Below are 72,089 nucleotides of genomic sequence, written 5' to 3' on the forward strand. Positions count from 1 at the left end.
ATTCACTGTTTCCCTTAACTGTTCTGCTTCTGGCCTTTTATTCCTTTCAAAAGTTTTTTAAAAATACTTTACTTCTTAAAAATTAATTCTCAGGATGCATTTCCAGCACTTATTATCTATCCTTAGTTGCCCAGAGAAGATGATGGACTTTTCCTTTTCTGGCCTACATACTGAATGGCTTGACTCATTTATTTTCAAGGGACCTCGCTTTCCCCATAAACAAATGCCCTATTTTGATTTCTAAGCTTAGATTGTCTCACAGTTTATGCTGCCTAGATTAGAGTTAAATTTTCTCTTGTTTGCAAGAGATCTGATAGAGCTTCATCTAAGACCCCAAGTATTATTCAATCACAAATCTATTCATCCCTCAATATTCTGTAATTGCAATTTTCTACCAGCCTGTACAGTTTGTTGATGAATGAATCTGCCTGGTCTTTGATTTTACTTTTGTGAATGCTGAAATATGAAGCGAATGATTGTAGGACTTCTTTGTAAGAAGTTGAAGTCTCATTGACTCTCTGCCTCACTATTATGTCATTGGCAATAGCTCCAACTGCATAGAGTAATGTACTGACCTGTCTCTTTTGTCCTTTTTTGTGCCAACCAGAAGTGGTTCTATATCTGGAAATTCTCTTTCTCCAGTTGCCCCACAGCTGAGTCTGTTGTGAGCATTCAGCACTCCAGAATAGTTCTGGGTGGCGGTGTGGATTATATGCTTGTATCAAGCCCTGGAATAGTTGCTGCTTCACTAGTTTTGCTTGTTGATTCTGGTCTGTGTGCACTTTGCTGCCTGGACTCAGGGTCTGTGTCTCAGATTGCATCCACTGCACCTGTGATGCTCAGACTTTCTGGTGAGTCTTGAACCTGTTCGTTTTGTCCTTTTAAGTATGTCTTGACTTGTCAGGTTGTTAGCTGTTTTTTGGAATTTTTTTCTGGGTCTTTTACTTGCTGCCCTCTGCCATCATGTTTGTCTTGTGTTTGGAATCTAGACGGGGATTCATTGGGGTTTCTGTACTCTCCCCAAGTAAGATACTTGAGACTATAGTTTGTTAAAACCTTAATTCTTTATTTACAGCTATATACATGTTAAGTCCCCTGCACAAGGCTGGAAATTCCTCCAGATCTCTGTTACTCTATCATGCGATGTTACATCATCATGTGCTTCTAAAACACCATTACATCAGCATCATGTGCTTACAAAAACTATTGTTGATTGTCATAAAAACATATCTGGTTTATGTCCTTTTAGGAAAGGAAATCTGCCCTTCTTGCCTGGTCTGGCCTACATGTGACTTCAGACCCACAGCAATGTGGTTGACTCTTAACTGCCTTCTGAAATGGTCTAGTAACCAACTGAGTTGTATCAAACCTTTTATGAAGTTGAAAAGAAATGAAACTGGATGGATCACCTAGCATTGATCTAGGCACCAGAAATGGCAATGACAAACACAGCCCTGTCGACCCTGCAAAATCCTCCTTATCAACATCTTGGGATTTGTGTCAAAATTTGGAGAACAGTCCCGTGGACTAATGAAGCAACAGCCTGGCGTAGTCATACTCGCCAAATCATACCTTACAGGAAATGTCCCAGACACCACCACCACCATCCTTGGGTATGTCCTGTTTCACTGAATGCCACCAGAGGCGGTAGCACAATCGTATACAGTTCAGAAGGGGAGTTATGAAGTCTCATGACATTAGTACATCAGTGAAAAAGACAAGGCTGAAGCATTTTCAACCATCTTCAGCCAGAAGTGCCAAGTGGACGATTTATCTTGGCTTCCTCCATAGGTCCCTAGCATCACAGATGCCAGTCTTCAGCCAATTCTATTAACTCCACATGATATCAAGAAACGACTGAAGGCACTTGATACTGCAAAGGCTATGGGCTCTAACAACATTAAGACCATAAGGCCATAAGACGTAGGAGCAGAAATTAGGCCATTTGGCCCATCGAGTCTGCTCCATCATTCAATCATGGCTGATAAGTTTCTCAACCCCATTCTCCCGCCTTCTCCCTGTAACCTTTGATCCCCTTACCAAACAAGAACCTATCTATCTCGGTCTTAAATACACTCAATGACCTGGCCTCCACAGCCTTTTGTGGCAATGAATTCCATAGATTCACCACTCTCTGGCTAAAGAAGTTTCTCCTCATCTCTGTTATAAAAGGTCTTCCCTTTACTCTGTGGCTGTGCCCTCGGGTCCTAGTCTCTCCTACTAATGGAAACATCTTCCCCACGTCCACTCTATCCAGGCCTTTCAGTATTCTGTAAGTTTCAATCAGATACCCCCTCATCCTTCTAAATTCCATCGAGTATAGACCCAGAGTCCTCAAACGTTCCTCATATGTTAAGTCTTTCATTCCTGGGATCATTCTCGTGAACCTCTTCTGGATCTTCTCCAGGGCCAGCACATCCTTCCTGAGATATGGGGCCCAAAATTGCTCACAATATTCTAAATGTGGTCTGACCAAAGCCTTATAAAGCCTCAGCAGCACATCCCTGCTTTTATATTCTAGTCCTCTCGAAATAAATGCCAACATTGCATTGCCTTCCTAAGTACTGACTCAACCTGCAAGTTAACCTTAAGAGAATTCTGGACTAGGACTCCCAAGTCCCTTTGCACTCCAGATTTCTGAATTCTCTTCCCATTTAGAAAATAGTCTATGCCTCTATTCTTCCTACCAAAGTGCATGACCTCATGTTGTATTCCATCTGCCACTTCTTTGCCCATTCTCCTAATCTGTCTAAATCCTTCTACAGCCTCCCTGCCTCCTCAATACTACCTGTCCCTCCACCTATCTTTGTATCATCTGCAAACTTAGCCAGGATGCCCTCCTTCAGTTCCTTCATCTAGATCATTAATGTATAAAGTGAAAAGTTGTGATCCCAACACTGACCCCTGCAAACTCCACTAGCCACCGGCCGCCATCCTGAGAAGGACCCCCTTATCTCCACTCTCTGCCTCCTGCCAGACAGCCAATCTTCTATCCATGCTAGTACCTTGCCTCTAAAACCATGGGCTCTTATCTTACTGAGCAGCCTCCTGTGCAGCACCTTGTCAAAGGCCTTCTGGAAGTCCAAGTAGATAACATCCATTGGCTCTCCTTTGTCTAACCTACTCGTTACCTCCTCAAAGAATTCTAACAGATTTGTCAGGCATGACCTCCCCTTGATGAAACCATGCTGACTTTGCCCTATTTTATAATGCACTTGCAAGTATTCTGAAATCTCATCCTTAATAATGGACTTTAAAATCTTACCAACAATTGAGGTCAGGCTAATTGGCCTGTAATTTCCCATCTTTTGCCTCATTCCCTTCTTAAACAGGGGGGTTACGTTAGCGATTTTCCAGTTCTCTGGGACCCTCCCTGACTCGAGTGATTTCTGAAAGATCACCACTAATGCCTCCACTATCTCTTCAGCTATCTCCTTCAGAACTCTGGGGTGTAATCCATCTGGTCCAGGTGATTTATCCACCTTCAGACCTTTCAGTTTTCCTAGCACCTTCTCCTTGGTAATGGCCACCATACTCACCTCCGCCCCCTGATTCTCTTGAACTTTGGGGATGTTACTCGTGTCTTCCACCATGAAGACTGACGCAAAGTACCTATTCAGTTCCTCCGCCATTTCTTTGTTCCCCACTACTACTTCTCCAGCGTCATTTTCCAGTGGCCCAATGTCCACTTTTGCCTCTCTCTTACCCTTTATATATCTCAAAAAACTCTTGCAATCTTCTTTTATATTACTGGCTAGTTTACCATCATATTTAACCTTCTCCCTCCTTATTTCTTTTTTAGTTGTCATCTGTTGGTCTTTGTAGTCTTCCCAATCCCCTGGTTTTCCACTGCTCTTCGCCGCAATGTATGCTTTCCAGCAATTGTACTGAAAACCTGTGCTCCATAACTATTTGTACCCTTAGCCAAGCTGCTCCAGTACAGCTACAACACAGACATCTACCTGGCAATGTGGGGAATTGCCCAGGTGTGTCCTGTCCAAAAAATAAAGCATGACCAATCCAACCAGGCCAATTACTGCCCCATCAGCCTACCCTCGATCATCTGTAAAGTGATGGAAGGTGTTGTCGACAGTGCTATCAAGCAGCACTTACTCAACCTGCTCACTGACGCTCAGTTTAGGTTCTGCCAAGGCAGTTCAGCTCCTGGCATCACTACAGCTTTAATCCAAACATGGACAAAAGATCTGAACTCAAGAGATGAGGTGAGAGTGACTGCCTTTGACATCAAGGCTGCATTTGACCGAGTGTGGCATCAAGGAGCCCTAGCAAAACTGGAGTCAATGGGTATCGTGGGAAAACTCTCCACTGGTTGGAGTCATATGTTGCAGTGTGCAGTTAAGATTTGGCACATTTTTAGAAAACTGCTTTAAAGGTTACATTTTTTTATTAAAAACCTTGCACTGAGTTTAAAGATTGTTTCAAAATGGCTCATTGCTACCAGATCGGACTGTAGATTTCAGATTGGGTTTCCTCTTCTGAGAGGTCAAAAGAAAATCCTTAATTTAATTTTTGTTCAATGTGGTCTTGTCCAAGAGGTAATGAAGTTTAGTTGATGCCTCATTGTAAGAATGTAAATTGTGCCTTTGCCAGGTCAAAGCTAAGAACCACAGGTGGGAGAAAGGCCATTTGAAATGTCAATGCCTCATTTGGAGATGACTCGGCATTTTTTAACATGATAGCAGTGGCCATCTCAGCCTATCTGCAAAAATTACATTTAAAAGGGCAGGGAGCACAGAGAACGATCTTGAAGAAGCTTCAACTCAGTGAGAGACAGAGAAAGTCATCGAGGGACAGCCACAGCTTCTGCTGTAAATAACTAAGCAGCTTGAAAGTGTCACATCTGCAGAACCAGAAGAAAGAAACCTTCTCTCCTCCCTGCAAACCCTGATTCCACCTACTAACGTCAAAGCAACCTCTGGCAATTTGACAGTGGAAGCCATCACAGCTACAGAGACAACTCTATACCTCAAGACCTTCACTTCAGACAATGCAACACTCAACTTCAAAACCAATCAAGCCTGCACCGAATATGAGCTAATCTTGATTTAAACTTAAGTATTGTTACACACAGAAGAGAGAGAGAGAGAGAGACCAACTGCACTGCTTTCTTCTCACCAACCATCCGTAAGCAGAAGGTGTTTTGAATTATTTTTAAAATATGTTGTGGCATGTTTTTACAAATCCTTGGTTTATTAATAACTCACAGCAAACCTGCGTTATGATTACCTCAGAAGATTAGTTTATTTCACATTCAAAATCCGGGGAAAGCGTATTCGCAACTTCCCACTCTATTACACAGTGATGGGGAATAGAAAAAATTGTTTTACATCTATGGAAAGTAACTGTACAAGAATCATAGAAATTAATATTAGGTCACGTGATTTCCGGAGCCCGAGAAGTCCAGAGGGTGTTTCCATCTTGGTGGAGTTTAGTCCCAATGAGTTTCTGGTTGGAGATGACTTGAAATCTTTGAAATGCATAACACTGCAACATGATGGTCTTTCTGTACTTAGACTACTTGGTACACATTGATCAAGAGACTTTTGAAATCAAGCAGGCTTCATAAAGTTGAAAGACAGTAACCGACTGCTTTCTTTGCCAGGTTGCTGGAGTCCTTTCCAGTTGATGTTAAAACAGCAGTCTGCCTGTGAGGCCAAAGATGTAATGTTAAAACTGTCCAAAAGTGACATGACCGATTGATGGTTAATTGAAGCTGAACAAACAATTTCTGTGCTCCTGGCCAGAATTCCATTGTTCCCTTAGGAGAGTCATGAGGTGACTATTAGCATCTCTTCCTATATAACAAGCTTCAATCTCTCTCACTTTTGTGATAGTTCAGGTTGGGGAGCCAGTTCATGTGCACTTCCTCTGCTTTCGTGGATTACAAGGCTTCTGTACAATAAGGTGTGAGATTACACAGGCTGAGAGAGAAATTCATATGTTCCCCTAACTGCTGTTGGTAGCTTCCAGGGCAGAGGGTCACTCCTGTGGTCATATGCTTATAGCAGCCACTTATTTTAGTTAATCAGAAAGCCCATCTTTTAAAAATGGCAAAAAAAAGTTTTGGATTTCTTTTCATGTCTTAGGGACCCAACAGTATTATGTCTTCATTTTATCTTCATTTGTAATTAATCTTTGTGTGTGTTACTAACTTTATCTTTTCAAGGCAACTTTCAGAGTTTTAGTGATTAAAATAAAAGCTTTGCTGCTGGGTTATTTTAAATTGTATTTTTCACTCCAAGAGTAAGAACACACACACACATTCCAATATATTGTTCACAGGCAGCTTTGGGGAAATGCCTTTTAAAGTGTATGTGACACTTTCTTAGCATAAAGGAAGATGGTTGTAGTTGGAGATCAATCATCTCAATCCTGGGATATCGCTGCAGGAGTTCCTCAGAATAGTGTCCTAGGATCAATCATCTTATACTGTTTCATCAATAATCTTCCCTCCATCGTAAGGTCCAAAGTGGAGATGTTCACTGATGATTGCACAATGCTCCATTCGCAACTCCTCTACTGTAGCAGTCTATGTGCGTATGCAGCAATATCTGGACAATATTCAGGCTTGGGCTGATAAGTGGCAAGTAACATTCAAGCCACACAAGTGCCAGGCAATCATCTAACCATCTCCTCTTGATATTCAATGGCATAACCATCACTGAATCCCCCATCATCAATATCTTAGGGATAACCATTGACTAGAAACTTAATTAGACCACCTATATAAATAGTGTGGCTACAAGAGCAGGCCAGAGGCTGGGAAATCTGTTTAGAGTAACACACCTCATGACACCCCAAAGCCTGTCCACTATCTACAAGGCACAAGTCAGGAATATTCTCCAATCAAGAGGCTCTACACCATCCAGAACAATGCAGCCCACTTGATTGGCATCCCATCCACCACTTCAACATCTACTCCCTTCACCCCCAGTGCACAGTGGCAGCATTGTGTAACATCTACTCACCAAGGCTCCTTTGACAGCACCTTCTAAACCCGCGACCTCTACCTCCCAGAATATGCATGGGAACACCACCACTGCAAGTTCTCCTCCAAGCCACACACCATTTTGACTTGAAACTATATCACTGTTCCTTCACTGTCACTGGGTAAAAATCCTGGAACCCCCTCCCTAACAGCCTTGTGGGTGTACCTACACTGCATGGACGGCAGTGGTTCAAGAAGACAGCTCACCACCACCTTCTCAAGGGCAATTAATGATGGGCAATGAATGATGGCTTAGCCAGGGACGTTCACATCCTGTGAATGAATAAATTTTTAAAAAGATGCAGAAGGAAGACCACATGAGCAGTCTATCCTTTGTGTGTTTTCAGCGCAAGTTTTCTCAGCAGAGCTGAAGACAAGCACTTGGGGAGAAGTCCAAAGTGGGATCCCTCTGGTCTCATTTTTTCTCCAACCCATGTGGTAAGCTTCGAGCCCTGTTTGCTGACTGTGATATCCAGGGATTCTGTGCTGCAGATGGAAATTTCTTAAATGAATCCAAACTAGCACTACCATCTCTTGAAGAACAATCAACTCAGTCATCTACATCTTTGAATAGGATGCATCGAGACCATTGAAATCAGCCCGAAGCCAGCCGAGTCACCAAACTACAGGCTGTATACTCGTTTACTTTTTTATGGCCTCTAATTCGGCCAATCGTTCCTTCCCCACTTTGTAAACTGCATTGTGTGTGTGTGTTAACTTTGAGAGCATGGGCAAAAGTTTTTGATTGTCAGGTGTGTGTGTGCCCGACCTGAACGGGCATAAAATGACATGCAATGACGTCAGGCGAGCGTCCTGACATCATTGCGCACCCGTGCGATATTTCAGTCAGCGGGCACGTACGGGAGTCTGAGCTGCGCCCGCCATTAATTAAGACGCCAGTTAAGGCCCTTAAGAACCCAACTGACGCCAATTTAATGTTGCCCATGCGATTTTTGTGCTCATCGCATGGGCAAAATGGGCATGTGGGCAGCCCAAAATTTGAAAACCTCATCCGCGGGGGTGATAAAAAGGGTCAGCAACACGACCTGTGTGAGTAGTGAGAGGTTTTGGAGAAAGCTTGCTGCATCTCTGTTTAGGGCTTCATTCTTAGCATTTCCAGGCTTCATTTCAGGACTCATTGGTGTCTCCCAGGTCCCCTGAGGATTCAGACTGTGTGGACCCTTCCAAGTATCATACAGCCTTCTGTTAGCCTGGTAATGGGGATTGTGGACTCTGTTGGTGGCACCTCCTCTGAGGAGAAAGAGAGAGGCAGAAGGGAGAGGAGGCCAGGTGTCCCTATGCAGTTTCCAGGGGAGGGACCTGTGGGAGAAGAGGTGCAGGAACAAGGAGCACAGGGCCTGTAGGTAGTCCAAGGCAGAAGGGGCCACAGAAGTCACCACTAACCTGCTGCCAGAGTTTACAGGAGGCAATGCAGCTACCTCAATATGTCCAAGTTGCAATGCTGAAGGAGGCTCTGCCTCACAAGGGACACAGTGACCTTCATTTGCCAGATGATTGGGCCTGAGATCAGCTCTGACTGTGTGGGTGGACACCACATGCCAGTGGCTCTGAAAGTCACAGTGGCCCTCAACTTCTATGCCTCCGGCTCTTTCTAGCAGTCAGTGGGGGATCTGTGTGGAGTCTCCCAATCAGCTGTCCATAGTTGTTGTCAAACTGGTGACAGAAGCTCTGTTCACGCAGGTATTGACTTTCCTTCATTTCCATATGAACAAGGTCAGCCAGACTTTGCAGCGATTGCTGGGCTCCCCGCATCCAGGGTGCAATAGACTGCACACATATGGCCATCAAGGCACCAGCAGGTGAGCCTGGTGCCTTCGTCAACAGGAAGGGCTTCCACTCCATGAACATGCAGATCACAGGATGCTGATTCTAGAAGTCTGTGCAAGGTACCCAGGTAACTCCCAGGATGCCTACATCCTGAGATGCTCCCAGGTGCTGAGGCTCTTCGGTGCTCAGCCCGTCTGCTTGGACGGCTGCTGGGTGACAAGGGCTATCCCTTGAAGAGGTGGCTTATGACCCCTCTCCGCCACCCAAGAAAAGAGGCAGAACAACGGTACAATGGGAGTCATGCCTCCACAAGTGTGGTGGCAGAGAACCATAGGTCTTCTCAAGATGCGCTTCCGATGCCTGGACTGTTCAGGGGGAGCATTCTAATACTCCCCCAAAGTGGGTGTCACTGATAGTAGTTGCATGTTGCGCTCTCTACAACCTGGCACTGGCAAAGGAGGAGCCACTGGAGGAAGAGGATCTTGATGCCGCTCCACAGGTCACAGATGATGAATCCAGTAGTGAATCAGAAGAGGAGCACGATGAGGAGAACACTGAGGGCATGGAGCCAGACCTCGGTAACCTGCAGGGAGGCAGGGATGCCTTTATCCAGCGCTCCTTCACCTATGCCGCCAAATAAGTGCTATCACCTCATGCCAGGGCTACCACCACCAACTTGGATCTCAGAAATGTCCCTTGCCTTTGCCCCCAAGATACACTCAGTGCCTGTGCAATAAAGTTTTGAGTCACTCACATCCAACATTACATACTGGCGTACCCTGCACCTACAAAACAAATGAAGCATACTCCAAGGCCAATAATACAAAAGCAAATGTAATATAATGTTAGCACTCTCAGATTATGAACAGAACAATGTTGATGGACACTCCATTAAAAGAAGGAAAAAAAATGGGAGAACTAAAGATCACCCAGGACCAGCCCCTCTTGTACTTATGGTCCTTTAAACTTATATTAATGAGTGCTATGTCTAGGTGCTTCCCCCTCACTGGCACCAGCATTGGAGACAGCCTGTTGACCCTGGTGTCCTGTTGATCTTAATGACCTTGGCGGTCGTCCCCTGGACAGTGGAGCTGTTCTGGCCCTGCCTGGGAGGGAGTGGCCAGTGCCATGGCTGGTACCTCCCCAGTCGCCGCAGCCTCATCAGATGCCACGGTCACTGGCAGAGGGGCGAAGAGCTGCGCTGTCATGCAGCTTGTTCGCCAACGTGAGGTTGCTGTGGACCCCCTTGCTCGCCATTAATGGAAGAGCAGCCAAATGGAATGCTGCGTGCCTCATCCATCTCTCACATGAATACTGACCACCTGAGGTTAGTGCCTGTGTGAGGGCTTGCAGGTCCAAACGCAACCTCAGGGGCCCCTGATTCTGTTTCTGGAGCAGCCTCTCCATGATAGTTACCACCCTCTCGATGGAGAAGGCAGTGCGCTCGGCCATGAGGGTCAACGCAGTGCTCATGCTCTGCATGGACTCTTCCACAACAGAGACCATGGCACACATACCCTCATAGATATCCTGCCATATCCTCCCGCACACCCCGCTGGACATCCAGCATCTGCTGCCTAATGGACGACTCCAGGAGCCCATCATCAGCCGTTGATAGAGCATTGTCCTGGTGTCCAGCAGTCCTCCGACTGCTGGCGCCCTGGGAACCCTCTGCCTATATCTGCACCTCAAGCAAGTGTGAAGTGCCCTCACCAATGCGCACTGAGATACTAGCCACCACGCTAATGCCCATCGAGGTGCTGGGAACTGTGCTGGTGCCCGCTTCAGAGGGCGGGTGTGGAGCAGGTACTTCTGGAGCATGATGGTCCTCCGGTGTGAGGGGTAGCTCCTGGAGGTCCTGAGTTTGGCTGCTTGGTGGCAGATCTGTGGGAGAAGAAGAACATGTCATTAGTTAAAGTCATCGCACTGTCACTGTGCCTGCCAGGCACCCTGATGAGACAATGGAGATCTGCTTCATGGTGTCATCGTCTTTCAATGATCAATAGGGAATCCAGTCTGGAGGCTCCCATCAATGATGAGACAACACAAGGCTGTTTGCATCATCTGAAACTTTCAACTCCATTGCACTGCACTCTTATCTTCATCTGACACCCCAGCCCCCTGCGGCTGGTTGACTGAGATGCATGGCGCCTCTCAAGCTCCAAGGCATTCTGCACATAACTGAAGAGGATGAGGAGGTACGGGGGTCCTCCGCCATTCTGCGACTTCTCAATACTGTTACAGGATGGTCTTCCGCTGAAAGAACAGAGGAACATTGATTAGCCCACTTCAGCACCATTGCAGCCCGGCTGACCCCAGCTGAGGAACATCTTGCAGGGCACATTCGAGTCGTGGCCCTCAAGCCGCAGGGCACTCAGTCCAAGCAGCCAGGGCTCACTCCCTTTGCCAACTCTGGCGACATTGACAGTTGGCACTTAGTCTCTAACACCCCTGAGCTCCACGGGGGGATAGCCAGCCCTTAACACTTCCTTACTGACCCAAGCCAACACAGCATACTTCCTTCCTGAGTGCAGCAGGTCATTAAACCTCTTGCAGCATTGTACCCAGGTGTGCCACACCATGTCACGGCTGCTGACCTGGGCTGCCACTTCCTCCCCTGCCCTACTTGTGAGATGGGTGGCCTACTCTTCTCATCCCTGAGGAGAAGCGAGTCCCTCCTCTAGGAGGATGGCAAAGCAGTCATATGAAAAACAGGGAGCTGAGTGCCCAGCCGATTTCACGTCTGGCGTCTATGTCTGTGTTTGCAGCCATGTCCTTACAGCAACTCCGACATGGGCAGCCTCCCTGGGATTGCCTGCGCTGTTTTTGAACTGGCCACCGGGCCGCCATTGGACAAAAATGGCCCCCACCACAGCCCTCGAACATTCTGCAGGCAGCATTCATGCTCGGCGGGCCTTAATTGGCCTGGAGTGTGAAATCGTCGTTGTGGCCCAATCACAGGCGGTGGTCCGTTTCACAGCCGCTCCCGCTCGCTCCTGCCAAGCCTGCCTGAGAGGGCAAAATGTGTGCCCTATGTGTGCGAAAGTTGGTGCTAATTTTATTATTTTACTTAGATCAGATTAAGTATCATAAAGCTAACTTCTTCATTTGTTAATCTCAATAAAACCTGTCCTGTTGCTTCTTTAATGATCACTGTGCTCAAGCATTCATTGAATTGGCAGGTATATCCTTTTCAAGCAAAAACATTTGTTGTGGCCAAATGAGGAAAGGGGCCATAGACCCTTCTCGCCTGGCTGTAACACCATTCATATCCGATGCCAGCTACGTGCAGCTCCAGTGGCACACTGTGTGGTCAATTCTTAATGCCCAGTGAAGTGGTTAGCAAGTTACTCAGTTGTACAAACTATTTACGAGGAAGCCCCATTACCACCTTAGGGCAACCAGAATTGAGCAATGAATGTGGCCTATTCAGTGTCACATACCTCCTGAATATAAACTATAAAAAAATGTTGAAAGAAGTGAAGAAATGGCTGAAAACGTTTGTATTGAAGAATGGTCATGAACCAAATGTCCTTTGTAGCTCCTCTTCTTATGTCATGTTACTGATGATTTTCTAAACCAGCAGCGTAACATCCTTACTTTTAATTAATACAATGGCTGCCAGAAAAGGCACCACTACTCAACAATGCCATTCTCGCAATCAGCAGTGTTAAAGGCTTTGCTAATGTAGCCAGCACCTCATCGCCTTGTCTGCTTCATTTCTGCTCAGTTGTTCCACTGTGTGAGGACATCAAGTCCTTTTCCCGTGGGTATCAACACTGTAAATTAGTGGAAACTAAACCAAAAATGTTGAAACACTCAGCAGGTCAAGCAGCATCAGTGGAAAAAGTACGGAGTAACAGAGTAACCAATGATGATCAATATAGAATTGTTTTCCCTGCAGTTCCTTGTTTAGCCCTCCTCATGTCACCAGACCAGAGCAATTCTACCATCATAGGAGGAAGAAAAACCTGAGGACAATGCATCATACATTCTGTTTATGAACATGAGAGGCAATGGATGGTCCTCCCCAACAATGGGAGAAGTGTTCAAATCTTGAATGTACTTGGGCTTTAGGGGAGTGGTGGCGGGGTATGGAGGAGGGGGTGGGATTGGGCTGGGTAGTCCTCAGTTGAGTTAAAGTGCATAATTGGTTGTGGGAAGATACCTATATGAATGTGTCCCAATACAAACAGCATTGCTTTCGATGACTGCCTGATTTGTTTAACATTTGGCCCTGGATAGCATTTCCTATTTAATGCCCATCATAATGGCTCTGTGGGATGTTTCCTAAATATGGCACTCAATCCCCGCAGAATGTTGCATCTCGTGGCAAAAAGGTGGGGGGAAATGCTAAACATGGGGTACTCTTGTCATTAATAAAAAGATAATCCATTCCTGGGGATTGCTTAAGATATTTATTCTTTGAATGAACCACCTCAAACACCCAGCATAAACAGAGTTGAGCATGAGATGCCAAGCATGGGCAAGTGTTAAACAGATCGCTTGATTATCAAAAGCAATATGTTTGAGTTGGGAGCAATTTTTGCCTCTGGCTCCCTAAAATTCATCGACTGATCACACATTATGGTCCTGGATGCTCAGCCACAAAAATCCATATTTATCCCAACTGTAATGTTAATCAGTTTAGAACTCATTCCATTATCCCAAGGGCTTGTTCATCAACATTGACTGCTAAAATGCTTTTGCTGTATGTTTTTCGCTTCAACTCAACTCACCATTATGTTATTATTGGGCTATGTATCTTAATAATCAATATGGAAAGCACCATGGTTGAAGGATTGAACCTCTCATTTAAGGCATTTAATTAGTTAATTAGTTATTTTTATTTATTACTGTTACATGTTTAGTGATTTTAATATTGTTCCATATAACCCCAGAGACTGTTTTCAATATGTCAAATAAACTGAGTTTCCTGGTAATAAAGCTGACCATTATGGTTACTCATTTTCCATCATTTTTTTGAACATTCATTGTTTTTTGGTGGTGGGAGTCAAAGATAAGGAAAACTGTTTTACCACTGTTCTGTACATTAAGTGTTGCAAACAAAAATTGTGAAATAAGGGATATGATGCCAACAATGGTAAGTTACTCACAGTTTCTGCTGCAGCTGGAAGGGTCTGTTGTGGAAAGGAAACATGTCAGTGCACCAGCAGCATCATTAGAGGTCTTTGACAAAACCAAATCAGCACAGCCAGCACCATTGCATTGTCCAAGCCTACCCTTCACCAGTGCAGATACACTGAAATTGGTTGGTGCTCACACATGAAGAGATAGGGTGGCACTGGGTGAGGAGCATGTCACTAGTGAGCAAGAGGAGGTGAGAGAGAGGTGGGCAGTCATCTTTGGAAGATGGAGGTCAGAAACGGCCATGCTCAGTTGGGCATAGATGCAGGGTCTCAGGAGTCTCAAGCAAGGTGGCTCTACTTTGAACAGCAGCATGAAATTGTACTCACCACTCAGGTCATGGTTTAAGAGTGGAGGAGTCCTTTCAGCTCCTGAGCACCACAATGGCTAAGTGTTCTGAACACATGCACTCTACCATTGAGAGAGTGGCCAATCTCATGGAATCCCCGTCATCTCCCAGCACAGTACTGTTACCATGCTGCTCTGCGTTGTCCTCATCCTCATCCTCATCCCCCTCATCCTCCACATCCCCCTCCTTACTTTTCACATCCCCCTCCTCACATTCCACATCCCCCTCCACTGATGAGCTGGAGTGTCATGTGAAGAGGAGTGCTTCAGACCACCACAGTTTGCAAGACCTTCACAGGAGTGTACTGCAGGACATATCTGATTGGTTCTGGTGCCTGGACCATATCTTCAGAAGGCCAATGGCCAACTCTATGGTGGCCCTTATGAGCAGATAGCTTAGGTTGTAGCATCTTTGTGTCTCTGCCTCAGGGCCTTGAAAAGTATTGAGTGGCCATCTCCAAGGAATATCCCTTGTCCCCTAGAATCCACCCATAAAGTTTGGGTGGTGAAATGAAGAGGTGTGGCACCCTGGGCTGCTGGAGGATGAAGGCATCATGGCAGCTGCCAGGATAGTAAGTGTTATGACACAGCAGTTGGTAAAGGCTGAGTTTTTTTTAAATCCCAGAGGGAAACTTTAAACAACTGTCATAACCTATATTTTCAATTGGTATGTTTGATATGCAACTCTGAATTCAGAAATGAAACCACCAAGTCTCCAGAGGCTTTTTATATAAATTAAATTAAACATTTATTAATTTAAGCACACATTTAAATATACACACATGTCTACAAATTACAATCAACTTAACTTTTAAACAAGCCCCCAAATTAATCACTCCCAAATAATCTTCCCCAAGGCAACAATAACGCCTAGACTTAAACAGATACCAGGTAAAGCACAATGCACATTTTATCTTATGAATTCAAAATGAGGTTTCTTTCAATTTGTTTCCTTTGCCGACAGTTGTAGCCCTACAGGCGGCTTAGATCTCACATGCCTCTGACTTCCACACACAAAACTCTTCTGTATATACCTGGCCTTTCTTTTGAATGCAAATTCTCATTGTATCACCAGGCCCTTTGAACTTCACCTCTTATAACAATACAACGCCTTTCATAGCATCAATTTTATTAGTAATATGAACATATTGCTTGGTGTCTCCTAGCTAGGTGCAAGAATTCAACCCAGTCTTTGAATGGTTTATTCAACAAAATGCAAAATGCACCCTCTACCTTACTGTTTACATCTCAAAACTACTATACATCAAAGCATTCAGACCAGCTGGCTTTAATCCAATTAACACACACACACACAGACCCTACTACAAACCCAATTTAAAATAATGTCCAATAACATTATATACATTAATATCTCTTCATGACAAGTGCACACATGCATAAAACTCTTGTGATCACAGAGCAGTTGAACATTGAGTGACTGGAAGACCTTCCTGTTGATGAATCTCATTGGCTGTTCACTTGGCACCTTGATGGCCACATGGGAGTAATGAATGAAGCCTCCCAGCTGTGGGAATCAGTGGTGGAGGCCGATACCACTGCCCTTTGTATCAGTGAGGCCCCCTCTGCCTGGAATTGTATATACTGGACAGCTCTCTGAAATAGGGCATCAGTGATCTGCAGGATGCAATGGCATGATGTCACCAAGGTCTGCTGTTATTCCTTAGAATGACCCAGAGATTAAGAAATTCACGGACACAGTGATTTTAGCAGCGACTGACAGGCCATGGTGAGCAGTACTGAGAGGTTTGAGATCTTCATCAATGAGAGCTCAAATCTTCCTAAGTTACCTAGATAGGTGCAGTCTCCTGTGGCCCCGATACTCTGACATGCCCAGGAAATGTCTTGATGAAAGCAAAATACTGCAGAAGCTGGAATCTGAGATAAAAACAAAAAATGCTGGTAAATCTCAGAAGAGTCATACAAACTTGAAACATTAACTCTTTCTCTCTCCACAGATGCTGCCAGACCTGCTGAGATTTTCCAGCGTTTTCTGTTTTTATTCCAGGTAACGTTTTCTTTGGCAGGACACTTCATGCAAAGAGGACGGCCTTCCTTGCCTTCCTTTTCCTTGTTCCTCTGCCTTCCTCATGCCCAGAGCTCTGCATCTGCTCATGAGGATGTTAATCCTCATTGTTACTTGTTCCTATCTCTGAATACTTTAATTCCATGTTCAGCTGCTGCCTTGATTGCAGTTAGCCACACTCACAAAGATTAATGGACACCCGTCTGATTGCCCCGTGATCCCTGGAGGGTCATGACCCCCTCCAGTGACTGAGCATGCACAGGCCACTTGCTTCGCTAACTCTGTTCACCTGATAGCAACTGTGTTCCAATGCATGAGTGCCTTCTCAGTCTTGCAATCTTTTATGGGCCAGGTTAATTGAACATTACTGGCTACCTGCTGTGTTGCCAGTTCCTTCCACCTGGACTGTTCGTGATCCAGCGCGTAACCTGTGTCTCCCCAAAAAATTTCAAACCGGCTTTTGATGCGACGACAACAAACTGGCACTACGGCCAATGAAGTAAAATTACAGAGGTAAAAACAAAAAACTGCGGGTGCTGGAAATCCAAAACAAAAACAGAATTACCTGGAAAAACTCAGCAGGTCTGGCATCATCGGCGGAGAAGAGCAAAGTTGACGTTTCGAGTCCTCATGACCCTTCAACAGAACTGAGTAAAATTAGGAGAGGGGTGAAATATAAGCTGGTTTAAGGTAAGGGGGGGTGGGTGTGGGGGGAGAGAAGTGGCGGGGGGGGGGGGTGTGGTTGTAGGGACAAGCAAGCAGTGATAGGAGAAGATAATCAAAAGATGTCACAGACAAAAGAACAAAGAGGTGTTGAAGGTGGTGATATTATCTAAGAGAATGTGCTAATTAAGAATGGATGGCAGGACACACAAGGTACAACTCTAGTGGGGGTGGGGTGAAATAAGACTAACAGGGTATAAGAGGTATTGATTTAAAAATAATGGAAATAGGTGGGAAAAGAAAAAGCTATATAAATTATTGGAAAAAACAAAAGGGAGGGGGAAGAAATGGAAAGAGGGTGGGGATGGAGGAGGGAGTTCAAGATCTAAAGGTACAGCTCTAGTGGGGGTGGGGTGAAATAAGACTAACTGGGCGTAAGAGGTATTGATTTAAAAATAATGGAAATAGGTGGGAAAAGAAAAATCTATATAAATTATTGGAAAAAACAAAAGGGAGGGGGAAGAAACGGAAAAGGGATGGGGATTGAAGAGGGAGATCAAGATCTAAAGTTGTTGAATTCAATATTCAGTCCGGAAGGCTGTAAAGTGCCTAGTCGGAAGATGAGGTGCTGTTCGTCCAGTTTGCGTTGAGCTTCACTGAAACAATGCAGCAAGCCAAGGACAGACATGTGGGCAAGAGAGCAGGGTGGAGTGTTAAAATGGCAAGCGACAGGGAGGTTTGGGTCATTCTTGCAGACAGATCGCAGGTGTTCTGCAAAGTGCTTGCCCAGTTTGCAGAACACGGTCTGTCCGCAAGAATGACCCAAACCTCCCTGTCGCTTGCCATTTTAACACTCCACCCACATGTCTGTCCTTGGCTTGCTGCATTGTTCCACTGAAGCTCAACGCAAACTGGAAGAACTGTACCATATCTTCCGACTAGGCACTTTACAGCCTTCCGGACTGAATATTGAATTCAACAACTTTAGATCTTGATCTCCCTCTTCAATCCCCATCCCTTTTCCGTTTCTTCCCCCTCCCTTTTGTTTTTTCCAATAATTTATATAGATTTTTCTTTTCCCACCTATTTCCATTATTTTTAAATCAATACCTCTTACGCCCAGTTAGTCTTATTTCACCCCACCCCCACTAGAGCTGTACCTTGAGTGTCCTGCCATCCATTCTTAATTAGCACATTCTCTTAGATAATATCACCACCTTGAACACCTCTTTGTTCTTTTGTCTGTGACATCTTTTGATTATCTGCTCCTATCACTGCTTGCTTGTCCCTACAACCATCCTCCCCCCCACTTCTCTCCCCCAACCCCCAACCCCCACCTTAAACCAGCTTATATTTCACCCCTCTCCTAATTTTACTCAGTTCTGTTGAAGGGTCATGAGGACTCGAAACGTCAACTTTGCTCTTCTCTGCCGATGCTGCCAGACCTGCTGAGTTGTTCCAGGTAATTCTGTTTTGGTTGTGAAGTAACATTACACCCCGTCCACTTTCGCTCCCGTTCCAATATTGGGGCGAAAATTCAACCCAGAGTCGCCAGGATTTTCTGGCCCCGTTGGTGCGCGGGACCTGCCGCGGGTGAGGCGGAATCCCAGCCAGAAGTCCATTGACCTGCGACGGAACCGGCAGATTGCCAAGGCAGGCAGGTGTGCAAAATCCCACCGTTTCAGATTGATGACCATTGTGGAGCAGCAGTACCATATTCTCTGTAGCTTCTTGTTGAGTCTAATGGGTGCCGATTAGAGGAGTTCTATGCAGAACTGAAGTTGGCTGTCACTTTTTAAGTGGTGATGCTTGATTTGCAGGGTTCAGTGATTCTTGCAGCACTCTTTAGTCCCAGGGTACTGCACTTGCCTGGTAGCTGATAAATGATCAATTATATATGGATGTTGCTATTTTCTTTCCACTTTTGTTAAACCATCTGTCTTCTGGCAAGTGGGGATTTTGCTCTTTTTACTCTCTGGATGTGAACATCTTGACAAAGGCAGCATTTATCGTCCATCCATTGTTGCCCTGGAAAGGCAATAGTGCGTCTGGTGAAGGTACTCCCACAATGATGTTTATTCACCATTGAAGTAGGCCATTCAACCCATTATGCCTGTGTCAGCTCTCTGAAAGAGCTATCCAGTTAGACACATTTCCCTACTACTTCCTCCATATCCCTGAAAATTTTTGCTTCTCACATATTTCTTTTTGAAAGTTACCATTGCATTTGCTTCCACCACCTTTCCCGGCAGTGCAATGCATTTCGGATCATGACAACTCACTGCATAAAAAACCTCCCCTTGTCATCTCTTCTTCTTTTGCTAATTATCTTAATCCTGTCTCTCTTGGTTACTGATGCTTCTTCCAGTGGATACAGTTCCCCTGCATCTGTTCTTTTAAAAACACGCTTTGAACACCTCTATTCAATCTCCCCCCTAAACTTATTTGTTTGGTAGAGTTCTAAGTTTTAGACCTAGTGACAATGAAGACATGATTTGGTCCTATGGAATAAAATATCTAATGTTAGTTATGAAGATCATCAGCTAGGCGCAAGGATAAATTAATAAATATTCAAATTTTAGGATCTTTTTATGATGTCACCTGCTGCTAGGCAGTAATGTTAAATGAAGAAGAAAAGGGCAGAGTCAGTATTTTCAGTTTGCCCAGTGAAATATGATAAACTTTCTCCACAAGGTACTTATTCTAACAGATAATGCCATGGGTGTAGAAAAATGAATTGGACCTAACCCAAGTACTATGATGAGTAGTGAGCATGACTTTGTAATATTGAAGTATAAAGGAAAACAACACTTTTCACCCAGCTAAAATTCAAGAATGAGTTCTGCCTTAAAAATAATTCCTTATTATGCTTTTTAAAATTTGAATTATTATGCAATTTTTGCTGCTAAAAATGCTCCTTTAAAAGAATAAAATGTAAACTACACCTTGCTAATATGAATTTTTATACTTTAATATTACTTTGGCTTTTATCCTGTGAATGACAGAAGATTATCTCTAGCATCTTATCCATATTGAAGCTGAGAGATATTTTATAATGTTGTATTATAATGCCCGTAAAAAACCTAGTCTGAGGGGAGAAATTAAATATTTCCGATATTCTCTAGAGAAACTTAATGAAATTTTGCCAAAGCTCAATCTCATTATGTTTCTAAATTTTCAATTTCACTCAGTTGGGGCACAGTGCAGAGTGGTTGCCTGATGTTGCAGCTGGGCATTTTGGGCAAGAGTAAGAAGAGTTTGACTGCCCATCTGGTCATGTTCTTTTAGACCAGAGTGGATTTCATTGCACAACATCTATTAAAAGTGGTGAAGCATTTCTTGTTTCTTGGAATAATGGCCTTTAAACACAACAGCACAAAAAATCGCCTTCTAAGTATCCGGCAAACAATTTGTTTCTGTGATGGTTCAGTAAGTATATTGACTGCTGATGTGGCGCTGAGCCACGCAGAGCAGGAAGGTCAGCAGTACATGCTGAATTGGCTGCTTTCAGGTGAATAATTTTGAGAATGTGTTAGGTAGCCTCAGCAACTGCCCAGAGTAAGAAAATAAAAATCAACCAGGGTTATTAAGAGTCAATGCTCTCTGGTGTTGTCTGCTTGAAAGTATATGTGTGTGGATGGTGGATGAGAACAGCAATGACATGATGCCTCCAAGGCTGAACAGTCTAGCAAGTCTCACTGTCTAGTTTTGGATGTTCACAATGGCTATTTGGTTGAGGAGGTTGCTACAGATCATGGATTCATATCCCTACGTTTAGAGAAAATGGAATGAAAGGATCTGTGTGCAATAATCTCTGTCAAAAGTCTTGGATGTATGACAAATAATGGTCGTTTGGATTTGGGCAAAGGTTTTCTACCTGTGTAGATCTCTTCATGACAATGTTTTAGTGCAATTACCTTCAGCAGCAGCCAATGCATTTGTAGACCAGTGTTGTTGTTTGAAATAAAACTGGAGTATTATTAGATATTCAATTCAGAGTCTCTGTCATATGGCCTCACTTATTTAGTGGATAACATTTGTCTTTAATTGAAATTAATGCTCATTTTGGTGCACAATGACAATAACTGTTTTATTCTGATGGATGAAAGTTTGTTGCAGTTATATCACAAAGTTTTCTATAGATGAATTGTGTTCTAGTACTGTACAGAATGTGCTGTTGCTTGTGGTTTGAAGCACAGATTAGAGTTTTCGGCTGACCATAGCCCCACTCATTGAGTTAATGATGAAACAGATTCATCATATGTTTCTCAACATTTTCAGGCATCAGCGTGGGAGAAATATTCAAGTGGTTGGTGAATTGACACTTTTATTTGTTTAGAATGAGGAATGTCAAGTTGCACATTTTATGTATTGGTTTATAAAGCATCCCAGTCTCCTGCTTCAATCATCTGGCACCTCATGGTCTGTGCTTTAAGCTTCATTTCTGATGCTTGCCAGGACTATTAAGGTCCTGTGAAAATGCAACACTTCATTTTCCCAATGGTTCATGGATTGAAGTGAAGTATGTACTTTGAGCCCTGAGGCAAGATATATCTCCAAGTGTTCAGAACACACTGGCAGGTGTTACCAAGGAAAGTACAAAGCTAAGGATTTGGTACACCAAATATGCAAATACTTTCTAGCTGGTTAAAAATGTGTGGCAGCCATGCTGCCCAGCTTTTTTGACAGGGTGTTACAATCTGCAGATGAGTTCTAACAACAGCTTTATGTCCCATGTGTAACTCATTGGGCTAGAGGCTTCCGTTTCCAAACCTGACCTAATCTCAAATGATGTTATTCGGGTGAAGTCTAATGCAGAGTGTAATCAGCTTAAAACTTTTCTCTTTGTGAAGTAAGTCTGTAGCAAATATAGCCCATGGTAGCTGTAGAGTAAGGGGTTAACTCTAATGATAGCTATTGAGCAAGTGAGCAAGGAGCTATATCATAGTGATGTCACTCATGAAGAGAAGGTAAGTGAGAAGCACCTCAGAGTAGCTGTAGTTATGTTCTGATATTCTATAACGTTACAAATAGCGGTGTAAATAAAGGTGTCTCCAGCTAGAACTCTTCTGGAGTAAGAAACCAAAGAATCCCAAGATAACGTCATAGTAACAGATGGTGGCAGCAGTACAGAGTAGCAGATGAAGGATATTGAGGCTAACTCAGCTACCACACTGGCGAGGAAAAATATAAGGACAGCCAGCAACTAGCAAGACAAGCAACACGGGAAAAGTGAACCTTGACCCAGGGTGAGAACTGGCTAATACCTTGCCTCCCCCAGAATTGTTCCAAAACATAGAGGGCCCCAGACAGGCTGAGCAATGGCAAAATTGCCAAAGGTGTTTCACCCAGTACCAAAACGCTTGAGGGCTTGTGAGGAAAAAAAGCAAAGAACAAGTCAGCACTTGCTTATATCGTGTTTGCTATGCTTTCGACAGTGTGCTGGCCAGACAGCGGGTGGACGAAGAGACAGCCTCCTACAAGGATGTGATCAGAGCCTTTGACTCGTACTTCTGTTTCCCGGAACATATTGTGGTAGAGAGGGCAAAATTTTAACTGATGCAATCAAAAACAGGGTGAAGGGATCGACTCATTCATCAATGAATTGTACCACCTGGCTAACAATTGTGAATATGGAACATTGAAAGATGACCTGATCAGAGGTAGAATAGTTGTTGGTGCTTTAGATGAAAACCTCTCTGACTTTTACAATCTCAGGAAGATTTAACTTTATGTAAAGCTGTACAACTGAGCAGACAGGCCAAAGAGTGGAGGCAGAATAGAGTCTTTGTATGGGGTATGCAGGAAATCCTGCAGGAACAGCCCGATTAAGTTGTTCAGTTTGTGGGGTGTAAAACTGAAGGTATAGCAAAGCAGCAACCTAGGAAGCGCCCTGAAAAGGCATCGGCCATCATTTTGCAATGCCCCCACTGTGGCAGGAAGAAGGTCCACAGGCAGGAAGAATGTCCCACCTAAATGGCTCAGTGCCATGGGTGTGGAAAGATGGCCATTTTAAAGTGATCTGTTGTTCCAGGAAATCAGTGCTTATAATTCAGAAAGAGAAAACTGTTAAAGGAACGCCCATTCAACAAATTCAAGACCTTGACAACCAGGAAATCACCTTCCTAGGTGAAGTAAAGGAAAATAAAAGCAAGCATTCGAATCCTGACATTGAAGTAAATGGGCACCCTATTGAATTTAAACTAGATACAGGAGCTGTATCTGACAGTGTTTCGTGGGTGAACAAAAGAACTCTGCAACTGTCATCTGTTCAACTCAGGGTCCAGGTGGAATCAAGATAAACGTTAAAGGCCATCTTGACACAACGCTAAAATACAAAGATTGGGAACTTTCTGAAATATTATACGTTATTCAGATTCAAGAATGCTCTTTGTTGACCAGAAAAGCTTGCGTAGCTCTGAACCTACTCATAAGTTAGTGAAGTCAAAATACATGAAGATAAATTCTTCATTAAAGAAGTTGAAGCCTTCACTACCTTAACTACCCAGTACTTGACGCCAACAGACCAGAAGTTGCGAGACTCGCACGCGGCTCAAAGGCAAGATGAAGAGTGCATCCAGATTCACACATATGGATGACCTCAGTACATTGCAAGCAACCTATTCTGAAGCAATACTTTGAACAATGTTACCACATTAGCATCATAGATGACTTCTTGGTATGTAAGACTGGTAATGTCACGAGCTCCCCACCTGGAGGTCCTGCAGAGATTAACCAAGGCCATCTTGGTTTTACCAAGTGTCGAGCCAGGGCACAACAGTAGCTGCCATTATGTCTTGGTGTCCTATAACCTTGTAAATTGTTAGTGATATAAATAAAGGTATTTTGAATGAAGGACCATTGCCTCCAGCAAGACTTCAGACTAAAAAAAGCCAAGGAATTCGGAGACAGATCCTCAATAACAGAATATTATTAAAGCCGTTGAAGGCTTCAATGGTCAGATGTTTGCTGTATAATATAAAGTGGCTGTATTTAACATTGTTCTTCACTAACACTTGATAAACTTGTAAACGCCGTAAGTGATCCCTGAACTATACACAGCATGTTAGCTACTGGCCTTCTGACACTGGAGCCACTGTTTAAGATGAAACTGAAAATGGTGCTGTAAAGTACATCTGTATCTATAATATCAGTATACATTTGTGAGTGTGTGTATGTATGTGTGTGTGTGTGTGTGTGTGCGTGCGCGCGGGCGCGCGCGCATGTGTATTTGTGCATGTATACGTTTCTCTTTTATTCCATTTTTCTCCCTCTCTAACAGTTGATCTCTTACTTTAAAGCAGAGTTTTGTGGGAATGAAGGTTTTTAAAGTTTTGCCATTTGTAAACTGCTAAACATTCTTTATTTCATCAATGAATGACCTTCTGCCCTGTTGTCTCTGTTGGATTTATGTTACTCATTTAGTCAAATAAATTTTTGTCTCTTATGGGTGGAGCAGAAGCAGCAAATCATTTACCAGAATCTGGGGCATAAACTAATCCCAGAAATAACAATCTAACAGCCAGTGAGTCACTTCCTCTGAAATTTGAAGAGTCTTGTGATTAATTTCATAGTACTCAATCTATTGACGTGCTTTTTTAAAAAGAAAATGGTTATTTTTATTATCTGATTAATCACTCCCAATTGACAGCACGGCATGGAGAGTTTCAATGCTATCTGGTGAAATGAGTTTGAGGGAATTTGACTTATTTGAAAAAGTCATAGGGCGGAATCATCCCAGATTGGCACTAAGTGCGGTACTGAGCGTGAAAAAGAACATTTTCCCCACCTGCTGCAATGGCAGCTTTTCACACCAGATCATCCCAATCCTGCCTCACTAATCATGCCTTCCTGGGAAACACACCGTTTTGATTGTGGGTGGGCTTTCATTTGACCGCCATGCCATCACCCCTCCACTTCCTCAAGCCGGGCGCAATATTTAAAGTGCATCTGCGCGCACAAACCTCAGTGCTTCCAGTCCAGGACTGCTGCACGGAAGACACGGCCCTGAAAGGCAAGAAAACTGCAGCCACCCCCCAACACGGTTTAGTTACATGTCCCTCGAGTGACCTTTGACGCCGTGGAGCCCCGCCGTGATGTCCACTACCCATACACTGGCCGTAGGATGGGCAGCAACGTTGCCAATCTGACTTGGGCGGTGGTGGCAGTGGTGGTCAATGCCAATGCCCTGCAAAAGAGGACAATGCCGCAAGATGATGAATGACCCCTGTTCTGCCAGGGTAAGTCACTCTTTTCTCATCAGCTCTCAGCTCACACACACACACAAACCCATCACACACCCACAGGGATCTCACTCATTAGCAGTTCAAGAGACATCACCATTCAGTCCCTCATTGTCCTCATCCCGTCCATGGATCCACTCACCACCCACAAAAGCCAGGCATACTTATCATCTGATCTAGCAGGCATCCTGCTTATGCTCTCCACATCAGTATTCGTGTAGGACAAGCTGGCACCCACAAATAAGGAGAGGTCACAGACTGGTGAAGGAATGCCAGAAATCAAGGTCTAGTTGACCGGTGAGGATCTGGACCATTGCTGTGATGATGGTGAGGTCGGCACTGCTCTACCAAGTGAGGATCCAGCAGTGCAACATCCATCAGACAACCATGCTATGAGTGATGTGTCCTGCTTCATGGGCCACTGCCATGCACTAATTCTCTCTACTTGCTTTTGCAGGCATGCCTGGGAAGCTGCTGAGGGAGTCTACGAACCAAGGCCACCAATCAAGCCCCAAAGGCGCCTCAAAAGAAGAATCTGAAGGCCCCCTCATTGAAGACCCGTCAAAGTGCGTACACCCTCTACCAGCGCTGAGAGACACACCTCGGTGGGACATAGCTTTAGAATAGCCTTGGGATTGCATTCTAGTGAGCACGTCACACTGTCTGATTCACAGCAGGTGGTGGCAGGAACTTTCTAGATCTCCGGCACTCGGAGGATTGCTGGAGACCAGAAATCTGAGTCTGAGTCAGATGACGAGCCTATGGACCCAGTCATACCTCAGCTGCTGAAGCTGCAAAGGCAAGCTCAGGATCATCAGGAAGGGATGTCTGCTTCTCTCCTGAGATTGCAAAGCACAATGGAGGAGTCCATCCGCCTTCAGGCTGAGGTGATAGTGCACTGAGGTCAACACTGGTAGGATGGTGGCCGCCATGGAGACCTTGTTCCAGGACATCGGTCCTGCAATGTTGCTTGGGCTGAACTCCATTGCAGATGCCATAGTTGGCCTCCAACAGTGTCAACACGAGAGGTGTGGAGCAGCTCAATCTCACCCCACCTACCCTTTCTCCTCATGGAGTCAGCCAGGGGCCCTCAGGCACCCATAGGGTGGAGGATCAGCAGGTGCATACCATTGGGGTCATCCACCCAGGTGACTCTGGGAGTGCCTGGCCGATCTGAACCCCCTTTTCCTGTGACCCCAGCAGCTCCAGCTCCACAGGCCAAGGAGAGTGGCCCTGCCACACAGGTCCCTGAAAGCAGGCCAAGGCCCTCCAGGCCTCAGCCCTCCGGAGGGTGCCCACCAAGGTAATCACAGAGAAGGTGTAGCAATCAGCAGGCTGCCTCCACCTCTCATGTAGATGTTGGAGGAGCACCAAGACATAGCAGCAGGGTTAGTAAGATTAAGAAGATTTTCTTTTTTCCACACTTTATTACACAGAAACTTATCTTCTTTTACAATATATACAAGTTCAGTAGGAAAATGAGTCCATCAATGGCCTCTTGTTCAGTTTGTAGATACAACATGCTTCTCTCCTGTTAGGTTTTCATCTGTTGTTTTTCCTGCTGCATTATTGTTGAGGAGATCTTTGAATCCCAGTTTCTCCAGTGGTCCTTTTGTCATCAGCTGCCTTACCATTCTACACTCCAGGTATCCTTTTGATTGCTCTCTGCACAGAGAATTATCAAACTTATTCTCATGGAGGCAGTTCATGAATTTCTTCTTAAATTCTTTACATTCACCCAGGTGGTCCAGGGGGAAGGATCCCCTGTCTGGCGGCCTTTAGTTGCGCAGCCTGGTCACCTGCACATAATGTTCACTATTGTAAATAAACTCCCAGGAAAGTCTCCCTATGGCTCCTTGTTCTGATGGGCAGTGTTTGCCCTCAACTGTGAAACCTTGGTTCCTGCACAAGATAAAGGCAAGTGTCTCAGTCCAGGGCCTCTTCCACGTGCTTTGTGCAGCCTTCGGACCAAAGTGGTGGTCTAGCTTCACACTCATTGGTCACATTACTGATGCCTGCACCTCGATGGTGCTTGACATTGCTGCCAGAATTCCATGGGCAGGTGTCACAGAGCTCCGTCATTCTATCTGGATGGTCTCAGCACCTTTTAAGGTGGGGCTGGCCCCCATCTCTTCAGCATCTGTGACTAGTGATGCTGTGCTCCTGAAGGGGTCAGGTACTCAAGGCTGACAAAGGATCAGATTGATTTAAAGTTTCACGGATGTGTCTGCATTATGTGACCCAGGTCACAGAGCGCAACTGAGCGGCCCTCAGCCAGACAGGAGTCAGACATTCACAAAAGGCAATGTGAAGGTCTATGGAGTGTCCTCACTGCGTGTCGTTGCCATACCCCTGGAATCAAGCGACTATTAAGACCTCCCCTGCATTTCCATAACAGGAGCCTTATCAGAGAGGCTCTGTGTGCTGCCATCAGCCAGACTGGAGTCAAATGTTCACAGATGCAATGTGAAGATCAATGGTGGCTCCTCACTGCATGTTGTCATCGTCCTCCACAAATCTAACAGCTATGAGGGCCTCCCAAGCACGCCTTCCTTGCCTGGCCAGTGTGATGGCCTCATCGCCATCACCGTTGCCTTCAAAGGATCTCCTCACCCTCATCCCCATTGAGATCCTCATCATCAGAGGAGACGTCCAGCTCCTTCATCTCCTAGGTCAGCTTCTCTCCCTGTTGCAGTGCCAGGTTGTAAAGGGTGCAGCAGGCGAGGACAATGCCTGACGCCCCTTGACCACCAGACCAGGCAATGGGAACCTCATTTTCAGTGCTCCAATGGGTTGCTCTTACAAGGTGCAAGTTGTAGTATGAACCTTGTTGTAGCTTCACTCTGCTGCACTCTGAGGCTGCTGCACAGGTGTCATCAGTCACAGCCTCTGTGGGTAAACCTTGTCCCCGAGGAGCCATCCCTGCAGCTTCTGTGGACCCTGGAAGATGTCGGGGGTTTGAGACTGACTGAGAATGTAAGAGTTGTGGACTCTCCCTGGGAATCATGCACAGACCTGTAGGATGCATTTGTGGTGGACGCACACCAACTGAACATTCAGAGAATGAAAGCCCTTGCGGTTGACATAGTTGACCACTTGTTGCGACGGAGGTCTGAGCGTCATGTGAGCGCAGTCAATGGCACCCTGCACCTGTGGGAAACCTGAGATCTGGACATATTGCAGCCTTCTTGCAGCCTGGCTTTCCTGTTGCTAGGCAAAATGTACAAAGTTGTGTACCTTCACAAAGATAGCATCCATAACCTCATGGATGCTTTTGTGGCTGGAGGTTTGCGATATCCCACCAAGGCCACCTGTGGAGCCCTGAAAAGAGCCACTGGCATAAAAATTGAATGCTGCGATCACTCTCGTGGACACGAGCAGTGGATGTCCTCCATGTCCCCATGGTGCCAAATCCTTCAGCAGCTGGCAAATGCGACAAAACAGGTCCTTAGGCATGCGCAGTCTTCGGCGACACTGGTTCTTGGTCATTTGCAGGAATGAAAGGTGGTGTCTATAGACCCCGGCTCTTTGGCGGCATATGTGGGAACACCAGCTGCCTCTTCTTCCAGAGGGTGCTGCTCCTCCCTCTGCCCAGCCCGGCACCTCCATCAATCTCTCCTCCTTCATCTTCGCTCTCTGTAATGCTGATGTACTACTCCTACAGGATGAAAGAGAGAGACACGTGAGTTAGCCTGAGTGTTCTAAGAACCTCTTTTGGTTACACATGAAGGCCCCTTAATGCATCCAGAGAGTGCTGGCCACTGCTTGGATGGCCAGAGTTTAGTGTGCTGTATGGCTGCCTGAGACCCTGTCCACCTCTGCTGCAATCCACCTGACCGATCAGCAGCAGCCTCGCCCACTGGACTGCATGCTCTGGTCTCAGCTCAGGTGCAGGCATTCTCCTAACCCGCACCGCAAGGCTGCGCTGTTAGATGGAACCATGGGGGAGACTGGGCCAAACCTGAATGCTGTCATTGCAAGGGTCTGTGAGCGCCTCCACCAGTGACTGCTCCATAGCCAGCTTTAGCAAGGAGATTGGTGCAATGTGCCCAGTCATCCAATTGTTCTGCAGTCCACTAAAACACTCATTAGTTTGCACTCTCTGCTCGAAGGGTGAAAAGTTCAGGAGCATTTGGTGGCAATTTCGTGCCTTTGCATTGCTTGAGTGGTAAATAAGCCAGAGGCCCGACTCCACGCATGTCAGTGTGGCTGCGACTGTACTGTCTCAGCTGCAGAGGAATGCTAACTTTATACAAGGGTTCCCTAAGCTGTGGCCACTTCCCTTTTCCCACCACCCTGCATGTGCTTATGCACTATCATCAACAACAGTGCAGCCCTTGCACCTTCCCCAACTTGCCTCAACCGGAAGGCAGCCCTTGCACAGGCACCACACTTCCAGCCAGCTGGGAACAAGTGACTTGCCTGTGTCTTTACCTGAATGTGTGGCGCCTCAACTTTGAAGTCCAACGGGTGATCCTGGCAAATACTACGCAATGTTACTGTGCACTCAGCTCTGAGTTCCACTCATTCACAAGATTTGAGTTAGACTTGCTGTACTATTTGTGAAGTGTCTACTGATTGGAAAGAACTGCTGCAGTTCAGAAGTTGGGTGTTGTTAAACAGCTAGAACAGAATTTTTCTTCCTTTGGTTTACAAGAATTTTTCTGTGATAGATTAGGATGCTAGTCATGACTATGCAATGGGTGTCGGGGTGTCATGAGGTCATTTTCTGAACTGCCTTTTTTCAGGAAATAGCTCTTGGTTCTTCATGGTATTGGTGGTGAAGTAATTATGGTTTTATTTAGTGTGCAGTGCACCTTAAGAATAATAATTGTTGGGCAAGGTCACACAATCTGTAGTAACCAATAGGACAGTAGCGTGGGCTACCTCAGCAGCCAGTGTAGAAATAGAGTTAAAGTTGAAAGTACACGTGTAGTTGTTGTTGAGTATATTGTAGATAAACTTAATGGCCTGAATCTTCGGTTCAGCGAGCAGGGGCGGGGCCCACTCACCGAAGTGTAAAATGACGCGGGATGATGTCAAGCGCCCGGACGTTACCATGCATCATTTAGTTTTTCAGATCGGTGGGCGCGCACTTGACTCGGCTGCGCACCCGCCGAACTGTCAAAGGCCTATTAAGACCAGTTAACTACAAATTAAACTAGTTAACTGAGCTGCCCATCCAACCTTAAGGTTGGCAGGCAGGCGAAGAGCCCAAGTGGCCTTCGCAATTTTCATGGAACCTCATCCACGGGTGGATTGAGGTTTCATGAAGTGTTTAGAAATTGAATAAAAATTTTTATAAAATTCATTGACATGTCCCAGCTCGTGTGACACTGTCACATGAGGGGACATGTCTTAAAATATTTTCTTTTCTTTATTAAAATTTTGGGAACTTAAACTAATCTCCCAGAGGCAGCACTGTGCCTCAGGGAGATTTCTGCGCACTTTTGTGCACATGCGCGAAAGAGTGCAGGTCCTTACTCAGAAAGTGAAATGGCAGCGCGGACCTGACCAGGGGTGCCGATTGGGTCAGCGCCCGCCCCCGCACAACCCCCCAATGGGGGGAAAATTCTCCCCAATGTTTCCACCCAAGAAGTGTCTGCTGGTCAACTCTATCATTAATAGTACAACTCAGCCACCCTAAAACAGGTAGACATAGTAAGGTGGAAGAAAATAAATTTATTACAAGACTGACAAACTCCAGAAAGTGATTTAACTTTGCCTACAGTAGCAGAAAGGGACTCATGAGTACAATTATAGCCTTACCATTGCAGAATTATTTCTTGGTCTACTGTGGAATTTCCTTAATCACAAGTCCTGATCCAATGGAGCTAGAGGGAAATGATCATAACAAAAACATTAAAACAGCTTACATTTATTCAGCATTGTTGAAGTCGAGAAGTTATTGTAAAAGTTTCATGGGAGCATTATAGCATTTTCAACATAAAGGCATTTTACAGGAGCATTGCAAGCAATATTTAACACTGAGCCACATAAGAAGGAAAGCTTGGTCAAAGAGGCAGATTTTAAGGAGTGTCTTAAAGGAGGGAAGGGAGATAGGGAGGAGGAGACACTTAAAGGAGCAAATTCCACAGTTTAGGGCTTTGATAGCTGGATTAAGACACGGCCACCTATAAAAATCAGGAATGCACAAGAGGCCAGAATTGGATAAGCATAGAATCTTGGTGGGTTATAAGGCTGAAAGAAGTTACAATGACAGGGAGGAACTAGACCATGGAGGGATTTGAAAACAAGAATAATGATTTTAAAATGGAAATGTTGCCTAACTGGAGGCCAATATAGATCAGTGAGCACAGAAGTAATGGGTGAACAGGATTTTGAGAGAGTTAGGATGAGTTTAAGTTTATGGACGGTAGATCACATCCGCCAGCAATATACTGGAAATATCAAATTTAGACTTAAAGGCATGGATAAGGGTTTCAGCTGCAGATGAGCTGAGGCAGGAATATCCGGTGATGTAATAGAAATAAGTTATCTTAGTGGTGATGCAGATCTATTGTTGGAAAGTCATTTTGGGGTTGAATGCGACAACAAGGTTGTGAACAGTCAGGTTCAGCATCAGACAGTTGTCAGGGAGAAGGACAGAGCAGGGGGCTAGGGGGTGAAGTTTGTGGCATGGACTGAACATATGTGCTGAATTTGATTGGCTGGAAAGCAGGGCATACCTCACTGCAGCCATTTTCGGAAGCCTCTATGCAATTGTATGGCCATCAAGCAGCTAACTCTCTGGCATTGGGGCTTCCATCCTTTTCAGGACACAGCTCCCACCTCCAAGATCTCCTGGTCATTTGGAGGGCTGGCAGGTATTCAGCCCTAGCAATGCCTCCAGGAGCTGCTGCCACTGTAGCAGGCCATGGACCAGCCACAAGGAGGAGGCCCCAGAATGAAGGTCATTTTGTGGGGCTTGCTGGTTAAGCCTTAGTGAGGGGTGGATGTCGTTGTTATGGGAAGGGGAATGGTTTATGAGGGGTTGGCCCTTGTTATCAGGTGAGCCACAAGGTGCCTGATCAGATTCCCCCCTGAGCCTGCAGGAAGGCCATCAACTTTTACTGGGTGGCCTACCCACTATTGGTAGAGTACCAGCAGTGGCAGGATCAGGCCTTTAACAGGTGACCTCAAACATCTCTGCCCCTGACTGAAGTGGAGGGAGTCGAGAAGGTGATGGGCACTTCACCCCCTGCCTTCATTCCCAATTTTACAACATCTCTCACATCCCAGCCAGTTCCTGAGGGTGGAATTAAATTTCCCAATGGCTTTGGTCTTTCCAATATTTAGTTGGCGGAAATTTCTGCTCATGCAGTATTGGACGTCAGGCCAGCAGTCTGAAATTTAAAATAGCAGAGGGGTCAAGAGAGGTGGTGGTGAGGTAGAGCTGGACCTTATCAATGTACATGTGGAACCTGATGTATTTTAGGATGTTGTCGCTGAGGGGCAGCATGTCGATAAGGAATAGGAGAAACAAAGGACAGATCCTTGGAACATCAGAGGTTTGGGTGCAGAAACAGGAAGAGAAGCCACGGCAGATGATTCTATGGCTACTAGTGCATGGATAAGAAGTGCAGTCCCACCCAGCTGGATGACAGTGGGATGGATTTGGAGGAAAATGGCTTGGTCAAAGCCTACAGAGAGGTGGAGAAGGCCATGGTGGGGATTGTTTATCACAGTCAGTATTAAAGGATGTCATTTTTGACTTTGATAAGACCCATTTTGCTATTGTGGCAGGGGCAGAAATCTGATTGGAGGGATCCAAGCATGGAGTTCTGTAAAAGATGGGCACAAATTTGGGAGGCAACAACATGTTCAAGGATTTTTGGGAGGAAAGGAATGTTGCAGATGGGGACAGTGGTTTCTTCAATATAATTGATTGTCATTCTTTTGTTGTTGTTATGACCACAGCCGGTGTTAATTGCTGCACAAACCAAATCCCAGAGGGAAATTTGGCTTATGGGCCACAACCGTTTTGTATTCTGAAAACCAAGAAGAAGATGTACTGATCTCAGCAGTAAGAAGTCCAGTAACACTTTTGGGATCTTAAAAATCAAAAGTAAAAGTTTTATTAACAAAAGTAGAAGAAAACTTAAGCACACAAGATTACAGTTACACAATTAAGGTTAATCTTACAAAATATTCCCCTAAGAACTCTCTACTTGGTCAAACCCATAGGCAAGCACCTTCCAGGCAGCACTCCCTATAGATGTCTACAATTAAATCCAGAAACACTACACAAGGCAAACTGCTATAACTTTATGTGACCTTTACCCTCTTCCACTCTGTGGTGGAATCCACTTCAGAATAAAGCTGCTTGCTGCAGCCCAAGACTTTTCTGGCTTGACTGGACAGGTGATTCAAATTGCATCCTCTCCCAGCCGAGAGCTTCAGCTATCTCAACATCTCAAACAGCTCCAGACATCTTCATAGCTCCAGCTCAACAGCAACTCTAAAATACCTTTTTCCCCCCTCTTTTAACTTAGTTCCATTGTTCTCACAACTCTTCGAAACTCAACCCCCTCCAAATATAAGATCTTTCATGTTTCCATCTTGTCTTTGCTTTCGGGTCAATAAATTATAATACCATACTGCTGTTTACTTATGGAACTCCTGCAAGATGCAAACACATTTATTGGCACTTCTGACTCCCCTTTGACGTTCAAACAAACTCTCCACTTATCTAAAAAAACGTAATGTTAGATCTAGCCTATTTTCTTCTACCTCCAGCTTAACATCTCTATCCTTGTCATGTTTCCAAACCTCCAGACAACCTGGCTCTTATCAGTCTCTTTCCCAGCTTTATTAAATCACACACACACACGGCAGCACTTTCCCCCCATTGGGGGGGGGATGTGCAAGAATGGGCACGGGCAAGTGGGTTCCCGATTGGTGCTCCTGATTGGGGGTGCACTGCCATTTTACGTAAGTGGGCCAATTCAGGCCTGCCCAGCGTGACATATGCTCAGAAGCACTGTGCGTTTCCTGTGTGGGTGGTGGGGGGGGGGGGTCTCCCTGAGCCGGGAGTGTGCTCATTCGCGCACAGGCCTCCCTGAGGCAAAGTGCCACCTCAGGGAGATCGGTGGAAGTTGTGAAAATGTTTTGAAAGGTAGAAAAAATTTTCTTGACATGTCCCCTCATGTGACACTGTCACATGAGCTGGCACATGCCAATTTCTTTTATTTAAACATTTTATAAAAATTTTAATACCTTCATGAAATCTCATCCGCCCACAGATGAGGTTTCATGTTTTTCTGAAGGCCGCCTGGGCTCTTCACCTGCCCGTCAACTTTAAGGTTGGATGGGCAGGTCCATTAATCATTCTAATTACCTTTTCAATGGCCTTAATAGGCCTTTGATAGTTTGGCGGGCACACAGCCGAATCAACTGCACACCCGCCGAACTGAAAATCTAAATAACTCAGCGTGACGTCAGGACACACGCCCGACATCACCCCTCGTTATTTTACACATCGGCGAGCAGGCCCCACCCTGTGCTTGGGGCTTGATGGCCGGAAGATACAGCACCACCCCACCCCCCCACCCCCCGACCACCGCCCGCCCCCCCCCCCTCCCCCCCCCCCACCACCACACACACACACACATACACACTTACTTCTTAGTAGAATAACACAACATTCCCCAAAATGTTTTTAAAATACCTCCATTCTCACATCGTACCTGCCTGGGGAAATCAGCAGAATGGCAATCAGGTGAGGGTGAAAATTAACCCTACAATGTTGCCATCCAACGGTTTGTGGTGTTAAACAAATAAAATCCTTTTTCCTGTTGTGGTGGTTTCTGGTAGATGTTGGAACTGTCAGGGTAGGGTGCACATTAGTGTCCTGGCCAAAATTCCTCCTTCAAAGGATAACATCCGAAACTGATTGAAAACATTTTCCTCACTGGGTGTAAGTTCTTGTGCAAGGAAATGGCTACTGCCTGTTCCTACAAAACAACTCTCCTCAATATAATTGTTTGCATGTGAAGTTTGAGCTGCAATCAGGTTCAATGCAAGTCTGTATTTCTTTTGAGCAATAATTCATAAGTGAAAGCAAATATACATGGATTTTGTTTGCTGTTGACTAGAACGGCATGAGGTTTTTTTGTCGAATGGAACTCTCTTCCATAATTGTTTTCTCCGCATTGAGTGAGAGAGCATCGTGTCTTGGCTCCAGCTAAAAGTCCAGCTGAAGCTAAACAGTTAGCTCATTAAACGGCGAAGAACACAATTGAAGTCCCCACCTATAATTAGATTAAGGATTAGAGCAGGAAAAAAAGGGGATAAAAGTGTTAGAGTCAGTGTTAATAAAATGATGTACACAAGAGCCATGCACAAATAAGTGTGGCATTTCTGTTTTTCTGCAGAGGCATGCCGAACCAAACATTTGAAATCTTGATGAGTCAGTGTCACATCCCTGATCCCCTTCCACCCCTCATTCCTTCCCCTATTACCTTTCTTGAGAAAGGAATGTGAGGCCCTGAGAGGATGCTCCTCCATCCATGACAAAGCTTTTCTTGTTCTGACAACGGGAGCAATATTTGTCCCCTCTCTGCAGAGAAAGGCAAGTACTTTCTGGAATACTTCAAGTGAAACAATATCAAGAGACCTCAAAATAAATGAATAACTGGAATGAAACAGCCTCCTCTAATGTACAGCCACTTTTTCATTTATAGCTTTTCTGGAGGCATCTTGCCCTTTTCAAATAACAATATAAAATATCTTGACAATGCATTTATCCAAGCAGCAGCGAGCTGTTTTCATACACAATGTATACTTGTGTGGACCATGGAACGCATAAGGAGTAGCACTTTGGCAATTTAAAGATTAAAAAAATCGAGAACCTTCAGAGGGTGAAATGGAATGTTAACAGTCATGACACTGCAAATTGATTTACACTTTGTGGGATCATCTGTATATCACTGAATGCTCTTTCCTGAAATCATTGAAGAGGCAACCTACTAAGCAGGAATTAGTTTCATATCTTTGCAACAACAACAACTTGGGCCCAGATTTTCACTCCCAGGTTGGGTGTGCAGAGAAGGGTGAATTCCCGGCAGGTAGGAGGTGTGTGGAAGAATAAGGTGAGGATGGGGGTTGAGGTGTGGGGCTGGGGGAGATGAGCTGAAGGGGTGTGGTGTGAAGGGGAGGCTGAGATGAGAGAGCGGGGATGTGTGGGGTGGGAGGTTGAGGTGAAGCGATAGTGAAGAGAATGAGGTGAAGGTGGGGATTGAGATGAAGGGGTGGGGGTGTGTGGGGATGAGCAATGAGGTGAGTGGATGTGGTATATAGGGGTGGGGGGGGGCGAGGTGACAGGGTGGGGGTGTGTGGAGGTGGGTGTGGTGAGGTGAGGGTTTGGGGGTTGAAGTGAGGGGGTGGGGATGTGTGGGGATGGGGATAAAGTGATGGGGTGGGGAGAATGATGTGAGGCGTGGGGTGTTGGGGGTGGCGGGGGGTGAGGTGAGGTGTTGGGGGGAATTAGGTGAGGGTTGAGGTGATGGGGTGGGGGTGTATGCATGGGGGATGAGGTAAGGGGATGTAGTGTGTAGGGGAGGTGAGGGAGTGGGTGGGTGTGGAGGTGGGGAGGTGAGGTGAGGGAGTTGAGGTGAGGGGGAGGGGTGTGTGAGTATGGAGTGGTGAGGTGGCAGTTGGGCATGTGAGGGTATGAGGGTGTGTGGGGTGAGGTGAGGGGGCTTGAGATGAGGGGAAGGGGGTGAGGTGAGGCAGATAGGGGTATGGGGTGTTGGGGTTGAGGGGGTGTGGTGGGGATGAGGTGAGGGTGTGATGGGATTGAGGGGGTATAGTGGGGATGAGGTGAGGTGAGGGGATGGGTTGTGTGGGGGTGAGCTGGAGGGGAGGTGAGGTAAGGTGCTGGTTGGGAGTGGGTGAGACGGGGAGAGTGTGGTGGGGAAAGGTGAGGGGGGTGGGGCTGATGGGGAGAGGTGTGGGGGTGAGGGTGTGGGGATAGGGGAATGAGGTGAGGGGGTGGGGATGGGGGAATGAGGTGAGGGGGTGGGGATGGGGGAATGAGGTGAGGGGGTTGTTGTGGTGGAGTGAGGTGAGGGGGTTGTTGTGGTGGAGTGAGTTGAAGGGGTGGGGATGAGGAATGAGGTGGGTGTGTGGGGGGGTGGGTGGGTATGGGGGTGTGAGGTGAGGTGAGGAGGTGTGGGTCGGGTGTGTGGGGGAAATGAAAAGTAGAATGTGTATGTGGTGGTAGATTTAGTTGGGTCACTTTTAAGGTTTAGTACAACAAAATTAAACACTATACATGTCACAAAATTCATTTTTGAATTTAAACCAGCACATAAAAAAGTCTAATTTTTTATTATGGGTGGAATTTTACAGCAGTGGGATTTTACCTTCCCGCTGAAGTCAATGGGAGTTAAGAATGGCTCATCGCATTTTACAGCCCTCTCCGCTGTGATGGGGCCATAAAATTTCAGCCAATGCTGTAAAGTAGACATAATTCTGATGACATGCTGTATTGATGTGCCAGAGGCTTGAGAATCTTGGGCCTCATCAAAATAAACGTAAGAAACTAAAAACTGGGATTGATGCAAAATGGGGTGTTAACATGCTATAGCCCGTTTTATTACTCCTGCAAATTTTGGGAATGAAATCCTTACTTGTCACTACAATATTGCTTAAAGAAAGGTTTTATAAATTGCTATGTCACCTTAGGTTCACCCCAGATAGGCTGTAAATTTACAGTGTACAACACAATTTGTAAGACAACTTCTGTGGGAAGGGGAAACAATCCAATTCTTGGGTGAAAGCCATACTGCATTTTTGTACAATGTATCATTCTTCTCTAAAACATTCAGATCAACAATTCAATATACATTTTTCCTGAGCTGCTAGTCCAAGTCTGATTGACAACTCTTGGGGATAGTGTCATTAACATAAAAGAAACAGATGCCTTTAATGGAATATTGTGTGCTGATGCTGGAGAAGTCTGAATGGCAAGGTTGTATTAGCTACAGAGTTGAATTGTTTTCTAAAATTAATGATTCCTTTGTAGCCACTTTCCTAACATTAGTTGATTGCTCTCTGATTAATTATCTTTAGAATCAGCATTAGGCCTCCAATTTCACCATTGTTACTGTCACTCTACCTACTGTATGCAGGTATAATGAAAGAAACACAAAACCTACATTTACACAGCACCTTTTATGATGTCCCAAATCACTCTTCAGCCAATTAAGTACTTTTGAGTTGTAGCAGTCACTGTTATAATGTAGGCATTGTTATCAAATGGCAGAGCAGGCTCAAATGACTTACTCCTGCTCCTTATGCATATGTTCATATGTCATTTGGATGGATGAGTTAAGTTAGATATGCTTATCATTGATAATTATCTTGCAAATGGAGGGTAGAATCATGGCTGGAGTTCTGTTTATTTTGTTGCTAATTGAAGTTTACTGAGCAGGCTTTGTGAGGTGAAATTGCCAGGATAGGAGTGCGTAATATGCTGATAGTGAATCAGTAACCTGGTTTACACTGCATGTGATTCTCAAGACTCTTTTCCATTGACTTTAATCTTGTTCTTTTGTCCACTTACCTATTATTCAACTCTATCTTGGTGCTTTTATGAGCTTTTTGAGGTATTGAATTATGATGAAGTTGTGTTGCATAGTAGATATTGAAAATATATTGTAGTGAGAAGCAGCAATCAGCAGAGTCTTCTGACTTGCTGATCAAGAAAATACAATACAATTGTGAACCATTCAGTCCTTGTGCTCTGTCCTCTTAAAAGTTATGTCGCACTGAGATACCTGCAGGCTCCAACTCTTCTCACTGACAGTGATGCCCTTGTTGTTCAATCATTCCACTTTGTTGCTTGGGAGTCATTTGACTTTCTACCCGATGAGATTACTCATAAAATAGAACCCAATTATACCCCTTGTATGAAAAAATTATATTGAATAATACCATGAACAGGCAGGAGAAAATCTTCTGCTTCTACAGAATGGAAAAGATCTTGTGCAGTTTATTTGGGTTGCAAGTGTTAATCTTCCCCCCAAATAAGAATTTACTGTCACCGTGTCCATAAGGTGCAACGTGCAAAACATGTTAATTAGGGTTGAGGCAGTCACCAAAACCAGTTTATCATTTGCACAGTGTTATAAATAACCACTGGGAAATTTTCCTGTCCAATTAATAATATCGCATGATGCTGTTCAAGTAAAATTTGTACTCTGTTTAATAGTCACAGTGGAATCACTTATAGGGTGCACACAAACCAACACTGTACCATTGCTGCTCTTAATATTAATGACCCATGCTGCATGTATGTTGGAAGATATTTGTAACCAGATGTCACAATGAGCGTTATCATTTTGTTAGGACCTTTCTGTGATTGTTTGGTGAATTGATTGGTGGATCTAGAAAGGTGAAAATATCATGCATGATTGAAGGAGATGGTTAAAAGGGTGGTGAGGCAATGGAATAAGGGGCTCATAAACTGGAGGAGCACCAGGGCTCATGATTTCTCTCCTTGGCCATGCTCCCACCCACCTTTCAAACTCCTTATGCCAATCCATGCCCCTCATACCCATATGCCACATATTTCCCCTACCTCCCCACCCATGACCCCCATATCCCTTTTGCATCCCACACCCCCGTGACCCTTTATAGTCCTATGTCAACTTAGTGCCAACACATGCCAACCTTTGCCCCACCCACCACCCTTTGTCTTACCTCCTCTATGCCAACTCACTTAGCATCCTTTGATGGTTCTTTGACAGCTTGACAATTCTTTGACAGATCCTTGATGGCTTCAACATTTCCAATGAGTTTATGCACTTACGCACAATTATGTTTACTTTTAACAATCCCAAAGGGTGCATTATCTCTTTCAAAGGATGTCTTACCTCCCCTAAAGGGTGTTTTGAGACCCCAAAGTTGTCCTGTGACCATATCCAAAGGGGTATGCTACTTTTCCAAAGGCATACCCTGGCTATCCAAACTAATCCATCAAGTTCAGGCTTCCTCTCACCTCTAATCTGCACACTCCAGGTTTCACATTCCTGGCCTACCAAAACCCAACTTCAGTGGAGGCAGCTGGTGATTTAAATGGCCAGCTGCCTCCATAAACCACGCATGTATGAGCCCTAGCCTAACTCCAGTTCCGCCCCTGCAAAAATAGGAAATGCCATGCTCGGGGGCGGGACTTAGAATTTCCAACCCTTTCTGACAGAGAGCTACTGTGTCATAGTGAAAATCTGGGCCTTGCATTTTTATAGAGCCTTGAAAACAGTAATATGTCCCAAGGAGCTTTGCAGGACCATTCTAAATCAAATTTTGACACAGAGCCACATAAGGAGATGCTAAAGCCTTTGTCAAAGGGGTAGGTTTTATGGAGTTCCTCAAAGGGGAATGAGAAGTAGAGAGCAAAGGAGTTTTGGGACAGATTTCCAGAGTTTAGGGCCTGAGGATCTGAAGGCACAGCTACCAATGGTGGAATGGTTAAATTCAGGGTTATTCGAGGGACCAGAATTAGCGGAGCACTTATATCTTAGAGGGTTGTGGAACTGGAGGAGATTACAGCAATATGGACGGTTGAAGCCTAGGATGGATTTGAAAAAAAAGCATGAGGATTTTAAAATTGAGGCATTGCTTAATCAAGAGCAAGTGTAGGGCAGCATAGGGGTGATAGGCAAACGGGACTTGGCATGAGTTCACACACAGGCAGCAGAGCTTTAGATAACCTCAAGTTTTTGGAAGGAAGAAAGTTGGAGATCAACCAGGAGTACATTGAAATAGCTGAGTCCAGGGATGACATAGGCATGGATGGGACAATATAGATTCCTGACTGGAAGCCAGTGTTGTGAACTGAACGACTTGTCTTTTCTTAACACTATTCTCTCCTGTTTTCCATTCCTGAAAGCAGGAATTCACCTGCAAACCCTGACAGTGAGTGTCAGTTGGCCACAAGTAGTTCATAATAGCTCGCTCTTTTCCTCTCTCCTTGTTAACCTGCATTGCCTAACTGAGCTGTTCATTATTTAGCCAATGTCAAGCCGCTTCACTTCTCTAAAGGGTATCATTTCAAAATCCCTTCAGAATGATGTGCATTCAGTTTTTTTTATCATGGCTAATAATGAGTATGTAGATTTACCTTTCTTTCACTGTGACTATTGACATGTATAAGGGGTAGGGGTATAGACTTGTTGCTATTCGTTCAGTGAATCTGGTAAAATTGGTTTTGGAGATGGTGATTCAGCTCCATTTAGAACAGCTTCACAAATTTGCTCTTGCCAGATTAAGTAAAAGAGAACATTTCTCTCCTGATCTTAACAGTCTACTCAATAGTTGAGTCAGAGTATTTGAAGCTTAAGTGTAGCTCCTCCAACAGCTATCAGAGGAATCAACAGTACACCCAAAGCCAGCAAGCTACCTGTGGCGGAGAATACAACCTATAGGAACAATTACATATGCCTGTGCTGCAAACAGGCTGTCATGCAGTTTCCTCCAGTGTTGCTGTTACTATTGAAATAACATATCAGCACCCCAGGTTATATCTTGGGTATTATTTTGCCCACTTTTTCCTTCTCTTAACACCATGTGCTGATTTCATCCAACAATCAGCATCTGTCTAAAAGAGAACATTGTTAAGAAAATCATCCAAGGGTGATCATTCATTGTGTCAGTCTCACTGAAGCCTAGATTTTGACACCTGTCAGAGGTGTTGTGGTCTGGGTATACGGTAGCCTAAAAACTGTTTGTCTGTCCCAACCCTCCTCACAGTGCAAAAGCTAGACGGGGTTTAAGTCCATTCTGACCTGAACATTGCACCAAGTCTAAGCCGGATTGTAAGGAAGGGGAATTAATTTTGGGGACCCAAAGGAATATTCCATGGGTGGGAGTGGGGTGGCATGCAGTAGTGTGGTGGGCGAATGAAGGTGGTATGGTGGGGTCCACAGCATTTTGCAATTTGGAAAGGTCGGTGGGAAACCCGGTGCAGGGGAGACTCAACTTTTCTTTCTGGGCCTCAGAGGAGTATTCCCTAAACCAGAAAGATTCCAAAAATAAATCCAGTTCACTTTTTTAGGGCTCTTCTGGAATCATATCTGCATTTTTCATGAAGAAAGCTAATGTCTTCTGGCAGATATTCCCCCTAGTTGCTAGAAACAACTTGGTAAAATTACATCCCATGGAAAGGCAGCAGAATCAAAGGTGGCAAGCCTCTGTCTCAATTTTAACTTCCCCTGGGTCTTGAGTGTCAGCTGCCTATTTGTCTGTTCAAGACAGCATGACTGCGACCAATCACATCATCCAAAATCCACTGCTGTTCACTGGATCAGAAGCGGGAGACTGATTGATTTTTATTCCCCTCCCACCAATCCAGACTGAGAACAGGTAATCTGACCTTTCCCCTTGTTCCTGCTGCTGTAGAAAGAACTTGCATTGACATGGCGCATTTCACAACCTCAGAATGTGCAGAAGTGCTTCACAGCCAATGAACATTGTTGTAATGTTGCACATGTGAGTCAATTTTTGCACACTAAGACCCCACACAGCAATGATAAAGATGCTTTTCTTTTTTATTCTTTCATGGGATATGGGTGTTGCCGACAAGGTCCACATTTGTTGCCCATTCCTAGTTGCCCATTCCTAATTGCCCTTCAGAAGGTGGCTGTTTTTCTATAGCGGTTTGGTGCAACTGAATGGCTTGCTAGGCCATTTCAGAGGCAGTTAAGAGCCAACCACATTGCTGTGGGTTTGGAATGACATGTAAGCCAGACAGTGTAAGGACAGCAGATTTCCTTCACTAAAGAACATTATTGAATTAGATTGGTTTTTATGACAATCGTTGATAATTTCAACCAAGTGTGTTCTAAATAACATTCAATGATAATTGCCCAGTCACCATCACTGAGACTAGCTCTGAATTCTATTAAAATTGAATTTATTAATTGAATTTAAATTTGAGCAACTGCTGTGGTGAATTTGAACCCATGTCCTCAGAGCATTAACCTGTGCCCCTGGATTAATTGTCCAGTGATATTATCATGATGTCATCATCTCCTCCAAATCAGATTAAAGTTTCCACTTTTATCTTGAGTATTATTAATTATTGATCAGATACTCTGTCTAGGTGCTAGTGTTTGAGGAATTAGCTAACTCAATGAAAAATTAGAGCTGCTTTCACACTGCAGTCTGGGTCTTGGGAGAACAAATTAACTGAGTCATTCTCCTGCATTTTTTTTGGTAAACTGCAGCTGGATTCTTGGAAAGCAGCTGTATTGTGGGGTCCACATTTTGTGTATTTCCAGGACTGGCTACAGTATTATGGGCAGTGTACAAAGAGGGATTAGTCATAGTGTCACTGCAGAGTTAACCAGAAATACTTGTCTGGTGGCACATCGCCAAAATGTGTTACAACGGTGACTATACATCAAAAGTACTTTATTAGTTGCTAACTATTGTGATGCTATCAGTGGTTTAGTGGTAGCACTCTTACCCTTGAGCCAAAAGGTTGTGTGCTTAAATCCTCTCCAGAGACATGAACCTAAAATATAGGTACTGAGGATTTGGGCCTAGATTTTTCGCCAAATCAAGCCAACTCGTGAGCCCTTTAAAAATGGGACCTGATTCCATGAACCTGCCATAATTAGTGTTTCGGACAGTTTTCCAGTGCAAGTGATAAGGATGCAGGCAGTCAACCTACATGCAGCACTCCCTCCCTTGCTGGCTTCACTGCAATAATGGGCAATTCAAACCCATCCCCCACCATCCCGCAATTTTAGTAGAGTCAATCACCTTCTGTAAGTAGACATGGTTCATGATCTTTCAGAGGAGTTGTGAACCATGGGGAAGCCCCAGTTCCGAGTGAAGAATCACCCCCACCCTACCCCCCCAAAAAAAGTCAGCTGTTCCTGGAATTCTTTCATTGACATTATTCATTATGGAGGCAAGCTGGACACAATGTCCATCTCTGCATTCCAGTACTTTGTTTAAGTTATTTAAAAAAATGGTTAGAACAAAAATAGTCCTCCAGCCCTAACCCCCCAACCACCTTCACAGACCACACATACTCCATGCTCCATCCATGCCGTCCTATGCTACCTCATACCCCCACACCCACCCCCTCATGTCTCCTCATAACCCCTATGCCAACCCATGACCCTCTACCGACAGTCCATGGCCCCTCTTACCTCATATGCCAACCACTGCTCCTCTACTCATCCCATGGCCCTTCATACCCCCATGCCCTCCACATCCCCATGACTATAGCCCTTTGCCAATCTATTGCCCACTCATGCCAGCCCATGCTCCCCACGCACTACTCTTTGCCCTACCCCCTCCATGCCAACTCACTTGGTATCCTTTGACAGTTCCTTGACAGCTTGATAGTTCTTTGATAGCTTGACAGTTCTTTGATTGTTCCTTGACAGCTTCAACAGTTCCGCTGAGTTTGTGCACTTTTCATGTACAATTATGTTTACTTTTATTAATCCCAAAGGGTGCCTTATCTCTCTCAAATGGTGTCTTACTTCTCCCAAAAAGTGTCCCAGGACAATATCCAAAGATACACCTTAAATCTCCAAATGGATATCCAAATGAACCCACTAAGTTCAAATCCCCTCTTACCTGGCCTAATCAGTACACTCGGGGCTTCACACTACTGGCCTACCAAAATACTAGTTCAGTGGAGGAAGCTGGTGATTTAAATGGCCAGCTGCCCCCATAAACAGTGTATGTGTGAAAGCCGGCCCAGTTAATGCATCTCAATACTTAGGCTCTACATCTTGGCAAAAATCCTGGAAATGGCTGGAAATTCTCAGTCGCTACCACTGTGAAAATGGGAAATTCTGTGTTTAGGGGCGGGACTTAGAATTTCCAGCCATTTCATGGATTTATGCCACGATGGAAAGCCTAAGTATTGAAATGCATTAGAGTACTTTTCCCATTGTTAAAAAGGTGCTACTGTGCATTCAAAATGGAAGAAAACAATTGGAGCTGCTTTGGAACTCTAGTATCATGCTCTGAAGTGAGTTACATGCTCAGAATTATTTTAAGTGGAAATATAAACCTTCAGCTTTTACTTAAAAAAAAACTAGACACCCGTTTCTGGACTGCTTTGATTGACAAGCCATCCGTGTAGCTTAAAAAAAAAAGCATATGTGTCTGGTTTTGCAGTTTAAATAGCCTCCATTGTTTCCATTTGGAAGGATTTGTTTTTGACAGCTGGGTTCATTATAAATGCTTGGCTGAGTTTCAAAAGCTATTGAACCACTTATCAGCAGGGAACTGTTTGGTCAGTTTTATTTTCAACCTTAAAAGTTTGTGAAAGGATTATCTGTCTTTCAGGTGGTTATGGAATAGACATTTGTTTTTACAACTGATTGACCACCTGAAGGGATTTAACTTTTTTTTAAATGGCTTCTTTGAATGAGAGATTTTTTCAGGGTGAAGTGTGTTTGAGTGAGAGCTTGAGCTGATTGTTAAAAGTTTTTTTTCATGTCTGTTTCAAATGTACAGCCCCTGAGGCCTGTCCACAGTGGATACTGGGTGAGTGGTTATGGAGGATACATGGGGAATAGTGGGGTATGAGGAGGAAAAGGGGTATGAAGGGGCTTGGAGCTGGCAAGGAGGGTATGAGGTGGCACGAAGAGCATGTTGGGTAGGTGGGGATGTGAGGGGTGAAGGGTTGATGGCCTAACAGTCATCATTACAATTGGGCTGATGCCCCAGTAAAAGGAAGCAGTCTTTCCAGCCTGCTGACCTTGCCTTCAGTTCACATCTGTTGCCACCTTGGGGCTGCACCTAGAGGCTGGGGGCCCAACTCTACCCTGCCACCATCTTCCAGAATGAAAATATGCCTTGTAGGAGCCCTTTTAAAGTAAACGGGCCTGCTGATCCTGGAAGTGTCCTGACTCGACCATCCCATAACTTCCACAAAAATTTGAACCTTGCTATTCTTTCAAAGGTGCCACTTTCAGGTTTTAAACCGAGGCCCTTTGGGTCATCTTGAGATTGTGAAATATTATGAAAGTATTTCTTTCTTTTAACAAGTCCCAAAAGGAACTAGCTGCAGCCAGTAAGACACCAGTGGTCTGCCAAGCTTTCATAATATGTCACCATCTGGGAGAGTTCCCTGTTCATGAGCCAACAACTGAAAGGTGATAGGAAAGCGATTGGGGAATTGAATCTGGGACTTTCTCAAGCCATGCGGTGAATTTACTCTCTACCGTTATTAGCATTACAGTTATCCCGAAAGCATTTGGTACTGTTCTGGTGCTTGAAGAGAATTAAAGAGACTTATAAGGCCTGGCTTGCTTTTCTTTGACTAAATATGGAATGTGAAATTGCAAAACTGAGATTTCCTGCAGGATTGAACATGTAGAATTGCATTTTTCAGAGGAGCTCTTGTTAATATAAACGGTTCATTATATTTAAATTAAAACCTAAATAAATGCACTTCTTTCAATTGTCAATGACCTCCCTTTTCCTGTTATGCTTGAATAACCAAATCAGGTTGACAGTTGGATAATGTCATTTAGAGGTAACAGGTGTGTGTGTTCTTCATTCAGTAATCTTCATCAACATTGAGCTTAATGAATAATTACATCTTTCCCCATGGGTTTCTCCAAATGCTATGATAAAACAAATGAAATCACAAAGTGAGCCTAATTCACTGAACTCCACTTGTGCTCATCAATGTGTAAATGTTTCATTCACTCCTGTTCATTTAAAGGAGTTGATCCCACTATTTATTTCTTTCAAGTCAAAATTCCACCCCCACCACCAAAAAAAACTTCCATTCTCACATGGGTTCCTCTCATCATTTTTTTTTACCCCACCAATTCAGTCCCTTGTTACAAAAGCACAAACCCATGTTTAGACAGAAGCTCAAAAAAAACAACAGCACATGTAAGGCAGATTTAACCATAAGATCAAGGCAGCTGGAAGCTGACATAAGTGCTAAATGATGACAGTAAAAGGGATCAAAGTCTTGAGTCACCTCAGTCATAACTATCTCTTTAAATGCATTGACTGGCCAACTGTGAGTCTACAGATGCTCTCAGTAGGGTATCAAGATCTGGTTGCTCTGAAACTGTCTTTGAATTCTTGCTTTTCTCTCTTAATTAATGATAATTATTTTATAATGCTGTTAAAATTCCTGTTCAATTGCATTTGTCAGTGAGACTTCTTTAACCCATTATCTGCTTACTTTGAGTTTTGCAGTTTAACATAGCTGTAATATGCCTACAATAAACTGATCTAGCTTTTTAATCACACTGCAGTGATTTAGGTAATCAATGTGTTTAATAAAACATTTAAATAGGAAATGCTGTAAATTAATAACAGACATTTGTAGAGAGAATAGAGGTTATTGGCCGTTTACCATGCATTAGAATGGTTACACAGATTTGCAGCAATTCTTTTTAATGTTTAATAAAAGGTTTGTTATAGTACTGGAACTGGCCATTAAAGTTTCAAAGAAGTAATAATACATTTTCATTGTACAATTTGTTATTAATTTATAATAAACATTATGCAACATTTAGAGATTCATTAACCTTAATGTAATTAAATCATGGCAAAATAATTGCTCTGAGGCCTTAAAATTATGTTGTATGAATATTGGTGGACAAATGTCCAAAAGGCTTAGATAAGAACCCTTGGCTTTTGTGATGGGAGATTTTTTTTAAATAGTTTTTTAAAAGAGATTAATTCTTCTGCTAATTACTGGTTGGAGGAATGTGACACAGATCTGTTAAATGTCTGCACACCAGTGTGGTCTTGGAGATTGTTGGTAGCTTCACATATCTCGGCTCGCCAATCACCAGCAATCTGTCACTTGATACTGAAATCAACACACACATCGCAAAAGTTGTGGCTTTTATGCCCAAGCTGAGTAAGAGAGTGGGGAACATCAGCAACCTGACTGAGAGAACACCATTTGTGAGTCTTCCAAGACTGTGACCTCAGTGCACTCCTCTGTAGTGGTTAGTTTCCATCTTCACTGTCTCAGATGTATCCTCAGCATTTCTTGGCTGATAAGGTCACAAACTCTGAGGTCCTGGAGTGTGCTAATTCCATCAACATACATTGATTGCTAAGCCAATGATATCTACGCTAGCTCGACTACATTCATCAGATGGTCGACAGCCGTGTTCCCTGAGACCTTCTGCATGGTGAATTGGCCACTGGGTCATGACCTCCTGGGCGCAAATACCACTGCTACAAGTGAGGTATGAAGATGGCAGACATTGACACTAACAGCTGGGAGACAGCCGCTGATGACCGTGACCTCTGGAGACTGGAAAGGTATTGGATGAGGCAAGCACAGCAAAAATCAGCTGATCAATAAGAGGGCCGAGGCAACAAAGGCCAGTGAATCATCACCTTTTTAGCCCACTGTCTTCCTCTGCAGCAAATGCGACAGAGATTGCCATGCCAGAGTGGAGCTCCGGAAGCACACCAGGCGATGCTTAACACAGAGTTAACCCACACACCACAAACCATTGTCTTTCAAGGCAGAAGGCTTGTAAACCTGTACACCAGCATTTACAGAAAACTATGTCATGGTTCGATGTGTTGCCAAGATTACTTCAATGTTACAGATTCTCAGTTTGATTTTCTTCCTCCCTCTCCTTCTGCCTCCTGTCTGGTCACATGTGTGCTCTACTTGATCTGATCTGAACTTGGCTTTGTTTATGGATTTAGGTCACCTAAATTGACCGAGGTACCCCAAGCACAGAGCTACGCCTCAGCAAGCACTTGTAGATAAGGCTAGAAATCCACGATCTGTTGCAGAAGAAATCTCCAGCACCTGAACTTAGGGATAGAAGGCCTCCAGCTCCAACAATTCTCTGTTTTTACTCCCAACTGTGACAACACTTGGAAAGTGTCTAATTGGCTGAAATGTGCATTGGGATATCCTGAAGTCATGAAAAGCACATATAAATGCAAGGGGAGGCGATGGTGTAGTGGTATTGTCACTGTACTATTGATCCAGAGACCCAGGGTAATGCTCTGGGGCAGATGGTGGGATTTGAATTCAGTAAAAACCTGGAATTAAAACTCTAATGATGATCATGAAACCATTGTCAATTGTTGTAAAAACCCATCTCATTCACCAATGTCCTTTAGGGAACGGTTTGGGAACCTTACCTGGTTTGGTCTACGTGTGACTCCAGCAATATGGCTGACTCCTAAATGCCCTCTGAAATGGCCTAGCAAGCCACTCAGTTGTATAAAACCTGCTACAAAGTCTCAAAAAAGGAATGAAACCGGACGGACCACCCGGCAGTGACCCCGGCACTGAAAATGACAATGGCAAACTCAGCTCTGTTGACCCTGCAAAGTCCTCCTTACTAACATCTGGGGGCTAGTGCCAGAATTGGAAGAGCTGTATCATAGCCTGACATTGTCGTCCTCACGGAATCATTTCTAACAGATAATGTCCCTGACCCACCATCACCGGAAGCACAGACCCAGCAGAAGTAGCAGCACAGTGGTATACAGTCAGGAGGGAGTTGAGCTGGGAGTCCTCAACATCGAATCTGGACCCCATGAAGCCTCATGTCACCAGATCAAACATGGGCAAGGAAACCTCCTGCTGATTACCACGTACCACCCTCCCTCAGCTGATGAATCAATGCTCCTCCATGTTGAACACCACTTGGAGGAAGCACTGAGGGTGACAAGGACGCAGAATGTACTCTGGGTGGGAGACTTTAATGTCTATCAGCAAGTGGCTCGGGAGTACCACCACTGACTGAGCTGGCTGAGTCTTAAAGGACATAGCTTCTAGACTGGGGCAGGTGGCAAGGGAACAAACAAGAGGGAAAAACATACTTGGCCTCATCCTCACCACCCTGCCAGCCACAGATGCATCTGTCCATGACAGTATCGGTAGGAGTGACCACCGAACAGTCATTGTGGAGACAAAGTCCCGCTTTCACATTGAGGATACCCTCCAGCATTGTTATGATTTTCTATGGGGGTTGCTTTGCTCGTGAACAGGTTGCACTCTTATCTGTTGGCAGGCAAGTCGACTACAATATACTGCAGACACAGAGACGAATATGAAATGAAGCACATACAATTTATTTACACAAATAACAGAGTGCTAACATGATGTGTACTTGTCCAACCAAACCCTATTCTAGACTAACATTTACATGGTAGCCTGTGCTACACAGATATTGGGTCAATCTGCTCACATTCTCTTAAAGGTGTATTACACCTCAGATTACCACAATCGTGTTGTGTAGCCCTACCACTGTTCTAAATGGGATAGATTTCAAACAGATCTAGAATCTCAAGACTGGACATCCATCAGGCGCACTGGACCATCAGCAGCAGCAGAATTGTACTCGAACACAATCTGTAACCTCATGGTCTAGTATATCCCCCACTCTACCATCACCATCAAGCCAAGGGATCAACCCTGGTTCAATGAAGAGTGCAGGAAGGCATGCTTGGAGCAGCACCAAGTATACCTAAAAATGAGGTGTCAATCTGGTGAAGCTATGCAAAACAACAAAAGCAGTAAGTGATAGACAGAGCTAACTGACCCCACAACCCATGGATCAGATCTCAGCTCTGCAGCTCTGACACATCCAGTCATGAATGGTGGTGGACAATTAAAGAACTCACTGGAGGTGGAGGCTTCACAAATATCCCCATCCTCCATGACGGAGGAGCCCAGCACATCAGTGCAAAGGATAAGGCTGAATCATTTGCTGCAATCTTCAGCCAAGTGGAATATCCATCTCGGCCTCCTCCTGAGATCCACAGCATCATAGATGTCAGTCTTCAGCCAATTCGATTCACTCCACGTGATATCAAGAAATGTTTGAAGGCAAAGGATAGTGCAAAAGCTATGGGCCCTGACAATATTCTGGCAATAGTACTGAAGACTTATGCTCCAGAACTTGCCTTGCCCCTAGCCAAGCTGTTCCAGTACAGCTATGGCACTGGCATCAGCCCGGCAATGTGGAAAATTGCCTAGGTACGGCAGGACAAACCCAACCCAGCCAATTACCGCCCCATCAGTCTACACTCCATCATCAGTAAAGTAACGGAAGGAGTCATCAGCAGAGCTATCAAGTTGCACTTGCTTAGCAATAACCTGCTCACTGACACTCAGTTTGGATTTTGTCAGGGCCACTCAGCTCCTGACCTCATTACAGCCTTAGTTCAAACATGGACAAAAGAGCAAGCTCCCAACTTGAGACGAGAGTGACTGCCCATGATATCAAGGCTGCGTTTGACTGAGTGTGGCATCAAGGAGCCCGAGCAAAACTGGAATCAATGGGAATCGGGGAAAACTCTCCACTGATTAGAGTCATACCTATCACAAAGGAAGATGGTTGTGGTTGTTGGAGGTCAGCTATCTCAGCTCCAGGACATCACTGCAGGGGCTCCTCAGGGTGATGCCCTAGGCCCAGCCATCTTCAGCTGCTTCATCAAATACTTTCCTTGTATCATAAGATCAGAAGTGGGATGTCTGCTGATGATAGCACAATGTTCAGCACCATTCGCGACTCCTCAGATACTGAAGCAGCCCATGTCCAAGTGCAGTAAGACCTGGGTAATATCCAGGCTAACAAGTGGCAAATAACATTCACTCCACACAAGTGCCAGACAATGACCATTTCCAACAAGAGCGAGTCTAACCATCACCCATTGACGTTCAATGGCATGACCATCACTGCCTCCCCCACTATCAACATCCTGGGGGTTACCATTGACCAGAAACTGAACTGAACTAGCCATATAAATACTGTGGCTACAAGAGCAGGTCAGAGGAAAGGAATCCTGCAATGAATAACTCACCTCCTGACTCCCCAAAGCCTGTCCACCACCTACAAGGCACATGTCAGGAGTGTGTGGAATACTCCCCACATGCCTGGATGAGTGCAGCTCCCACAACATTCAAGAAGTTTGACACCATCCAGGACAAAGCAGCTCACTTGATTGGCACCACATCCACAAACATTCACTCCCTCCACCACCAACGCACAGTGGCAGCAGTGTGTAACACCTACAAGATACACTGCAGGAATTCACCAAAGCTCCTTAGACAGCACTTTCCAAACCCGTGACCACTACCATTTAGAAGGGCAAGGGCAGCAGATAGATGGGAACATCACCACCTGGAAATTCTCCTCCAAGTTATTCACGATGCTGATTTGGAAATATATCGTCGTTCCTTGGCTGTTGGTGGGTCAAAAACCTGAAACTCCCATCCTAACAGCACTGTGGGCGTACCTACACCACATGGACTGCAGCAGTTCAAGAAGGCAGCTCACCACCACCTTCTCAAAGACAACTAGGGATGGGCAATAAATGCTGGTCCAGCCAGTGAAGCCCACATCCCATGAATGAATTTTAAAAAATGCTTCTTTTCATTTTTGTTGGGTCTCCACCAGGAAAGTGAGGTGGAAGGCATGGATTTGTTGTTGCTCTTTCCTCATTTAGCCATTGAAAAGTTGTGCCTGCTTCAGGTATGAAATCTTTGTCCGTCCTTCGGGCAGAGCAAAAGCCTGGACACACCAAGTTAATGTCATAGGTCTCCACCGTTTGTTGCTTTGTTTTACACTTGGAAAATAAATGTTGCCACGATTCAAATGCAAAGGAAAATCAGACTTTTGTCTTTTAACAATGTTATCACAAAGCTGTCAGTTGCAAGCAGTTTTTCGCTTGGAAAATAACTCTCACGTGGGACTAAAAAGGTTTATTCCTTCATGAAACAGTATGTAATGTTTCACAGCTGTTTGACTGGATCATGCAGCAATAATGCACTTACATTTTGGGATCTTGTCTTAATTTCAGCTCAGACCAATGGGATGAAAATCTCCTCTCCGTACACCTGGAAGGATCTTATGTGCAATTAACTTCAGCAGCCTCAGCTTATTTTCTGGAGGCTTTCACACAGAATGGCTCACAAATTGTTACCTTGCACAGAGAGGCTGCAAGCATGGGCTGGTGAGAAATTTGATATAATTCACATTGGTGTGGCAAAATGTATTTTGTGAGGTTGGAGTTAGGTCCCCTAGTTGAGGAAGAATAAGGGAAATAAAATAAATTTAGCACGTCAACTTCAGATGGAGTTCTGAGCCAAGTATAAGCAGTGCTACAAACCAAATGAAATAAAAGGGTCAGGAGTTGATAAAGGTCGCCAGCAGCATCATTGATAGTATGGACGTTTCTTTAGAACAGGGCCAGTTTGTTTCAATTATACTTCCCCATTCTCAAAGCTAAAATGTTCTATTCCATGGCCTGAATTTTCCAGTTGGCAGGTGGGGGAGGGCGGGAATGGGTGTGGGTGGGCGTGGACCCGATTGCTGCCCGTGCCACCATTTTACGTGGGCAAGCTAATTAGGCCCCGCCCAGCATATTTCTCAACCCCCGAGGATAGCCGGAGTGGGCGGTGGCGGTGGGTGTGGACAGATAGCCAGGTCCAATGGTCGCTCGGCAGCCTGTTTAAGTGAAGGCCTGGCAGCTTTTCTAGGTTGCTCACAATGGCAAGTGCAAAACCACAGCAAAGGGCTTCTGGTGAGCAGGCCAGTCCGGAGGATAGACCAGCGGGACAGGCCAGGCTGCAGGATAGGTACCAGTGAGCCCCTTGTTTTTTGACTGGCATGCTGCCCTCCTCGAGGAGGTGGCAGGACGGTAGGAGGTGCTGGTGCCCCAGGATGGGACGAAGAGGCCCCCCTGCACATGACGAAATGTACCTGGGAGGTGGTAGCGGAGGTGGTGAGCTCCTGCCATGTGGTGTGGCGCACCTGGATCCAGTGTCGCAAGCGCTTCAATGACTTGTTGTGCTCTGGCAGGGTGAGAACCATGTTGGCATGGGGCATTTAACCCAGCAGGTAGGCTTACCCCCCCTCTGTCAGCCCCCCGCTCCCCCCTCACCACCACCCCCACCCCCACCCCCACCCCCACCACCACCACAAACCCCCCTCCCACCGCAGCCCCCCCCCCCCCCCCCCACCCCCCCACCGCCACACCTGCCCCAGCCCAAGTCTGAGTGTAGTGACTGCATTGAATCATTGATGATGTGTGTCCTTTGCTGGCTGGGCTACACTAAGTCCCACATGACCAGTGTGGAAGCATCCTGGAGGAGCTCACCTAAGTGCTGTGTTAGAACTCCAGGAGATGTCCTGGTCAGGGTAATGAGATGGTGGGAAGGGAGCTTCAAGGTGGCGTGGCAACGAACCATCTGCTGCCCTCTGCACTCCACGTGCTTGCCCTTCCTTGCTATGGAAGGATATACCGTGTGGTGCCTAATGTGCTGTAGGCAGCATGTGTCCAAGGGGGGTGTGGGGGTGGGGAGCAGGCCCAGCATCTTTGTGTAAGTGCTCAGCAGCAGCGGGGTGAGGAGGCTCTGGAGCCCTGATATGTCCCACTCTGGTTGGGATGGGCCATGTGCGAGCAGAGTCCATGTGCAATTTGCACTAATCAATGCTTTTCTCTCATTTTCAGGGGAAGAATGTTCGTAATGCGGTAGAGAGTATGAGGACTGGTGGCAGCCAGGCGCAGATCGCCAATCTAAGCCGTTTCGAGCAGGAGGCCCTGGATCTGGAAAGGTGCTATGTGCCCAGGTCCACTGGTGTCGGTGAGGCTGGGGTGCCAAAGCCAGGTATGTAAGCCCAGCAGTGAGGTCACCATTGTTCTCCCAACAGCCATAGCGCTGCTGAGTGTTCAGTGATTTAATTTTGCAACATGGCTTGACCATTGGTTATGGAAGGATGAGCGCATAATGATCCAGGGGACAGGGATGAACTTTGTCATTGTCTCCATGCTAAGTGATCCACTGTCCTTGTTCTTCCTTTCAGCATCATCAGAGCAGGGCTCTCACACCTGAGGGGCCTGAATTTTCACCAGCGTCACACTATTTCTGCCAGGCAGGCACTAGCACAGATAGTAGCATCTAAATGGGTATTCGAACAACAGCTAGTGCCCTGCGGCACAGCGATGAGGGCACCTCATAGTCGCTGGAGGAGCTGGCAGAGACAGAGTGCCCATGGCGCCAGCAGTCAGAGGACTTCAGGGGACCAGGCACATGCTCAGTCGGTGCCTGATGATGTGTCTCTGGAGTCGTCCACGACGCAGCAGGTGCAGGAAATGCAGCTGGGTGTGTGGGATCATCTGGGGGAGATACACGAGGCTATGCTTGGCTTGGTCTCCATGGTGGATTGGTCTATGCTGATGATTACCAAAGCAATGAGCCACATGTCCGAGCACAATGTGCCCTCCATGGAGAGAGTGGCGGCTCTCATGGAGCGCCTACTCCGGGGGACCCAGCAAGGCTTCCTGGGGATGGGGTCTGACCAACACACCCTCGCATCGGCACTGACCTCAGCTGGTCAGTGCCAGTGTGGAAGATGATGTGGGCATCAAGTTTCCCAGCTCGGTGCCCACCCATCCACGGTGAGCAGGGAGGTCCAAAGCGACCTCACATCGGCTCAGCAGCTGCCTATCATCTCTGCGAGTACCTCTCAGGGGGCTCTGGATGAAGGCGGCAGCTCCTCCGCCCCTCTCCCAGTGACCGTAGCATCCGGTGAGGCTGTGACGACTGGGGAGGTGCCAGCTGTGGAACTGGCAGATCCCTCCCAGGTGGGGCTAGCACAGGCTTCACGGGGCAGAGGATGACTGCCGAGGTCATCGACGCCAACAGGACTGCAGAGTCAGCAGGCTGTCACAGATGCCACTCCCAGCAAAGGGGGCAGCACCAAGACGTAGCAGCCAGAAAAGAAAGCATAAGGCACCTTAGGCACACCACGGGTTTATCACTGGTGCTTTTGTGTTGGTATGAGATGAGGTCCTTATGATTTTATTTTATTTTTAACACTATTGCCTTTCTTTTGTAGTAAGCCGCTTTGCTTGACACATTAAGTTCAGATATGTCACCATGGCTGAGGGTGCCTCTTCTTCTGCATGGGTATGTAATGAGTGCTTTGTTGCACACTCAGCTTTATTAACAATGCCCTTAGTTACTGTTGCTAACCTGGCAGATTTTGCACATAGGTGTTGAGTATCGAGCCAACAGCCTAGGCTTGTCCTGGTTGTCCATCTGAGGTGTGCTAGCTGAAGGTTCATTGGATTAAAGCCTCCCAGGTGTCCCTGCCTCCCTAGATTTTGCCAGGGTCAGCATCTACCCCTTCAGCATTTCCCTGTTCTTGCTCATCCTCAGACTCACTGCTGGACTCATCGTGTGCAGCCGCAGCCATTGTGTTGATGTCTTCATCGTCCACTGCATCCCTCCTTTCCAGCAGAATTTTGTGGAGAATGCAGCATGCAACCACTATCACCGAGACACGATCTGGGGGTACTGGAGTGCGCCCCCTGAGCGGTCCAGGCATTGGAAGCGCATCTTGAGAAGACGGATGGTTCTCTCCACCACAGCCTTTGTGGAGGTGTGGCTCCTATTGTACTGCTGCTCAGCTTCTGTTCTTGGATGGCGGAGAGGCGTCATGGGCCACCTTCTGTGGGGATAGCTCTTGTCACCCAGCAACCATCCATCCAGCCGGGCCAGAGCACTGAAGAGCCTCAGCACCTGGGAGTGTCTGATGATGTAGGCATCATAGGAGCTGCCTGGGTACCTTGCACAGACTTGTAGAATCAGCATCCTGTGATCACACACTATCTGCACGTTCATGGAGTGGAAGCCCTTCCTGTTGATGAAGACACCGGGCTCACCTGCTGGCACCTTGATGGCCACATGTGTACAGTCTATTGCACCCTGGACACAGGGGAAGCCAGCAATGGCCTCGAAGCCTCTGGTTCGCTGTGTCTGGCTTGCCTGCTGCCAGCAGAAGTGGATGAAGGTCAATGCCCGACTGACCAGAGCGTCTGTGACCTGCTTGACACAAGTATGGATAACTGATTGGGAGATACCGCAAAGATCACCCACCGAGCCCTGGAAGGAACAAGAGGCATAGAAGTTGAGGGCAGCTGTGACATTTAGAGCCACTGGCATGGGGTGTCCACCCACACAGTTCGCGGAGATCTCAGGCCCTATCATCTGACAGATATAGTTGACTGTCTCCCTTGAGAGACAGAGCCTCCTTTGACACTGCACCTCAGACATATTGAGGTAGCTGCTTCGCTGCCTGTATAACCTGGCAGCAGGATAGTGGCATCTTCTGTGGCTCCTTCCACCTTGGACCAGCTCTTGGCCCTGCACCCCATGTGCTTGCACCTGTCCTCCCAAAGGTGGCTCCCTTGAGGCTGAATGTGCACTCCTGGCCTCCTCCCGCCTTCTAGCCCTCCCTTTCTCCTCAGAGGAGCTGCCTCCAGTGGACAGTTCAGCTCCCATTCCCAGGCTAAGGGAAAGCTTCCAGAAACCTGCAGGCCCAGAAAAGACTTCTCACTCACAGAGTGCTGCCCTGAAGGTTGTGAGTCCTGAGAAAGCAGCTGGTATACGTTTTGAAGTATTGCAGATCACACAGGCAAATTTGAAAACTTTTCAAAAATAAATACTTGACTGTGCACATTCATGACCCCAGTGAGCCCTCTTATCCCGCCCATGGATGAGGTTAATACAAGTGTCTCCTACCTGCCTGCCCGTTGCACCCATGTGCTGACCTGAAGATTGCATGGGTGCCCAAAAATTGGTATCGATTGAACACTCAACGGCCTTCAGTGGCCCATTAATTAATGGCGGGTGCTCGTCGGGCATCATTGCATGCCTGCCCAATGAAATATCACGATGGCGCATGGTGACGTCAGGACGCTCATCCGACCACCCCCGCACGAAAACAAGAAAATTCTGCCTCATGTAATATTTTTGTTTTATTCTCCTTTTTGAGCTAAATACATGGCAGCAGAGAAATGTGATGGGAGTATTATAGTACAGTGGAGGTCAAGTTCCCACTGAGGGTTGTTGAAGTCGGCATCCAGTCATGTTGAAGTGGATTATCACCTTAGTCCCTTTTTGGGATGATTCTGGATCAGACGTACTGCCCAGATGATCACTCTTGCTTCAGGCTGAGAAAGACAGGCCTCACAGACACTTAAATGGGTCTGAAGAATTGAGCCAATTATCCCTGAAGGCAAGGACCCATCAAAGAAAACTACCATCCTTCAGATCGCATTTTTGACACAATTTAGCTAGATTATATTAATGGCGATATTATAAGGGTCCAATCATCACTCCTCAACAATGTACCTCTCCACTACAGAATGTATGGAGATGGGTTCTAGAGATTAGATACAGAAGACTATATGAGACAATATGCCTTCAAGATTACATAAAAGTTTAGGAAAGAATTGAACATGCAATTCACATTTGATCGTAACCACATTGATAGTTCTAAGGGAAGAACTTTCCCCCCATCAGGGGGGAAGCACAGGAGCGGGTGTGTGCAGGTGCGCCTCCGATTGGCGCCCCCAATTGGGGGCGTGCTGCCATTTTACATGGGCGGGCCAATTAAGGCCCACTCGTCATAACGTCCGCCAGGAAGCGCGATGCACTCCGTGTGGGCGGGGGGGGGATGGGCGGTGGGGGTGGGGCGGAATTCTCTCAGCTGGGATTGCGCTCTTTCGTGCATGCGCGCGAAAGAGCGCACTCATCTCACTGAGGCTAAGTGCTGCCTTAGGGAGATCGGCGCCAAATTCAAAAATGGTCATTGCACAAAATTAAAATTTCCTGATGTGACACTGTCATTTTAGTTGGGACATGTCCATCACTTTCATTCAAATTTTTATTAAATTTTTAAAAACCTACATGAAACATCATCCCGTCCGTGGATGAGGTTTCATGCTTTTTCTGAAGCCAGCCAGGGTTCCCGGCCTGCGCGCCAACGTTAAGGTTGAACTGGCAGGTCCATTAACTAGTTCAGTTACTTTTTAAATGGCCTCATTTGCTTGTTGACAGGTCAGTGGGTGCATAGCTGACTTGGTTGTGCCCCCGCCGACCTGAAAATTAAAATGATGCGGGATGACGTCAGGAGCTCCTGCATCGGCGAGCGGGCCCCGCCCCCTGCTAGCCAACCTCAATATCCTGGCCTAGGGAAAGCAAGCATAATCTTGTTTCTGTTAAAAGTCCGAGTGTTATTAATGTTACAGAGAGATATTTAGGATATCCATCAACATTTAAAGTTGTATTTATGTTAAATACCCGGAAAGTACAGAGTCCGGTGAAATACCACCAACCAAATTAGGGGAGAACTATTATCACTACACTATAGCAGCTATACTTTTACATTGAGAGACGCTGGAGTAAATTCAACAAATCTAAAAATCCTAATGTTTAGCTCCAATATTTATACCGTAAAAGAACTGAACCATCAGGAAGCATATTGAGCATTCATGCTGGACAACATCCTTTGTTTTTGGCAACGTCCTTCAATCAAACAGGATACTGAGAGGTGCAGATAGTGGTCACTACATTCAGTTTCCAGGATCCAGTTAATAAGTAATCTCTGGGTTACTACCTGAGCTATGGGCAAACTGGAATAGAGTAAAAAAAGTCAAGGAGTTAAATGCACGACTCAAAGATTGGTGTGGGAGGAATGGGTTTCAGTTCATGGGGCACTGGCAGCAGTACTGGGGTAGAAGGGAACTGTTCCCATGGGATGGGCTTCACATGAACCATGTTCTTTACTTAAATCCACATAGTATTGGAACAAAATAAATGAATTAACGGCACAAATAGAGGTTAATGGATATGATCTTATAGCCATTACGGAGACATGGTTACAAAGAGATCAAAGCTGGGAACTAAATATTGAGGGGCATGTGGCTTTTTGAAAAGACAGGCAGGAAGGAAAGAGTGGTGGGAGATGGAATAAGTACAATAGCAAGAAATGATCTTGGATTGGAAGATGTAGACTACATATGGTGGAGGTAAGAAATAACAAGGGAAGAAGACACTGATGGGAGTACTCTGTAGCCACTCCTAACAGTAGCTATACTGTAGGACAGAGAATAAATCAGGAGATAATGAGGGCATGTAAAAAAGGCAGTACATTAATCATGGATACTTTAATCTTCATGTAGATTGGGCAAATCAAATTGGCAGAGGTAGCCACAAGCAAGAATTCATAGAATATGTTCGGGACAGTTTCCTAGAAAAATATGTTGTGGATCCAACCAGGGATCAGGCTATTTTGGATCTGGTAATGTGTAATGAAGCAGGCTTAATAAATGACCTCAGAGTAAAAGGTCCCCTAGAAAACAATGACCATAACATGGCAGAATTTAGCATTCAGTTTGAGAGTGAGAAAACAACTGTGCTAAACAACTGTACTTAAATAAGGGTCATTACAATGGAATATGGGCAGGGTTGGCTGGAGTGAACTGGGAAAGGCATTTAGCAGAAAAGAAGGTTGATGAACAATGGCAGTCATTTAAGAAAATAGTTCCTGCCTTACAACAAAGATATATCCCAGTGAGGAAGAAGGGTGCTAGGAAGAGAATAAACCAACAATGGTTAACCAAGGAAGTTAAGGATAGTATCAAATTGAAAGAAATCACGTACAATGTGGTAAAGATTAGTGGTAAGCCAGAGGATTGGGAAAGTTTCAAAAGTCAACAAAAAATTACCAAAAATAATGAGGGGGAAAATAAACTTTGAGGGTAAACTCACAAATAATATAAAAACGGACAATAAGAGCTTCTTTAAATGTATAAAAAGGAAGAGAGAGGCCAAAGTGAACATAGGCCCCTTAGAGAATGAGGCTGAGGAAATAATAATAGGGAACCAGGAAATTGCAGAAGAGTTGAATAAATGCTTTGCATTAATCTTCATGGTAGAAGACACTAATAGCATTTCAAAAATACTAAATAATCAAAGTGCAAAATAGGGGGGGGGGAGGAAATAAATATGATAACAATTACTGGAGAAAAAGTATTCGGGAAAGTAATGGGGCTAAAGGCCGATAAGTCCCTTGGCTCTGATGGGTTGCATCCTAGGATATTAAAGGAAGTAGCTACAGGGATAATGGATGCACTGGTAATCCTCCAAAAATCCTTAGATTCTGGAAAAGTCCCAGAGGATTGGAAAACTGCCAATGTAACACCCTATTCAAAAAGAGAGGGAGACAAAAAACAGGTAACCATAGGCCAGTTAGCCTTACATCCATCATTGGGAAAATGTTCGAGACTATTATAAAGGATGTGATAGTAGAGCATTTAGAAATGCATAATATAATCAAGCAGCGTCAGCATGGCTTCATGAAGGGGAAATCATGCCTGACAAACTTAATAGAATTCTTTGAGGGGGTACAAGCAGAATAGCTAAAGGGGAACAAGTGGAAGCAATATATTTGGATTTCCAAAAGGCAGTTGATATGGTACCACTCATAAAGCTACTTAATAAGATAAGAGCCCATGGTGTTGTGGGCAGTATGTTAGCATGGATAAAGGATTGGCTAACTAATAGAAGACAGAAAGTTGGGATTTTAAGGATGGCAACCTATAAATCGTGGAGTGCCACAGGGATCAGTGCTGGGGCCACAATTATTTACAATGTATATTAATGACTTAGATGAGGGAAGTAGATGTACTATCGCCAAGTTTGTGGATGATAAAAAAATAGGTGGGAAGGCAAGCGGTGAGGATAACGCAAAGAGTGCACAGAGGGATATAGACAGGTTAAGTGAGTGAGCAAAAACTTGGCAGATGGAATATAATTTGGGAAAATGTGAAGTTATGCACTTTGGCAGGAAGAATAGAGGAGCTGAATATTATTTCAATGGAGAAAGACTTCAGAAGGCTGCAGCACGGAGGGATTTGGGGGTCCTAGCACATGAATCACAGAAAGCTAGCATACAGGTTCAACAGGTAATAGGGAACTCAAATGGAATGTTGGCCTTTATTTCAAAGGGAATGGAGTATAAAAAAAGGAAGTCTTGCTAAACCTATACAAGGCACTAGTTAGACCACACCTAGAATACTGTGAACAGTTTTGGTCCCCTTATCTAAGGAAAGATATACTGGCATTGGAGGAGTCCAGAGAAGGTTCACTAAGTTGATCCTGGGTATGGAGGGATTTTCTTATTAGGGGAGGTTCAGTAGATTGGGCCTGTACTCATTGGAGTTTAGAAGTATGAGAGGCAACCTTATTGAAATGTATAAGATTTTTAGGGGTCTTGACAGGGTAAATGCTGAGTGGTTGTTTCCCCTGGTGGGACAGTCTAGGACCAGAAGGCATAATCTCAGAGTAAGGGATCACCCGTTTAAGACAGAGATGAGGAGGAATTTCTTCTCTCAGAAGGTAGTGAATCTGTGGAATTCTTCACTGCAGAGGGCTGTAGAGGTTGAGTCATTAAGTATATTCAAGGCAGAGATAGACAGATTTTTAATCAGTAAGGGATTAAGAGTTATGGGAAAAAGCAGGAAAGTGGTGATGAGGATTATCAGATCAGCCATGATCTGCTTGAATGGCGGAGCAGACCCGATGGGCCGAATGGTCTCCTTCTGCTCCTAAGTCTAATGGTCTTATGGTCTATTTAGGGTCATACTTAAGGTTATCCATTGCTGGATTGTAGTTTCTTAATAATTTATCAATGCCTTGCTGAGATAATGTAGTGGCCAGCTCCTGTTTTTTTCAGAACTGCCTCATGTTAGAGGATATACAATTCCTTTGCCATAGGGTGATGTTGTCCTTGAGCACTCAATTAGGCCCAGGCACATTTGTAAACTTTTAAACTTTTGTCCAGCAGATGAACTCTGCTTTTAGTTTTTAATCCCTACTTCATAGGAGAATCACTGTTTTAAAACTTATAACTCTGTATTTATAGCTGCATTACTTCACAATGTGATAGAAGTGTGCTAGCCTTTGGATGACATGAATGCCTGGAGCTGATACAATGCTTAACATGCATCACAATCTCAGATTATGGAAACTTCCAGGTACCTATAAACTGTTGTAGGTCTGGCCATTGGAACAACAGATGATGTGCTGATAGGCAAAGATAATGGTGCATTTGTGTATATTTGGGATAAAATGAATCCCTGCTTATAGCACAGCAAATGTTATAAAAACAAATAAAAAAATCACAACTGCATTGGATGAAAGCAAAATGCTGCGGATGCTGGAAATCTGAAATAAAAACAAAAAATGCTGGAAAAACTCAACAGGTCTGACAGTATCTGTGGAGGGAGAAACAGAGTTAACGTTTTGAGTCTGTACGTATGTTCTGCAGAAGGGTCATACAGACTCGGAACGTTAACTTTGTTTCTCTCCCCACAGACACTGTCACAAATGGATTGAACATGCCCTGCCAGTCTACCAAAAAATTTTGACATCATTTTTGTGTTCAAATGCTCTCAATGTGCTTGAAAAGGATCATCAATCATTTGACACCAAATGTTCTAATTTGGAATGGGTTTTTCATACATCAGCAGCATTTTGCCATCTTCGTCATCAAATTTGATCAAAGGTGCTTGAAGACAAAAAGCACTTGAAGGCATCAAAATTAGGCACTCAAAGGCATCAGACATGCTCAAAAGTATCAGTGCACTTAAAAGCATCAATTGTACTCAAAGACATCAAGTACGCTCAAAGACATCAGCTAAGCTTGAAAGGCATCAAATGCACACGTTGACATCCCTGGTGCTTCCCTTCCCTCCACCCTGATCTCCTCTCAGCATTACCTAGTATTTCATCCCACCCCCAATCCCCTTGCAGCAGCCCAGGAGGGGGAGAACATTGCTCCGAGGGTGGGGGGGGGGGAGAAAACTGCTGCAATCTAGTAAGGGAGGGTGGGTGTGGTGGTGCAGGGTGAGCTGGTGGTGGTGGGTGGTCTTAAGGGGGCAGGGATCAGTGTTGTACTGCACTAGTCATAGGTTATGAAGAAAAACATAAAACTAGATTGTCAAAACATATATGTTAAACAGAGTACTTTTTCCTGGACTCGAACTCAAGTTCTGTCGAAGGGTCATGAGGACTCGAAACGTCAACTCTTTTCTTCTCCGCCGATGCTGCCAGACCTGCTGAGTTTTTCCAGGTAATTCTGTTTTTGTTTTTACTTTTTCTAAAGTTAGCTCAATTTTAGGATGTCTGAAGCTCCAGAAATTCAGAAATATGGAGAACAAACTCTATTAGTTTTTGGCATCAGAATGCATTAGGTAAGTAAATTAGCTATTCACAAATGTTTGAGCACTGCATTTGGGGCATTTGATGACTATCATGTCAGTTGATTGCTACCTGTGATGTCACATGACAGCTAAATGATTGTTTTCGAGCACAATTGATGTCAAATGAGCGCAAATTATATCAAATTATTTCAAAATTTTCTGGTAGGGACTGAAACTTGACCACAAAGTAGAGCTAAATTGAAATAATTCAGATTCATATTTTGCCAGGTGAGGGGCTAACAGGAGTTGTGGTTGCCTGTAGAAAAATAGGCCCTTTCCTTGCAGAATTGTGTAAAATAGTGAAAGAATTCATAGGCCATGTTGTGAACACCCCTTCCAGGGCAATAATCAACCTCATACCACCTAAGAGGATATCTCACCCTACATGACAGATGGGATTTATGAACTACCATAACTTGTACAATGGAATGCTGGGGGGGGGGTGCGGTGGCTGGCGGTCACAATATACAGTATTCCACTCTATTCAAAGCCAGGGCTCTAGTCATCAGCTGCCCACTGTCTGGAGGGATTTTTAGCCCATACCTTCTTACTCAGTGGCCAGAATGTCAATACTAATCCTCAAGGTAGCTCCTGGATAGCAACTGTGAGAGTATGAAACTGAGATGAAAAACCTGGGAAGGATTCTGCAGTTCAAATTTAAAAGCTGTAAGTTATAAGAGTCACACAATGACCAGAATCTAAAGATATGATGAGACCCATGGCAATGGTCTTCTCATTTGATCCATTCTGCTAATGATTTCTCACTTATGCCATGTACCTTAAAGTGATTACAGGGAGGAGGAACAGGACTTTACTAATGAATAATGCACTGAGACTTCACTTCTGCATTTTTATTGTTCCTTAATTAACTTAATTTTTAACCATAAAAAGATATGGACCTGGAGTGTGCAGCCAGTGGTGAAGCAAAAATGCTTCTTGCTGGCAGCTTACTGGATGTGAGATAGGGTTAGAAATTCAATTCCAAGGACGGAGGGTTTCCTCATGGCATGACCTTGCAGCATTCTCTGGTGCAGGAAGAAAGAACAGATCATGTGAAGTCACGCCCAAAAAATCTGTCAAAACCTATCTGCAGCTGTATCAGTCATGTTAAAAAGCCAATTTAGCAAAAGTTACAGCAGATCCATTTGACCAAAATTATTTTCAAAATCTTCAAAATTTATACGTTTTTAGAAAGTGAGAAATTTGATCAGAATCATTTTAATAAATCATAGATTAATTAATTATTTAAAGTCAAATAAATCATTTTAAAAAGTGATAATACATTGAAACATTTAAAAAGTCTGATTAATCATGCTAAGAAGTAATTAATGTTAAAACATTATTAAGAAGTTTCATTAATCATGTTAAAAAATCATTTGCATTAAATTGTTTAAAAAAAGTCAGATACATCTTGTTAAATTCCTCTGAATATTTAAAAAAAAATGTCCGATAAATTATATTTGAGGAGAGAAGAAATATCTATCTGTGTGCAACAACTGTTTTGAAAGTTTTCTTCTGGTGCCACTGTGTTCATTAAATATTCACCATTCACCAAATGATTGGAGGCTCTTAATGTCTCAATACAAGCTCTAAAATTTTTGATCAGCTTAATTCATTGTTTGTGGACAATAAGACCAAATCCTCACTATTGCCAGATTTCTTGCAGTTTGGTGGTGCAAAGCCTCCAGAGCAGTAGATTTTGCTCCACTGCAGCTTCTGGATTTATGTGCTACATGTGCATCACACTCCAGCGCCTGAATTTTGTGCATATTGTGCATGCGCGATCGGCAGGCCCAAAAGTGGATGCGATATCTGCTCCTACCCGCTGGCCAATTAAGGACCGGCCAGCATGAAACATGTGCTGACAGTGGCTCAGCGCTGCTGGCAGTGGCGGGAGCGAGGTGGGTGCCAGATCCAATGCGGACGCATAGTGGGGTTTAAAAGCAGCACAGGCAGCTCCCTGAAGACTGCCAGGAGTTGGTGAGGAGCCTCAGAGAGATGTCCATGGGAGACATAAGTTTTTGAGTTGGCAGGAGTCATGGCCTCAGCAACTACTGTCCACACCAGGTGGGAGGGCAATGCCCGTGGGCACTCTGTCCTCTGCTTCTCTGACGACTGCCTACACGCTATTGCAGAAGCAGTAAATGCCCAGCATGAGATCTTCATTTCGCGGGATGTCAAGAGGAGACAAAGAAGGCCTGGATGGAGGTGGCTGCCCAGGTGAGTGGGCATGATGTGTGTTGTACATGGATCCCATTCTAGAAAAAGGTTCAATGATTTCCTGCACTGTGCGAGGGTGAGTACCGACTTGGCATGGAGCTACGTATTGATGTCTTGGAGGGTGGCTGTTCTCCGTGGTCCTCAGCGGCAAAGAGTCAAATGGCCCATATTCCTGTGCAGGCCAAGGCTGAGAGATGTGTCCACTTGCCTTGGGTGTGTGCAGGGATTAGGTGTGCCAGTGTGACAGGCACTTCAACCTGGGTCTCCTTGGGGCGGAGGGGAGGGTGTGAGGCTGGAATGGCAGATAGAGGGTGTGCTAATGAATGCACTATTATCAGGAGAAGAGAGGCCATAATGCACTGAGAGCACATGAATGGGTGGTGGGGTGGCCAACCGCCTCATTCTTTCAAAATTTGAGCATGAAACGTAAGTGTGGAGCAAAGTCCACAAGTTGCAGAGAAGCAGGGGTCTCAGAGGAATATAAAAGTCCAATGGACAGGTGAGATATTGGGGGAGTGGCATTTCCAATTGAGAAGTTCAAATCAAGAGTCTCTGTTGTTCATCCAATCATAATATCTCAGTGAGGCAGTTGCCCATTGTGACAAGCAACTGTTGTGCATGCACAGTCACTTTATTAAAATGTAACCAACTGACATATTCTCTTCCTCCCCAAGATGCCTCATCCTCACGATGCCTGAGAGGCCCCGACGATCTTCCCTTGACACCCGAGGAGGAATCAGAACAGATGCACTGGCATCACACCTTCTCTCTGAACCAAGTAGCAACACAGATACAGGCATATTGGTGGGCAATAAGACATCAGTACAGATGGTAATGCGCAGTGGTGAGAGGACATCACACTTGCATGAGGAGCTGGTAGAGACAGAGAGTGCCCAAGGCGCGGGCAGTCTGAGGACTACTGGAGTTCTGCACCATGCTGTGTCCGAGGCAGATGGTGAGACCTTGGAGTTGTCCATCAGGTGGCAGGATGCGTGTGAAGATCTGGTAGAGATCCCTGAGGGTCTGCGTGTCATGGCCTCTATCTTGGAGGAGTCCATGCTGAGCATGAGCACTGCATTGATCTGTAGCTCCAAGTGCACAGCCTCCTGCATTGAGAGAGTAGGGACTCTCATGCAAATGCAGCTCCAGTAACTGAACTAGGATTTTCTGAGGTTGCGTTCAGACCTGCAAGGCCACACGCTGGCGGTGACCTCAGCTGGTCTTTGCCAGTGTGAGAGATGGATGAGGCGCTTAGTCACTCTGCTAGGTACCTGTCCATCAATGGTCAGCAGGGAGGTTCAAACCAACCTCATGCTGGTGGACGCATGTCACATCTGTGGGCTCCTCTCAGGGTGTTCCAGATGAAGGAAGCAGCTCCTCTGGCCCTCTACAAGTGCCTTTTGCATCTGATGAGGATGTGACAACTGAGGGGTGCCCACCCATAGTGCTGGATGCTCCCTTCCAGGCGGTGCTTGCATAGGCTCCATCAGTCAGAGGATATCCACCAAGGTTATCAAAGCCGACAGGTCATCACAGTCAGCATGCTGTCTCTAATGTCACTGCCAGCGGGGGCAGCGGCCTCTAAGATGCAGCAGTCGCAGGTGGAAGTTTAAGGCACTGTAAACACAAGAGGGGTTATTACGATATTACTTCAGATAATACGTGTTCTATGTACAAGTTGTGTTAACGGAACTACCATATAAAGATTTCATTATGTGTCATGTTCTGAATGTGCTTCATGTTTTTCATAGGTTTTGGGCATGGTAGTGGCTTTTGACAGATGGGAAGGGCTGCAAACTTTATTTTGGAGGTTGTTATTTGACCTAAGGGTCACAGGATGGCCTCACCACGAACACTCAGTAAGGAGGCTTTACCCTTGCCCTCACTTTCAAGCCATGCCTTGGTTGCTTAGCTGAAAAAACGGAGAATGAAGGACTCCCTGGTCTCCCTGCCTCCCACAAGGCTCATCACTTCCTCAACCACGTTCTCACACTGGGTCCCCTTTGGCTCCTCAGCAGACCCATCACTTGAGTCATCCTCTGCAACCTGGGGAGCTGCCTCACTGTCTTCATCCTCCAATGGGTTCCCCCCTTAACAGATCCAGTTTGTGTAGACTGCATCACACAACGACAATAAGCGAGACATGCTCTGGAGAATATTGCAGAGCTTATTTGATCGGTCCGGGCAGCGGAACCTCATCTTAAGCAGGCCAATGGTCCTCTTGATTACTGCCCTTGTAGATCCATGACTTTTATTATACCTCTCCTCTGCTTCTTTCCTTGGGTGTCGGAGTGGCATCATGAGCCATCTTTTCAGGGGATTGCCTTTGTCAGCCAGGAGCCAACCATCCAAACAAGCTGGAGAGATGAAGAGCTTTGGTAGCGGGGTGTGCCGCAGGATGTATGCATCGTGGCAGCTGACAATTCTAGGCACAGACCTGCAAAATTTGCTTCTTGTGGTTACAAACAACCTGGAAGTTCATGGAATGGAAGACCTTTCTGTTGACAAAGGCACCCGGCTCACATGCTGGCACCTTTATGGCTACATGCGTGCAATCTATGGCACCATGGATACAGGGGAACCCAGCAATTGCAGCAAATCCTCTGGTTCGCTCAGCCTGGCTGTCTTCGTTGGCCCAGAAGTGAATGAGTCTCAGGTCATGTCTGAACAGAGTGTCTGTGATCAGCTTGACACAGCTGTGGGTAGCAGATTGGGAAACACCACTTAGGTCTCCTACTGAGCACTGGAAAGAACTGAAGGCAAAAAGTTCAGGGCCACTGTAACCTTAAGAGCCACTGGCATAGGGTAGCAACCTACACAGTTTGTGGTGATCTCTGGGCCAATCATCTGCCATACGGAGGTCACTGTATCCGTAGAGAGGTGGAGCCCCGTTCGGCCCTGGATCTCTGACATTTCCAGGTAGCTGGAGTGCTGCCTGTGTTATGATCTCAGCTAATGTTACAACTGGATAAGCCTAAACCCAGGATGGAACCTGGCTTGATAGATCCTAACTTTTATTTTTTTTGTTTAGATACGTGGAGAATGGTTACTGACCAGTCATAGGAGTCAGCTGATGAACTTTTAACAAAAGAATAAAACATTTATTAAACAAGAAAAAATGAACTATATTACATTACTTCTTCACCCACAACTATACCTTTACAGATATATAGAGATTTGTATGGATAACACAAGTTACAAAAGCTATCCTACACTCTAATGTTCACAGTAAGTACACAATCCCATGTAAACCAATAGGCGACCTGTGGTCAGGCATCACTCCCTGAAACCAAGTGACTGATGCCGCCCCAAACAGATACAATGGATTCCTCATCAACTCCACCCTGATGCTTGTCACACTGTGAGCCAACCCGTCTCATTAAATTCTGCCTTTCACACTTGGGGTTTCCAATCTCTACTCTCTAAGAACTCACTTTGGAATCTTCTCCCAAATTGATGCTTTCTCTCAGGCACCTTCCACGAGGGTCGACCTCCAGTGTTTCAAACTCTCCTTCTGAAGTCTCTCCCTGCCGGATCGCCACGTTTATTCAAACTTCCTTCCACGCACTCTCTCTCAAATGTCAGCCATGCCAACAGTACACCTCTGCTTCACATGCCCATAGCAAAGAGTTACAGACCTTCAGCTGTCTCTTTGGACGTTCCGACTTCTCACAAGCCATTTTTGCTTTAAATGTGCTTCCTGCAGCTTTTCTTCCTTTAAATCTGAAGCTTGGAGCCGTCCTCTGCTCTGACTAGAAGGTGTTCTTTGGACTTTCTCCTTAGTTCCTTTAACCTGCTTCAGCAGTTTCCTCTCCTGTCTTGCTTCTCTGGAGTCTTGGCTTCAATTTCAGTTTGGGACTTTCTATCTGCCCCTCTGCTGTCCAGTCTCTCTCTGGCAGCTGTTTTCAACTGAACTCAACCTGCTCCTTCTAATTTTTTCTCTGTGTGTGTGGGTGGTTCCTGCCTCGCTGGACCCGCGTTGCATGCAACAGTGCATTTTTTTCTACTCTTGTGTTTGCTTTAACTTCTCCCCAAGAGTTGTAAAACTCATCAGAAATGCAGGCATACAAATAGCTTTAAACCTGCTGTCGCCCTCAAGAATGAAACTAAATCCCAGGTTTTGCCTTTTAAAGTGAAATTAAAACTCAACTTGACCTTTTCTTAACACACAAATACAGAAATACAAATCAAACTTAAACTTTAAAGCTAAAACTCATTATTAACACCCACAAATACAATTATAACTTACTTAAACTGTCTCTGTTCCCTAACACTGTCGACTCTGGCTGCAGGATAATGGTGTCTTCTGCAGACCCTTCTGCCTTGCACTTCCTGCTGGCCCTGCAGCCCCTCTGGCTGCACCTCTCTTTCCACAGGTCGCCCTCTGGCATGCTGCCTGTGGAAACATGGCCTCCTCTCCCTTCTGGCCCTGTCCCTCCAGCAGGGTTGACAATCTCCATTTGCTGAAATACAGATGGCACAGGATAGTACACTGAAGGGGGCACTCAGCAGAAAGCCTCTAAGAAAGCTTGTAAGCCAAAGAATCCTCCAGAAAACACAGTGCAAAGAACTGTTTGAAAACCACCTCCAACCAACTCACACCTAAACTCCTACCTATTCAAATTACCATGCGCTAGTTGACTTTTATCACTCCCTGGATCAAGTTTCAATTAAGAATTGGATGGCTGAGTGGCCCTGATGCCGGCCGCTAAATCGCAAAGGCCATGTAAAATTGTCAACAGTTACCTTTTTAATGGGCTTAATTGCCACTTTAGTTGTCAGCAGGTGGCCTTCTGACTCCTGTGTGCACCCGGCAACCGTAATATTGCGTGATGACATTGGGATGCCTGCCCGATGTCTTCCCATGCAAGTTTGGGTCCACTGTGTGCCTGTTCTGAGACTGTAAAATTCTGGCTCAGAAATTCCTGGACCTTTCCCCCATGAAATGAATATTTGGACCCGTATGTCCACTTCTTTCCTCCCTACCATTAACGACCATGTCTTCAAGTGCCTAAGCTCCGTGCTCTGAAATTCCCTTCCTAAACTCCACCACCTTGGCACTCTCTTTGCTACCTTTAAGGCTTTCTGTAAAACTTGTTTCTCATCTATGCCAGTGTCTCCTTCTATGTCTTGTTCCCATTTTGTCTCCTGTGCATGGAACATTTTTTTAAAAGTTGAAGACACTACATATGTGTTTTACATAAGTATAAATTATTTTTGCAGCTAATATAAAGATATGCATTTTTGTAAAATTGTTATGGCAGACCAACGAATGGAGTCCACTGTTAGACTTGCCCCTGCACATTTAATGTTGATGATATTTTGCCATGCAAATTGCTGAAAATGTGAGTGCTGAACAGCATGGCATGCTCAACAGGGCATCTGGGATCTGTATGAGCAAGGCAAGAAACTGTGTATCTTCTTAACCAATCAGATCGAAGGATTGTACAATGAACAACAGAAGGTTTGAATCAGGAAGTGCAAGTAAAAAAAGTGATTTCAAATACACTTCTGGGGGATTTAGAAAGGTTAAGTGGGTGGGCAAAAACATGGCAGATGGAAT

The sequence above is a fragment of the Carcharodon carcharias genome, chromosome 11, assembly GCF_017639515.1.
Source record: "Carcharodon carcharias isolate sCarCar2 chromosome 11, sCarCar2.pri, whole genome shotgun sequence".
Lineage (NCBI taxonomy): Eukaryota > Metazoa > Chordata > Chondrichthyes > Lamniformes > Lamnidae > Carcharodon > Carcharodon carcharias.